This window comes from Mobula birostris, chromosome 13 (genome assembly GCF_030028105.1).
Source record: "Mobula birostris isolate sMobBir1 chromosome 13, sMobBir1.hap1, whole genome shotgun sequence".
NCBI lineage: Eukaryota > Metazoa > Chordata > Chondrichthyes > Myliobatiformes > Myliobatidae > Mobula > Mobula birostris.
This window is the reverse complement of record NC_092382.1, coordinates 47,391,087-47,455,082: the sequence shown is the minus strand read 5'-3', so window position 1 is coordinate 47,455,082 and position 63,996 is coordinate 47,391,087. Positions and strand designations below refer to the sequence as shown.

The following is a 63,996-nucleotide window of genomic DNA, read 5'->3' as shown; positions in this document are numbered from 1 at the left end:
ACACCCAAGGTGCAGGACACAGGAAACTAGGTGAGAGTCAGGAAGGGGAATGAGTTTAAACAGCCATCGCAGAGTACTCTTGTTGCTATCCCGCAAAACATCAGGTGAAACACTTTAGAAACTGTTGGAGGGGATTACTGACAGAGGAAAGTCAAAGGGGTGAAATGGGATTTGTTAGTTAGCGGAACAGAACAAGAGGAGACTAATATCCCAGTGGTAAGGTTTGCTGGCGCTAGTGTGGGGGGAGGGGTGGTGATGTGGTTAAAATAAGTTCTTTGGGGAATGGGAGCCAGAATGACAGAACAGATAATGGACAGGGTGAATTGAATTGACTTTATTACAGACATCCTTCATATACACGAGAAGTAGAAATCTTCACGTTACGACTCCATCTAAATGAGCAATGTGGAACTTACATTAATTTATAATAGATAGTTTGTACAAAGAGCAGTGAATATAACATAGAAATCAATTAAACAGTCTGATGTCCTGGTGGAAGATGATGTCCCGAAGCCTGTTTGTCCTTTTGCTGTGGTACCGTTTCCCGGATGGTAGCAGTAGGAACAGTTTGTGGTTGTGGTGATTCAGGTCTCCAATGATCCCTCCGGCACGTTTTTACATACCTGTCTCTGAAAATGTCCTGAATAGTGGGATGTTCATATCTGCAGATGCGCTGGGCTGTCTGCACCACTCTCTGCAGGTTCCTGTGATTATGGGAAGTACAGTTTCCATACCAGGCAGTAATGCAGTCAGTCAGGATGCTCTCAATTGTGTCCCTGTAGGAAGTTCTTAGGATTTGGGACCCCATACCAAACTTCTTCAACCATCTGAGGTGAAAGAGGTGCTGCTGTGCTCTTTTCACAGCACAGACGGTATGCACAGACCATGTGAGATCCTTGGTGATGTTTATGCTGAGGAACTTAAAGCTGTTTACCCTCTCAACCTCAGATCTCTTGATGCCAATAGGGGTTAGACTGTCTCCATTCCTCCTGTCGTCCACAATCAGCTCCTTTGTTTTTGTGACAATGAGGGAGGGGTTGGTTTCTTGACACCAGTCAGATGTTGTTCAGACCTCAGACAGAGTCAGCAATCGAATGGCTGAGCATGGTGCGATGAATGTGCTGAGCTGAGTATATCACAATGCAAGAAGCATCGTAGGAAAGCCAGATGAGCCCAGAGCAGGGAATTATGATATTGTAGCCATTATTGGGACTTGGTTGCACCCAACAGTCTGAGAGATTTAGAGGAACAAATTTGTAGAGAGATTGCAGACCATGCCAAGAAGCAAAGCCTGATTCAGTAACTGATTTTGACTTTCCATATATTGACTGGGACTCCATACTGTAAAAGGACTAGATGGGGTAGAGTTTGTCAAATGTGCCCTTAAACAGTACGTAGAAGTCCTGACGTAAAAGTGTGCAATAATCTGTTAGGAAATGATCCAGGTCTGGTGACAGAAATTAGTGATCATAATGCCATGAAATTCAAAGTAAATTTGGAAAAAGAGAGGTCTGGACCACGGGTTGAGATTCTAAATTGGAGAAAGGTCAATTTTGATGGTATTAGAAAGGATCTGACAAATGTGGTTTGGGACAGGCTGTTTTCTGGCAAAGGAGTACTTGGTAAGTGGGAGGCCTTCAGAAGTGAAGTTTCGAGGGTGTAGAGTTTGTATGTGCCTGTCAAAATAAAAGTGGAAAGGTAACTGATGCAGGGAACCTTGGTTTTCCAGAAATATTGAGGACCTGGGTACTTTGTTCCTCTAAATACCTCAGAATTTTGAGTGCTACCAAGACTCATTAATGACTACAATATCATAATTCCACCCCCTGAGCTCAACTGACTTTGTTTTAATCGTCTTCTGTTGGTTTCTAACAGCTTCCCAATAGTTTTTGCTCATTATTTTCCCTCTCTTTGGCTTTTATATTGGATTTGGCTTCTCATTTCAGCCACGGTTGTGTCCTCCTGCCTATCCAATGCTTCCACTTCTTTGGGATGTATCGATCACTCAGCTTCTGAATTGCTCCCAGAAACACCAGCCATTGCTGCTCCATTGTCACTCCTACCTTTTCTCTTCCAAACAAGTCTGGCAGGCTTTTCTGTCATAGAAACATGGAGAAGTTCAGTACGGAAACAGGCTATTTGGCCCATCTAGTCAATGCCGAAAAAGCATTTAAGCTGTTTAATGCAACGACCTGCACCGGGACCATTGCCCTCCGTACCCCCACCATCCAGGATCCCATCCAACCTTCTTTTAAATTTTTCAACTGAGCTCACATTCACCACTTGTGCTGGCATTTCATTCCACACTCTCATGACCATTTCAGTAAAGAGCTTTTCCAAATGTTCCCGTTAAATTTTCAACTTCCCCACTTACCCATGAATCGGGTTGTCATCCCACCCAACCGCAGTGGAAAAAGCTGCTTGCATTTACCCTATCTATACCTGCATAATTTTGTATACTTCTAACAAATCCTCAAAGCTATGTATAATTTCCTCATTTATGTTTAGAGCCTTTTTTTGGTGTATAAGATGTTGAGGAGCATTGTTCGTGTGGACAGCCAGAAGTTTTTTTTTTTTTCACAGGGCTGAAATGGCTAACACGAGGGGCATAATTTTTAGTTGCTTGGAAATAGATACTGAGGGGATGTCAGGGGTAACTTTTTTAGACAGAGAGTGGTGGGTGTGTTGAATTCACTGCTGGCTGTTCGTGTGAGAGTGTTTCAGTTACTGTGGGGCCAGGCACCCATGCCGTTCAGTGGGAACAGGGAATAATACCAATGGAGAGAGTCAAACTGAGCCAGGTCACAGATTGGAGATGGCAGAAATGCCCCATTCTCATAGAGACAGGAAGAGCATCAGAGAGTTTGATGGCCATTCCAGAAACCAGCACTGTGCCCAGTTAGAAGATGATATCTCTCTCCAACTTGGGTTAAACTTCACTGTAACAATGTGATGCCAGATCAGATCTTGGCAACTCAAGTGATCGCATCTGAAATATTGTCCTACAACCATTGATGGATTTTGTAAATCTTTTTACAGGTTAAAAATGACAAGGAATTTATCTACGGGAACCTCGAACAAAACACACCAGTTTTGCTGTCTCTGTCCAGATATTTAAGAAGTGGAGCAAGGGATTCACTCGATCATCCTTCCTGCTCAGACTGTGCGGAGGGATTACTCAATTATCTGACCGACTGGCATGCCTGTCATTTGACACAGCGGGGAACTCATTCATCTGTTCAGACATTGGGAATAGATTCAATCAGCAAGTTCACTCTGGGACAAGGCCATTCACCTGTTCTGTGTGTGAGAAGGGATTCAGTCAGTCTTCCCACCTGTGGACGCACCAGTCAGTTCACGGTGGGTAGAGGCTGGTTGTCTGCTGAATTTGTGGTGAAGGATTCACTTGGTCATCTGACCTAATGGCTCACCAGCGAGTTCACACTGGACAGAGGCCATTCACCTGCTCAGACTGTGGGAAGGGATTCACTTCGTCACCTCAGTTACTGAGACACCAGTCAGTTCACACCGGAGAGAGGCTGTTCACCTGCTCAGACTGTGGGAAGGGATTCACTCAGTCATCTCAGTTACTGAGACACCAGTCAGTTCACACCGGAGAGAGGCCATTCACCTGCTCAGACTGTGGGAAGGGATTCACTTGCTCAACCAAACTGAAGTTACATCAGCGAATTCACACTGGAGAGAGGCCATTCTCCTGCTCATTGTGTGGGAAGGGATTCACACAGTTAGCTAGCCTACAAGCACACCAGTCAGTTCACACTGGGGACAGGCCGTTCACCTGCTCAGACTGTGGGAAGGGATTCACTTTGTCATCTCAGTTACTGAGACACCAGTCAGTTCACACTGGGGACAGGCCGTTCACCTGCTCAGACTGTGGGAAGGGATTCACTCGGTCATCTCAACTGAAGGTACATCAGCGAGTTCACACAGGGGAGAGGCCATTCACCTGCTCAGACTGTGGGAAGGGATTTGCTGAATCATCTCAACTGAAGGTACATCAGCGAGTTCACACAGGGGAGAGGCCATTCTCCTGCCCAGACTGTGGGAAGGGATTTGCACAGTTATCTGGCCTACAAGTACACCAGTCAGTTCACACTGGGGAGAGGCCGTTCATCTGCTCAGACTGTGCGAAAGGATTCACTTGGTCATCTCAACTGAAGGTACATCAGCGAGTTCACACTGGAGAAAAGCCTTTCACCTGCTCAGACTGTGGGAAGGGATTCACTTCATCATCTCAACTGAAGGTACATCAGCGAGTTCACACAGGGGAGAGGCCGTTCACCTGCTCAGTCTGTAGGAAGGGATTTATTAGGTCATTTAATCTGAAGCTGCATCAACGAGTTCACACTGGAGAGAGGCCATTCACCTGCTCAGACTGTGGTAAGGGATTCACTCAGTCATCTCAACTGATGGTACATCAGCGAGTTCACACAGGGGAGAGGCCGTTCGCCTGCTCATTCTGTGGGAAGGGATTCATTAGGTCATTTAATCTGAAGCTACATCATCGAGTTCACACTGGTGAAAAGCCTTTCACCTGCTCAGTCTGCGGGAAAGCATTCACTCAGTCATCTCATCTACTGAGACACCAGAGAATTCACACTGGAGAGAGGCCGATCACCTGCTCAGACATTGGGAAGAGATTCTCTCAACCAAATCAACCAAATGTGCATCATTAAGTTCACACTGAGGAGAGGCCGTTCACCTGCTGTGAATGTGGGAAGGGATTCATTCAGTTATCTATCGGTTGGCTAGCAGGTTAATATAGGGGGTAATTGCCCCCCAGCCCAGCCAAACTTAAGAAATCTCGTTTGGGTGTATGCTGCGCGATGTGTCCCCTGTTACAAATCAGTACCCCGAAATAACAAACAGTACACAATATGTGATTAAATGATTGAGCCTTATAATTCTTACTTTGACTATAGGGTTAGTAAAGAAAATAAAACAAAAAAAAAGCAAAAGGGTCCATTCTCTCTGTTCGCATCTTTTTATCTACCCCTGGCAAAAGACCGAACTCCAAAACCCTGTTATCTCTAGTCATAACCTAAGCATTGCTGCTACAGAGAAACCATTATCTCAGCAGTGAAACATTGCTGAGAGGCCGTTACTTTAACAGTGAAACCCTACTACGTGTTACACTTGTGACACACTACCGGGTTCACACCGGGGAGAAAGTTTCAATAAGCTGCATGCTGGATATTTGTCCATCACCGTTGCTGAATGCAATTTCGAGAGTGACTGTTGGAGCTGAGCTCTGCAATTATTGCTGCTGCTCCCCACACCCAGTTCTGCACCCTGGTCACTGGGTATGGGAGGAGTTTCTTCTGCTGCATATTCACCTTTAATGGGACTGGAGTTTAATATTCTGGATCTGAGACAAACAAATCAGTTCTATTTTAAACACTGTCTTTGGTACTAGTGAATTTATAACACACCTAGTGTACAATAGAGAGTCAACTCAGGACGGCTGGACCCTGCCAGTGATTCTGTTCCACAACGGTCCTTTTAAATCCTCCCCTGCTGTTCCCCTCTCACTCTCCCTGTGGTGATGAGTTCCAAACAGTCACCACTCTGTGGGTGAAGAGGTTTCCCTTGAATTTTCTGCAGACTGAAGAAGTCAATCTGACTGCAGTTCTGTCTGAGATGTTCTTCGTCCCTCTAATCTCTCTGCTGAGGAAGAATAACATTGGTAGTTAACCTCCTTAATCATGGCTCATTTCCACATCATGGGTCATTTTCCCTGCTTCTAAAGGGTTGTTAGAAAACACCACTGTCCTCTAAAGTTTGAAAGCAGAATGGGAAACCATTGGTTGGATGTTCAACAAAGCAGGGTCAGAAACCAGAGGCGGGTCTGCACAGGGCAGAGTTTGGGGCTCTAGACGATGGTCGGGGTAAGAACGTATGATGAGGAGGAGGGAATTAGCAGCGGGGCGTGGCAACGTATGTCAGAGGAGCAACATTTGGAAGCTGATTGACAGAGAAAACAATTTGGTTGTCTGACTGATGACACAAGCAATGCCTGTTGTGAGGTGCTCCTTTGTTCGAGGAACATGTGTGTGTTGGGATGGTTATATCTATTGAGGGAGTTGTTCCTGCTTGTTTATCCTGTAATATTATATCCGGGTGGTTATTATGGATTGTCCTATATGTAACAATGTATTTATTATCATAAAATTTGTAAGATTTTGACTCTAAAGCTGAACCAGGCTTGAATTTATGGTGCCTTAATGAAGTTTAGGTGGTCATTCATGAGTTTGTATTTTAAAGCAAGACTTTGGTGAATGATGTTTGCCACTTGATTTTACCTTTGTAAGTAATCAGATTGAGTTAAACTGCTGCAGGATTCTGGAATGTGTCGGATTGTGTCTGGTTTCTCTTGGCATTTTCTGCATTTATTGCCTTGTCTGTTTGTCTTTTATGTAGTTTTGATATATATGTGGTATATGGCATGGTGGTTAAGGCATCGGTCTAGTGATCTGAAGGTGGCTAGTTCGAGCCTCATATGGGCAGCGTGTTGTGTCCTTGAGCAAGGCACTTAACCACACATTGCTCTGCGGCGACACTGGTGCCAAGCTGTATGAGTCCTAGTGCCCTTCCCTTAGACAACATCAGGGGCGTGGAGAGGGGAGACTTGCAGCATGGGCAACTGCCGGTCTTCCATACAACCTTGCCCATGCAGCAGTCATCATCGAAAATTAATGGACAGCCGAAGATTTTTTTTTAATGTTTGAGAATGTTAACCACCTTGACCTGTATTTCCCCAAGGAAACCCTGTTTCTGGGAAGAGGTCTCCAACTCTGAGTCGGGCTCTCTATACTTCCTTGTCACCAGCTAGTCTGCTCAGATCATTGAGATGCCTCCCATGGAGGGTCATACTCATTCCACCGGTTAACGTGCTCTTCCATAGTGATGATTCATTTTTCTGAGTTGGCCTCTCATTTAAGTTTTCTGGTCTGTATTTCTTCTCAGAATTGCATATACCTGCATGGAGTGCTGAATCCTTTTTATTTTGTATGAAAATATATACTTTAGAAATATTATCAGGTAGTTGGTTGATTTTTTTAAATGTCTGTTACAGCTCTTCCTCCTTCTGATCTACTACTGTACAGAGTCTTGTCATCTTCAGAAGTTTTCGGATGACTCTGCCATAGTTGGATGCAACAGCAAGGGAGATGAGGCTGAGTACAGGGCTACGGTAGAAAGATTTGTCACACGGTGTGAGCAGAATTATCTGCAGCTTAATGTGAAAAAGACTAAGGAGCTGGTGGTAGACCTGAGGAGAGCTAAGGCACCGGTGACCCCTGTTTCCATCCAGGGTGTCAGTGTGGACATGGTGGAGGATTACAAATACCTGGGGATATGAATTGACAATAAACTGGACTGGTCAAAGAACACTGAGGCTGTCTACAAGAAGGGTCAGAGCCGCCTCTATTTCCTGAGGAGACTGAGGTCCTTTAACATCTGCCGGACGATGCTGAGGATGTTCTACGAGTCTGTGGTGGCCAGTGCTAACATGTTTGCTGTTGTGTGCTGGGGCAGCAGGCTGAGGGTAGCAGACACCAACAGAATCAACAAACTCATCCGTAAGGCCAGTGATGTTGTGGGGATGGAACTGGACTCTCTCACGGTGGTGTCTGAAAGGAGGATGCGTGCAAGTTGCATTTCATCTTGGTCAATGTCTCCCATCCACTACATAATGGACTGGGTGGGCACAGGAGTGCATTCAGCCAGAGACTCATTCCACCGAGATGCAACACAGAGCTCCATAGGAAGTCATTCCTGCCTGTGGTCATCAAACTTCACAACTCCTCCCTTGGAGGGTCAGACACTCTGAGCCAATAGGCTGGTCCTGGACTTATTTCCTGGCATAATTTAAATATTACTATTTAATTATTTACGGTTTTATATTGCTGTATTTATACTCTATTCTTGGTTGGGGCAACTGTAACGAAAATCAATTTCCCTCAGGATCAATAAAGTATGACTATGACTATGACTATGATCTCAGTGGTATTAATCTAAATGTGTTTGAGTGTGAATAGTCTTTTCTAAATATGTCATTTAAGTTCTTATTTTTATTTGTGAAGTTTCCAGATTGGAATGGGACCAAGATATTTTGCTGAAAGAAAACGCTAATAATGGGTATAACAAAGATGTATATTGCCTTTGTTATATTTGCTATGCCATGGAGATCAGCTTGGGAAATCTTATTAAGCCCTGAAGTTAATTTTGTCTTTTTTTTCGTTTTCACGCTATTTTCTGTTTTCTTTGCCTGTTTATATTACAGATGCCTGGACCAAAACGTTGATTCCCATCGATAGATGCTGCCTGACCTGCTGAGCTCCTCCAGCACATTGTGAGTATGGCTCTAGACTTCCAGCATCTGCAGTATCTCTTGTGTCCCATATTCTTGTATGTTTCCGAAAAAGACATGCAAGTAGGCAGAGAGGGTGCTGTGGCTCTGTTGGTAAAAAAGTTAAATCAAATCATCAGAAAGTTGACATGGTGTTGGAATGTGTTGAGTCAACGTGGATAGAACTAAGGAATAGCAAGAGTGAAAAGATCTTGATTTTTTTGGAGACCCCCAAACAGTAGTAAGTATATTGTCTGCAACTTAGAACGGGAGAAAGAAAGTGCATGCCAAAACAACAATGTTACAAGAGTCATGGGAGATAGTCAGCAGATATATTGGGAAAATCAGGTCGGCGCAGGATCCCAAGAGGGGGTTTCCTAGAATGCCCACAAGATGGCTTTTTAGAGCAACTCCTGGTTGAGCCCAGCTGGGGATCAGCTATTCTCAAATGGGTGTTGTGCAAAGAACAAGAATTAATTAGCACACTTAAGGCGAAGAACCACAGGGACAAGTGATCCTAAAATATGGGAATTCATCCTGAAATATGAGAAGGAGAAGCTAAAGTGAGATGTGTCAGTATAACCGTAGAATAAAGAGAATTACAGAGAGAAGAATTGCCATTTTTTTCAGAAAAGAATACTGGCAGGGATGACAACAGAATGGCTGGAATTTCTGGAAGCAATCTGGAAGGCACAGGATAAACCATATGTACCAAAGAGGAAGAAGTGTGCTAAAGACAAAATGATACAATTGTGGCCAAAGAGAAGGCAAAGCTAACATAAGAGCCAAAAAGAAGGCATATAACAGACCAAGCAATGGTGGGAAGTTAGTTACCGCACCCCATTTCTGTAAATCCCCCGACCTCTACAGCACTCACCATCTCTGCAAAACCCTCCACCATCCACTCGGGTGCATTCAGTCGACAGCTGACCCGAGAAAGACACTGCCCGTGGCGGATGGCAGGGCTTATAAAACACTCTCACGATTTTTGTTTATAAACCTACCTATTTGCACGGATATCTTGACTAAACCTCCTTGCACCTTGACACCTGTAAAAAAGCTATTTATTTTCCTCAGTTCCTTTGTCTTCGCCACATTTGTTGACAGGATGAGGTTTTCCTTTCCAGGTCGTCAGAGATGTCCTCCTTCTTCAAAGAATACATTTTCCCTTCCACCACCATTGATGCCTATCTCACACCCAATTGCTCTATTTCCTGAAAATCCGCCTTCACTCCATATTCCAGTCACCTCCACAATTTTTCTTATCTTCAATCATCAAACACATCTTTTCCTACACCCCGCCACAACTCTCTGCTTTCCTTGTCCATTCGTCTCCCCCCACTAATCTATTTGCTGGAATGTATGCTTGCAAAGCGAGGGAAGTGCTACGCGTTCCTAGTTACCTCTTCCTTCAGCACCATTCAGGATCACCAACAGTCTGTCCAGGTGAGGAACACTTCGCCTGCGGGTCTGCCAGGTTCTTCTACTGTATCCAGCGCTCCCAGTGCGGCCTTCTGTACCTCAGTGGAAAACCTCCTTGTCAAGCACATTCGTTCCGTCCGCAATAAAACGTATTTCCCGGTGGCCAATCCACTCTCCCTTCCCATTCCAACATGCCGGATCATTGTTGGACTGACGCGATGACAGCACTCCCAGGTTGGAGGAGCAGCACCTCATAATACATCTGTGTAGCTTCCAAGCTGACGGCATGAACATCGATATCTTTAACTTCTACCTCCACTTTTACTTCCACCCACACCCCACCCTCTCGGTTCTGTCTCCCCTCTTACCTCCTCTCTTGCCCATTGCCGATCATCTCCCTCTGGTGCCTTCTTTCCATCCTTTTCTCCCATAGTCCGCTCTCGTCTCCTCTCAGATTCCTTATTTTCAGCCCTTTGCGTATTCTGCCTACCACCTCACTCCTTCTCACTTCATCTCCCCGTTTCCCCACCCACTCACCTTCACTCTTATCTGGCTTCACCTATCATCTGCCAGCTTGTTCTCCTTCTCCTCCGCCCAACGTCTTATTCTGCACCCCCCCCCCCCCACCCCTTCCCTTCCATTTCCCAGGAAGAGTCTTCACAAGAAATTTCTGCTATGCTTCTCCCTCCCTCTATAGATGCTACCTGATCTCCTCAGTTCCTCCAACATTTTGTGTATGTTACTCTGCATTTCCAGCATTTGCAGAATCTCATCGGGACAGAGTGGAGAGTGCAGAAACTACATCGGGTCTCACTAATGTGGAGGAGGCCACAGCGGGAGAACAGAAAACAGTAGATGACCCCAATAGGCACGAAGGTGAAGAGTTGCCTCACACGGAAGGACTGTTTGGGACCCTGACTAGTGGTGAGGAGAGCGGTTTGGGGCAGGTGTAGCATTTCAGCCACTTGCAGGGTTGGCTTCCAGCCCCTCCACCCCTTCTTATCGCTGTAAACCTCTCCCTTTTGTGGACAACACTGCCACCCGGTGGTGATTTGCTACAATAACAGGCCCTCGTGATTTCTGGACACCGCTGTCACCAGCTTCTGCTCTGCCATATTAATGGTGAGAGAGAGAAATCTGATATTGCAGCCTGCTGAAATGTCCTTTCTTTTCAAATCTTTTTATTGTTATATTATACAAAAGAAATAACACCAGTACATCGAAGTAACAACACTTACAATGTCTCAAAGAAAAAAGACATTATTTTAAAGATTGAAAACAAAACGTTATAATAAAAAAGCACTACTAAGCAGAAAAAGTGTGGGGGGGGAACCCATTAGGTGTACAACCCGGAGCCATGCGTCATACAAAAAGTTTCTAAAAATAAACATCAAACCGCCAGCAAGAAAGAAAAATATACCAGAAAATTTACAATTTGACCGTGGAGAAAATCTATCAATCAGCTCAAATGATAATAACGAGAAAATGAGCCCCACCTTTTCTCAAAATCAAATAAAGATTCAAAGGTTCGACTTCTAATTTTCTCCAAACTAAGACAGAGCATCACTTGAGAGAACCATTGTGACAAAGTGGGAGCTGATGTATCCTTCCACTTCAACAAAATGGCCCTCCTAGCTATCAATGTAACAAATGCAATAACATGTTGGTCAGGCACAGAGATACCATGACTATTTTGAGGAATTACTCCGAAAAGCACAATTAATTTATTACGTTGTAGATTAATTTTAAGTGCTTTAGAAATTGTTGAAAAAACTGACTTCCAGAACTGTTCTAATATATAACAAGACCAAAGCATATGTGTCAGTGTAACTATCTCAGATTTACATCTGTCACAATAACAATCAAGATTAGAAAATATTTCAGAGAGTCTCTCCTTCGTCAAATGGTAATGATGTACAATATTAAATTGAATCAATGAATGACTTGCACAAATCGAAGAAGAGTTAACCAACTTCAAAATTCGCGTCCAATCGTCCATCATAAAAGTCAAATTGTGTTCTTTTTCCCAATCCTGTTTAATCTTAGATAAAGGACGCTTATCCCATTGTAATAATAAGTCATAAATTATTTCAATAAAACCCTTCGTCGAAGGGTTCATACTCATAATAGTATCTAACAGGTCAGTCTCCAATATATAAGGAAATGTTTATTCAAGATTCGAGGTTGTTTAATGTTATTTCCAGCAAACAAGTGTAAATTAGATCAAAATAATTATTACTCTGGCTCCGGTGCAGCAAAATAAAACACAATAATAAAAATATATATCCACAGCTTATACACTGCATATGGATTGTATGTCCATAAAGTGACACGAGGCACAGGATGCCTGTCCATAAGAGGACTGACAGGAAATGATAAACTCGCGGTTTAGCGGTATGGAAGGGTGTATCAGTGGGTGGAGTTGTTGATCAGCGTTATTGCTTGGGGAAATTAGGTGTTTCAGAGTTGGTAGTCCTGATGTTCATGCTATGTAGTCTCCTCCCTGATGGTCACGGCACAAGCTGTCCATGAGCTGGGAGGGTGGAGGTAGATTGTGGAAATCAGGCTGGTGTTTGTTCTTGAGACGAAATTTGGAGAATACCAATGAAATGGCTTTTTAGGACAGCCTGTGGTTGTGCCACGATGGAAAATGTAATTCTGGTTTGGGTGTTGTGCAATGAAACAAATTTGATTTGGGAGCATAAGGTAAGGGAACACTGAGGAGTCAGTCATCTCAATATGATAGAATTCACCCTGCAGTTTGAGAGGCAAAGCTACAAAAAGATTCATCATGATTAGTGGGGTAAGATGAACTGCAGATTCACGAGAGAGGAGCTCACCAAAGTTGATTGGAAGGAGACACCAACGGTAGAATCCCCTTATCTCAGAACAGATGTGTTGGAATTGAAGGGAGTCCAGAGGACGTTCATGCGAATGATTCCAGGACTGACAGGGTTAAAGCACGAGGAGCATTTGATGTCTCTGGGCCTGTTCCCGCTGGAGTTTAATGAGGTGGGGTGGGGGGGCTGGGGGGTGGTTCTCGAATATTGAAAAGCAGAGACAGAATGGATATGGAGAGGATGTTTCCTATGGTGGGGGAGTCTAGGACCAGAGGACACAGATAGAGTGGATGTGGAGAGGATATTTCCTATGATGGGGGAGTCTAGGACCAGAGGACACAGATAGAGTGGATGTGGAGAGGATGTTTCCTGTAGTGGGGGAGTCTAGGACCAGAGGACACAGATAGAGTGGATGTGGAGAGGATGTTTCCTATGATGGGGGAGTCTAGGACCAGAGGACACAGATAGAGTGGATGTGGAGAGGATGTTTCCTATGATGGGGGAGTCTAGGACCAGAGGACACAGATAGAGTGGATGTGGAGAGGATGTTTCCTATGATGGGGGAGTCTAGGACCAGAGGACACAGATAGAGTGGATGTGGAGAGGGTTTCCTATGATGGGGGAGTCTAGGACCAGAGGACACAAACAGAGTGGATGTGGAGAGGATGTTTCCTGTAGTGGGGGAGTCTAGGACCAGAGGACACAGATAGAGTGGATGTGGAGAGGATGTTTCCTATAGTGGGGGAGTCTAGGACCAGAGGACACAGATAGAGTGGATGTGGAGAGGATGTTTCCTATGGTGGGGGAGTCTCGGACCAGAGGACACAGACAGAGTGGATATGGAGAGGATGTTTCCTATGATGGGGGAGTCTAGGACCAGAGGACACAGACAGAATGGATGTGGAGAGGATGTTTCCTATGATGGGGGAGTCTAGGACCAGAGGACACAGATAGAGTGGATGTGGAGAGGATGTTTCCTGTAGTGGGGGAGTCTAGGACCAGAGGACACAGATAGAGTGGATGTGGAGAGGATGTTTCCTATGATGGGGGAGTCTAGGACCAGAGGACACAGATAGAGTGGATGTGGAGAGGATGTTTCCTATGGTGGGGGAGTCTCGGACCAGAGGACACAGACAGAGTGGATATGGAGAGGATGTTTCCTATGATGGGGGAGTCTAGGACCAGAGGACACAGACAGAATGGATGTGGAGAGGATGTTTCCTATGATGGGGGAGTCTAGGACCAGAGGACACAGATAGAGTGGATGTGGAGAGGATGTTTCCTATGATGGGGGAGTCTAGGACCAGAGGACACAAACAGAGTGGATGTGGAGAGGATGTTTCCTGTAGTGGGGGAGTCTAGGACCAGAGGACACAGATAGAGTGGATGTGGAGAGGATGTTTCCTATAGTGGGGGAGTCTAGGACCAGAGGACACAGATAGAGTGGATGTGGAGAGGATGTTTCCTATAGTGGGGGAGTCTCGGACCAGAGGACACAGACAGAGTGGATATGGAGAGGATGTTTCCTGTAGTGGGGGAGTCTAGGACCAGAGGACACAGATAGAGTGGATGTGGAGAGGATGTTTCCTATGATGGGGGAGTCTAGGACCAGAGGACACAGATAGAGTGGATGTGGAGAGGATGTTTCCTGTAGTGGGGGAGTCTAGGACCAGAGGACACAGATAGAGTGGATGTGGAGAGGATGTTTCCTATGATGGGGGAGTCGAGGACCAGAGGACACAGATAGAGTGGATGTGGAGAGGATGTTTCCTATGATGGGGGAGTCTAGGACCAGAGGACACAGATAGAGTGGATGTGGAGAGGATGTTTCCTATGATGGGGGAGTCTAGGACCAGAGGACACAAACAGAGTGGATGTGGAGAGGATGTTTCCTGTAGTGGGGGAGTCTAGGACCAGAGGACACAGATAGAGTGGATGTGGAGAGGATGTTTCCTATAGTGGGGGAGTCTAGGACCAGAGGACACAGATAGAGTGGATGTGGAGAGGATGTTTCCTATAGTGGGGGAGTCTCGGACCAGAGGACACAGACAGAGTGGATATGGAGAGGATGTTTCCTATGATGGGGGAGTCTAGGACCAGAGGACACAGATAGAGTGGATGTGGAGAGGATGTTTCCTGTAGTGGGGGAGTCTAGGACCATAGGACACAGATAGAGTGGATGTGGAGAGGATGTTTCCTATGATGGGGGAGTCTAGGACCAGAGGACACAGATAGAGTGGATGTGGAGAGGATGTTTCCTGTAGTGGGGGAGTCTAGGACCAGAGGACACAGACAGAGTGGATGTGGAGAGGATGTTTCCTGTAGTGGGGGAGTCTAGGACCAGATGACACAGATAGAGTGGATGTGGAGAGGATATTTCCTATGATGGGCGAGTCTAGGACCAGAGGACACAAACAGAGTGGATGAGGAGAGGATGTTTCCTACAGTGCAGAGTCCAGGATCAGGGGGACCACCTTCAGAATAGAGGGACCTCAATTTAGAACATGAGGAGGAATTCTCCTGCTGAATCTAATGATCGTGGCTGCTCTATTCTCCTGTGCCCATTCCCCCAGCTATCTGAAATGATTACTTATCTCCACCTTAAATATACCCAGCCAAGTGTCCTTCACACCCTGGGGGCAAAAAACCCCAAAGATTGTATACTCAGCTAGATAGATAGATAGACACATCACTGATCCCAAAACAAGTTATATGGAAGATGTAGAATTTCTGAAATTTCCATTCACCTCCAGTTAAAATGAGCGGCCCTTATCGATTCCTGGTGGCTCTCTCACCAAGAGAGATGTCAAACCTCTTTCCCTCATCTATCCTCCCCGTCTCCATCCCTGGTTTCTATCCCAGTTTAACTCCCCCCTTCCTCTCCCTCCACTATTCCTTCCCCCTCTCCTTCGTCACTCTCTTTCTCCCACGCCTCTTTTTCCCCGTCTCTTGCTCCCCGTTCATTTCTCACTCACGTCCACCTCATTTCCCGCTGTTCTCTTCCCTCCCTGTCGTCCCACCTCTCTCCTATCCCTGTTTCTCACCTCCGCCTCTCCACTCCCATCTCTCCTCAGTCTCTGCCGCTGACCTAGTCGCTCTCTCCCCAAGTCTCTCTCTCCCTCCCTAGTCTCCCAATCTTCCTCTACCACCACTCATCCTGTCTTTCTGTGGTTCCGCTATCCTCTCTCTCACTCCTCTCTCCCCCTCCTTAAGGATATATTTTCATCAAGGAAAACGGCAATCAACACTCAGCATGGCCATGTGCTATTCTGTTAAGAAATACACACCACTGAACAGAAATGAAAGATCAGTCCAGAAATATGAAAAAAACCATCACCATTAGGCAGTGATTCGCATTCTGGGCGGTTACGTGTCCCGAGGGGGCTTTAGGGGCAAAAAACAGTGGTCGGGAGGGTTCGAGATTCACTGCAGGAAGAATGTGGATACAATAGAGAGAGTGCAGAGGAGATTTACAAGGTCATTGCCTTGACTGGAGAGCGTGCCGAATGAAAATAGTTTTAGTGTACTTGGCCTTTTCTCCTTGGAGTGACGGAGGATGAGAGGTGACCTGATAGAGGTGTATAAGATGATGAGAGGCATTGATCGTGTGGATAGCCAGAGGCTTTTTCTCAAGGCTGAAATGGCTAACACAAGGGCGCATAGTTTTAAGGTGCTTCGAAATAGATATCGAGGGGTTGTCAGCGGTAAGTTTGTCACGCAGAGAGTGGTGTGTCTGTGTAATGCACTGCCGGCGGTGGTGGTGGAAGCAGATACAATAGGGTCTTTTAAGAGCCTCTTAGATAAGTACATAGAGCTCAGAAAAAGTAGAGCGCTATGAACTAGGGAAATTCCAGGCAAATTCTAGAGTAGGACACATGGGCGCCCCAACATTGTGGGCTGAAGGGATAGAGCTAAGAGCTGGAAAATTAATTGGGAAAACGGTTACAAGGCTGGAGAAGAGATAGTATTATGGGATGGGAAGCCTGGGGAGAAAGAAAGAAAAGTGGGGGAGGGGAGCCTGGAGGGTGGAGAGCAGGTAAGGAGTTATAGTGAGAGGGACAGAGGGAGAAAAAAGGGGAGGGAATAAAAATTAAAATATATATTCTTCCGTTACATTTTTGTCTAATGCGACGCACAAGTGCAAGGTTTACTGTAAGTCCTGAGTTAGTCCTGACGAAGGGTCTCGGCCTGAAACGTCGACTGTACCTCTTCCTAGAGATGCTGCCTGGCCTGCTGCATTCACCAGCAACTTTGATGTGTGTTGCTATTTACCTCAGCAGACTGAACAGTAGCTGTCCATCAAGTAACACCGCCCTTGGTCACCATGGCAACCGACGAGCTGCTCTCTCTCTCTCTCTCTCTCTCTCTCTCTCTCTCTCTCTCTCTCTCTCTCTCTCTGTTTCCATGGCAACCCACAAGCTGACAGCAGTAGTCGGTGTCGTTGTAAAAGTGTAAACAGGAGCTGAAAGGCAGTTCCGCCCCCTCTCTCTCAGCAGAAATCCAAAAGTTAGTCTCAGTTCTCTCTTGTGCCTTAAAGTGACAGTCCACGGCAAAAAGGCACCCTGAGGGTACATAACAGAAAAAACCGCGGCGGAGAGTAGAGGAAGGTTTGAAACAGAAGAAACCTAGTGACAAAGAGGTCTCTGTTTGGACTCTCTCTCGCTCTCTAAGTAGGCCATGAGGATGAGTTTGAGTTCCATTCGAATATGAAGTTGTGACTGTCACGTAGTTAATCCACAAGAGTGGGTTCTCTGGTGAGGGGGAAACCTTTGTGAATACCACTTGTGTGTTACCCTTGTCTGGGTGTGGTAGTTCACTGGAGAAAGACACCCCTGTGGCAAATCACTGTTGGAGTTATTTCATATGTCGTGGAACTGGATAAGTGGCTATCACATTGTGTGTTTGGGGCAACCTTGTGGAATCTACTGGTGTGTCGACCCTTGCCTGGGTGGTGGTTCCCCAGAACAGAGTTCCCTTTGTGATAAGCTACTGTTGGTGATAATCCATACGCGGATTCTGTTTCAGTATCCTGTGGCCACCACTTTGGGATGACCCGTAGCTGAATCCGGGTGTGGTACCACTTTCGTTGAAAGGATATTTGTTGAAGATCACTGACGGTGATACTTCGTGTGTGGAGTGGAACAACTTCGGAGATAAAACCTATTACTATTGTTATCTTGTATTGTTGTCCTGGAATCTGTGGTATATCGACATAATTGCCTTCTCACAACATTCTCACAAACATCTTGCATTAATTAACCTGACATTGAACTGAACTATCTTACATTCCATCATAAGGCTGTACCCAATTACCTCCTAAGCTGGAAGAAGCTTGGCTTTTATATATTCCCACACTTATATATGCATGACTTTGCTAACCTGTTTGATTTATCTGGTTATATATTACTGATATTACTATTTTGCGTAGTTACTAAGCTTGGCTTTTATATATTCCCACACTTATATATGCATGACTTTGCTAACCTGTTTGATTTATCTGGTTATATATTACTGATATTACTATTTTGCGTAGTTACTAATAATAATATATATATATATATATATATATATGTGTGTGTGTGTGTATATATATAAGGCATCCATTAGTCTTGCAAGACCATGGATCTGCGCCTGGAAAGTCTTCACTCTCCAGGGCGCAGGCCTGGGCAAGGTTGTATGAAAGACTGACAGTTGCCAATGCTGCAAGTCTCCCCTTTTCACAACACCGATGTTGTCCAAGGGAAGGGCATTAGCACCCATACAGCTTGGCACCAGTGTCGTCACAGAGCTCTATGTGATTAAGTGCCTTGCTCAATGACACAACATGCTGCCTCGGCTGGGGCTCGAACTCGTGACCTTCAGGTCGCTAGTCCAATGCCTTAACCACTTGGCCACGTGCCCACACTAATAGAAGTAGCATTAGTTAAAAGCAATACCAGACTCCAGGTGTTTTTGCATTGCTGCTGGTTCTTTAACCCGTTACGGGGACATAACAGAATTCGGAGACTAAAGATAAATTAAGTCAAAGGCAGGATAGCTCCTTACAGGGAAATCTTGCTTGACAAATCTGTTAGAGTTCTTCGAGGAAGTCATAAGCAGGATGGACAAAGAGAGGCAGTGGATATCATTCACTTGGATTTTCAGAAGGCATCTGATAAGGTGTCACACATGAGACTGCTTAACAGGATAATAATCAGAAGAAATACTGGCATGGATAGAGGAATGGCTGACAGCCAAGAGTGGGAATAAAAGGAGCCTTTTCTAGTTGGCTAGCAGTGACTAGTGGTCTTCAGGGGTCAGTATTCAGTCCGCTACTTTTCACATTGTTTGTCAGTAATTCGGATAATGGAATTGATGGCTTTGTGGCAAGGTTTGCAGATGATACAGAGATAGGTGGAGGCGTCGGTAGTGCTGAGGAAGTTTGTGATTGCAGCAGGGCACAGACAAATTTGAAGAATGGGCAAAAAGGTGGCAGATGAAATACAATATTGGATAATGCATTTTGGCAAAGGGAACAATAGTGAACTATTATCTGATTGGGGAGAAGGTTCAAACAACAGAAGTACAGAAGGAAATATGAGTCCTCGGGCAAGACTCCCAGAAGGTTAATTTACAGGTGGAGTCTGTGGTAAAGAAGGCAAATGCAATGCTGGCATTTATTGAAAGTGAAGTAGAAAATATAAGCAAGGAGATAATGCTGGTACTTTACCAGACACTACTTAGGCTGCACTTAGAATATCTGGGACCCATATCTCGGAAAAGGTGTGTTGTCGTTGGAGAGAGTCCAGAGGATGTTCAAGAAGATGATTCTGGGGATGAAGGGGTTAAGATATGAGAAGCATTTGCCAGCCTTGGGCCTGTACTCCTGCACTGACACGTTTAATAAATGCGGGTGGGGCATGTTAAATCTCACTGAAACCCACCGAATGTGGGAAGGTCTGGATAGGGTGGATGAGGAGAGGACTTTTCGTATGGTGGGTGTAGCCATAACAGAGGGCACAGCCTCAAAACTGAGGAGCCACCTTTTAGAGTAGTTAAGGAGGATTTTATTTAGTCAGTGAGCAGTGAATCTGTGGAATTCTCTGACACAGCTGGCAGTGGGGGCCAAGTCTGTGGGTACATTTAAAGCAGAAGCTGTTAGTTTGCTGATCAGTCACGGCATTACACGATATGCCGAGGAGGCAGGTGCATGGGGTTGAGTGAGAACCGGGATCAGCCGTGATAGAACGGCAGAGCAGACTCGGTGGGGCTGAATGGCCTAATTCTGCTCCTACATCTTATGGACTTATTCTGCTAGTGTCTTACAGAATGAAGATTGACACAAAATACTTACTACATTCAGCCGCTATTACTTTGCTCTATTACTGACTCGCCAGCATCACCTTCCAGCAGCACAATATCAACTCTTGCCTCTCTTTCACTCTTTATATATCTGAACAACTTTTGATACTTGATTATTATTGGCTCACTTACCTTAATTTTGCATCTTGTCTCTCCTGTGTGTTTTTTTTTTTAGTTGTCTCCTGTTGGTTATGTAAAAGCTTCCCAATCCTCTAACTTCCCACTATATTCTTGCTATATTATATGACCCCACTTTTGCTTTTACCAAAAACAGGAGAAAATCTGTAGATGCTGGAAATCCAAGCAACACATACACAAAATACTGGAGAAACCTAGGAGGCCATTAATAATATTTCAGGATAAACAGACAGGAACAACTCCCTCAATAGATAAAACCATTCCCAACACACACATGTCCCTCGACCAGTGGAGCACCTCACCACAGGTATTATTTGTGTCATCAGTCAGACAAACAAAAGATTTTCTCTGTCAATCAGCTTCCAAATGTTGCTACTCTGTCATTCGTTACCACGCCCTGTTGCTGATTCCCTTCTCCTCATCATACGTTCTTACCCCGACCATCGTCCAGAGCCCCCAGACTCTGCCCTGTGCAGACCCGCCTCTGCTTTCTGACCCTGCTCCACTGAACATCCAACTAATGGTTTCCCATTCTGCTTTCGGTCTTTAGAGGACAGTGGTGTTTTCTAACAACCCTTTAGAAGCAGGGAAAATGACCCACAATGTAGAAATTAGTCGTGATTAAGGAAGTTAACTACCAATGTCATTCTTCCTCAGTCCAGAGATTAGAGGGGTGAAGAACATCTCAGACAGAACTGCAGTCAGCAAGACTTCTTCAGTCTGCAAAAAATTCAAGGGAAACCTCTTCACTCACAGGGTGGTGACCGTTTGGAACCCATCACCACAGGGAGAGCGAGAGGGGAACAACAGGGGAGGATTTAAAAGGACTGTTGTGGAACAGAATCACTGGCAGGGTCCAGCCAGCCTGAGTTGACTCTCTACTGTACACTAGGTGTGTTATAAATTCACTAAGTACTGGAGACAGAGTTTAAAATAGAACTGATTTATTTGTCTCAGATCCAAAATGTTAAACTCCAGTCCCACTAAAGGTGAATATGCAGCAGAAGAAACTCCTCCCATGCCCAGTGACCAGGGTGCAGAACTGGGTGTGGTGAGCAGCAGCAATAATTGCAGAGTTCAGCACTGACAGTCACTCTCAAAATAGCATCAGCAATGGTGATGGACAAATATTCAGCATGCAGCTTATTGAAACTTTCTCCCCAGTGTGAACCCAGTAGTGTGTCACAAAGTTAGATGACTGAGTGAATCCCTTCCCACATTCACAACAGGTGAATGTCCTCTCCCCAGTGTGAACTCAATGATGCACATTTGGTGGAGATGGCTGAGAGAATCTCTTCCCAATGTCTGAGCAGGTGATCGGCCTCTCCCCAGTGTGAACTCGCTGGTGCCTCTGTAGGGTGGAAGAGTGAGGGAATCTCATCCCACAATCTGAGCAGGTGAAATCCCTCTCTGCAGTGTGAACTGACTGACGTCTCAGCAGGTGAGATGCCTGAGTGAATCCCTTCCCACAGTCCGAGCAGGTGAATGGCCTCTCCCCTGTGTAAAATGACGGGCGTGCCAGTCAGTCAGATGACCGAGTGAATCGCTCCCCACTGTCTGAGCAGGAAGGATGATCAAGTGAATCCTTTGCTCCACTTCTTAAATATCTGGACAGAGACAGCAAACCAGGTGTGTTGTGTTGGGGATTCCCGGTGACAAATTCCTTGTCATTTTTAACCTGTAAAAAGATTTACAAAATCCATCAATGGGTGAAGGACAACATTTCAGTTGAGATCACTTTAGAAACATAGAAGCATAGAAAATAGGTGCAGAAGTAGGCCGTTCGGCCCTTCGAGCCTGCACTGCCATTCAGTATGATCATGGCTGATCATCCAACTCAGAACCCTGCACCAGCCTTCCCTCCATACCCCCTGATCCCTCTAGTTGCCAAGTTGGAGAGATAAATTATCTTTTAAATGGGCACAGTGCTGGTATCTGGAATGACCATCAAATTCTCTGATGCTCTTCCTGTCTCTATGAGAATGGGGCATTTCTGCCATCTCCAGTCTGTGACCTGGCTCAGTTTAACTCTCTCCATTGGTATTATTCCCTGTTCCCACTGAGCTGCATGGGTGCCTGGCCCCACAGTAACTGAAACACTCTCACGCAAATAGCCTTTGTTGACGTGCAGCTGGGATTTTCTTTTATGTACTATTAATTTAAAGTGCCACAGTTTTAACGCCATGTAAATATTCCCCTACTCAGATGTATGGTTGGTCTGCACAGCTGTTAAAAGGAATTAGAGTGAATATTAGTATTATTTCAGTTTCCTGTCATAGTCATAGAAAAGTACAACACAGAAGCAGGCTCTTTGGCCCATCTAGTTGGTGCCAAGCTATTTAAACTTTCTACTCCCATACCCCTACCATCCAGGTACCGATACGAACCTGTTAAATGTTGAAATCGAGCTTGCATTAACCACTTACGCTGGCTGCTCATTCCACACCCAGGTGATCATCTGTGTGAAGAAGCTTCCCATCATGTTCTCCTATCATCTCACCGTTCACCCTTAACCCACAGACTCTGGTTGTAGTCCCACCCCATCTCAGTGGCAAAAGCCAGCTTGCATTTACCCTATCTATGCCCCTCATAATTGTTGTATACCTCCATCAAATCTCTCCTTAATCTTCTACATTCCAAGGAATAAAGTCCAGACCTGCTCAATCTTTCCTTATAACCCAAGTCCTCCAGACCTGGCAACATCCTTGTGAATTTTCTCTGAACTCTTTCAACCTCTTTCACATCTTTCCTGTAGGTTGGTGACCAAAACTGCACACAACACTCCAAATTAGGCCTCACCAATGCCTTGTACTATGTCAACATAACATCCATCTCCTGTACTCAGTACTTTGGTTTATGAAAGCCAATGTGCCAAAATATTTCTTTCTGTCCCTATCTAACTGTGACACCACTTTCAGTGAACTATAGACCTGTATTCCCAGATCCCTTTCTTCTACAGCTCTCCTCAGTGCCCGACCAGTCACTGTGTAAGACCCGGGTCCTACCAAAGAGCAACACCTCGCATTTGTCTCCATTAAGTTCCATTTTCCATTTCTGAAACCATTTCTCCAGCTGGTCCAGATCGCACTGCAAGCCATGATAGTCTTCCTCGCTGTCCACTACACCCCCAATCCTGGTGTCTAACCATGTTAACATCCAGATGACAAAGAACAACAGATCCAGCACTGATCCCTGCGGCACACCACGACTCACAGGCAACCATCTGCTACCACACACTGGCTTCTCCCAAAGACAGTGTCTCATCCAATTTACTATCTCATCCTGAATGCTGAGTGACTGAACCTTCTTGACCAACCTCCCATATGAGACTTTGTCAAGTGCTTTGCCACAGTACATGTAGACAACATCCACTGCATTGTCTTCATCCACTTTCCAGATAACTTCCTCAAGAAACTGTTTAAGGTTGCTTAGACATGACCGACCATGCACAAAGCCATGCTGTCTATCCTTAATCAATCCACATCTATCCAAATACTTATATATCCGGTTCGCGCACATACGTTCCAATAACTTTCCCTCTACTGATGTATTACTCCCTAGTTTATTTTTAGAGCCTTTCTTGAACAGCGGAATAACATTGGCTAGCCTCCAATCCTCCAGCACCTCACCTGTCACTAAGGATGATTTAAATATCTGTTCTTGGGCCCCGACAATTTCTAAACTTGTCTTCCGCAGGGTCCTAGGGAACATCTTGTCAGGACCTGGGGATTTATCCATGGTAATGTTTCTTACAACAGCAAACACCACCACCTCTGTAATCTGTACAGGGTCCATGAAGTTGATGTTGCTTTGCCTCACTTCTATAGACTCTGTGTCCATCTCCTGTGTAAATACGGATGCAAAACAAATATTTAAAATCTCCCCCATCTATTTTGTCTCCTTGTATGGATTATCATTCTAATCTTCCAAGTAACAATTTTGCTCCCTGTAATCTTTTTGCTCTTAACATATCTGCAGAATCCCTGAGGATTCTCCTTCACCTTGTCTGCTGGGACAACCTCATGCGTTCTTGTATTTCTTTCATAAATGTTCACTTGAATTTCCTGCACTTCATAACTACCCCATTTTTCCCTATCTGCCTGTACCTGCTATGCACCTCCTTGTTTGTGAAAAGGGTTGTAAATTTAGTCAGCTCCATCTTGGGTACCAGCCTACAAAGTAGCCTGGACATCTTCAAGGAGTGTTGTCTCAGAAAGGCAGCGTCGATTATTAAGGACCTCCAGCACCCAGGGCTGTTACCATCAGGTAGGAGATACAGGAGCCTGAAGGCTCACACTCAGCGATTCAGGAACAGCTTCTTCCCCTCTGCCATCCGACTTCAAAATGGTCATTGAACCCGTGAACACTATTTCACTTTTTAAATATAAATTATTTTTGTTTTTGCACATTTTTAATCTATTCAATATATGTATACTGTATAAAGTATACTAAGGTTTACTTATTTTTTATTATTATTATTTTTCTATATTATGTATCGGATTGAACTGCTGCTGCTAAGTTAACAAATTTCACGCTACATGCCGGTGATAATAGACTTGATTCTGACTCTGATTGTTTTTTGTTCTGGGAGAGGAAAGCCAAAGGGTGATATAGAGGATTCGTTAGTTTGGGGATCAAAACAAGATTGTGTCTAATATCCCAGGGGTAAGGCTTCCTAGTGCTGCACGGTGGGGGTGGGTGAGTGGTAAACTAAAGTTGCAGGGGGAATGGGAGCCTGACTAACAGAACAGGGAGTGGAGAGGCTGTGGAAACAGACAGGTGGATGTGTTCAGGGCATGGATCAACACCTGGAAATTATCACACTAGGATCTGGCAACTGTGGACTGGGACAGGCTGCTTTATGGCAAAGGTGTGCTTGGTAAGCAGGAGACCATCAAAGTGAAATTTTGAAAGTACAAAGTGTGTATGTGCTTGTCAGAATAAAAGGTTTAATCATTTTATTCCAAGAACAGAGTGATGTTATGTACCCCTAGGGTTCATATTTTCTGTGGACTGTCACTTTAAAACGTCAACAGAATGACACTGACTTTTGGACACTGTTTGGGCTGATTTAGAGAGAGAGAGAGAGAGAGAGAGAGACTGAGCAGCTTGTGAGTTGCCATGGTGACAGAGGGTGGAGTTATTTGATGGACAATCGATGTTATGGTTTCTCTGCAGCTTGTTTTGAATATACAAGGACACTCAGACACACACAGTTAGAGTCAAGATGGATTTGGTCAATGGAAGACACCAGTGAGTCAGTTGCTGGTTTAAACTTTCAGTAGCCCAAAAGGGCTGAGTTGAGATCAATGCTCAGTATTGATAAATGACTCTCACAAGTTTTCTGCAACTAGAACAAGTTTGGAGGAAGAGAAGAGAGGGGAGATAGGTTTGAAACAGAAGAAACCTAGTGACAAAGAGATCACTGTTTGGACTCTCTCCCTAAGTAGCCCATGAGGGTGAGTTTGAGTTCCATGTGAATGCAAAAGTGTGATTGTCACGTAGTTAGTCCACAGGAGTGGGTTCTCTGGTGAGGGAAGTACCTTTGTGAATACCACGTGTGTGTTACCCTTGTTTGGGTGTGGTAGTTCACTGAAGAAAGACACGCCTGTGGCAAATCACTGTTGGAGTTATTTCGTATGTCTTGGAAATGGATAAGTGGCTATCACGTCGTGTGTTTTTAGATTATGAAGACACGTAGTCCTCTTTTATTGTCATTTAGTAATGCATGCATTAAGAAATGATACATTATTTCCTCCGGTGTGATATCACAAAACTCAGGACAAACCAAAACTGAAAAAACTGACAAAACCACATAATTATAACATATAGTTACCAAAGTGCAACAATACCATAACTTGATGAAGAAGTCCATGAGCACAGTAAAAGTTCAAATTTTCTCAAATGTCCCACATCTCACGCAGACGGCAGAGGGAAGAAAAACTCTCCCTGCCATACCCGACCACATTCCGACTCTGAGTCATCTGAAAACTTCAAGCCTCCTATCAGCTCTCCGACACCGAGTACTGAGTGCCATCTCTGTCCGAGCGATTCGACCTCTTTCTCGGTCACCAAAAGCAGGCAAGGCTGAGGATTTTGAGGCCTACCCCCCAAAAGATTCCCGACCACACAGTAACGACAGCAGCGGACGGGCGTTTCAGAAATTTCTCCAGATGTTCCTCTGTGCTTTCACCTCTGTCTCCATCAAATCAGAAATTGTTTGGGGTTACCTTGTGGAATCTACCGGTGTGTTGACCCTTGCCTGGGTGGTGGTTCCCTTGAAGAGTGTCCCCTTTGTGATAAGCTACTGTTGGTGATAAACCATATGTGGATTCTGTTGGAGTACCCTGTGGCCACCACTTTGAGATGTTCCATAGCTGAATTTGGGTGTGGTACCACTTGTGTTGAAAGGATATTCGTTGAAGATCACTGTCAGTGATATTTCTTGTGTGGAGTGGAACAACTTCGGAGGTGAAACCTACTACTATTGTTATTTTGTATTGCTGTCATGGAATCTGTGGAATATCGATGTAATTGCCTTCTCAACATTCACCTTTGGATTGCCAGCATCTCGCATTAATTAACCTGTGCATCTGAACTGAACTTTTTTTTTAACCTACCATTGTAAGACTGTATCACGTCTCACCTAAGCTTGAAGAAGCTTGTTTTTTTTTATATTTCCACACTTATATATGCATAATATTTGCATATATAATTTATCTGGTTTCATGTTACTTTATTACATAGTTACTAATAAAATAGCATTTTGTTAACAGCAAAACCAGACTCCAGGTGTGTCCCATTTCTGCTGGTTCTTTAACCAGTTACGGGGTACGTAACAATAGAAACTAGCAGACCTTGGTTTTCAAGAGATATTGTTGAACCAGCAGAAATGGAAAACAGCTGGAGTCTGGTATTGCTGTTAACTAATCCTATTTTTTATTAGTAACTACGCAAAACAGTAATATATAACCAGATAAATCAAACAGGTTAGCAGAACTTATGCATATACAGGTGTGTAAATATAGCTCACAAACTATTGAGCTCGGGGGAAGCAAGGCTTAGAGACTTGAGATGCTAAAGTATGAAAGTTCAGTTCATCCATGGAATAGGTGATGAGAGAGATATTTGTAATCCAGGCTAAATGTCGAGAGAAGGCAATTACGTCGATATTCCACAGATTCCACGACAGCAATACAAAATAACAATTGTAGTAGGTTTTACCTCCAAAGTTGTTCCACTCCACACATGAAATATCACCAACAGTGATCTTCAATGAAAACACAAGGAATTCTGCAGATGCTGGAAATTCAAGCAACACACATCAAAGTTGCTGGTGAACGCAGCAGGCCAGGCAGCATCTCTAGGAAGAGGTACAGTTGACATTTTGGGCCGTTACATGGTCGTCACAACATTGTGGGCCAAAGGGTCTGTAATGTGCTGTAGATTTCTATGATTCTCTGAAATTCAAGGGAAATCTCCTATCCCACGGAGTGGTGACTAGTTGCAACCTGTCATCACAGGGAGAGTGAGAGGGGAACGGCAGGGATAGATTTTGATATACTGATATGGAACAGAAACATGGGCAGGGACCAGATGGGCCGAGTGGCCTCTCTAGTGTACATTGTGAGTGTGGTAGAGACAGGAAGTACCTGAGACACAGGATTTGATACAGAACTGATTGATCTTTCACAGATCCACAATATTAAACACCAGTCTAGTTTAAGGCTAACATCAGCAGAACAGACCCCTCCAATGCTCAGTGACCAGGGTTCAGTCCTGGGTGTGATGAGCAGCTGCAAGAACTGCAGAATCTGACAGTAACAGTCTCTCATGAACCTGCAGGTGCCTTCTGTCACCATGTTGGTTAAACATTTAACACAGAGCATTCATATGAGAATTTAGCCTTTTCTATTTTTCTGAGCTTCTCATAAATGTGTACAGTTTAGTTAAGCTTTGCTCCAGAATTTCCACACAATTAAAAGAGTTTATTACATTTTATTTATTTTTAGTTTTGGACCACTGAAGTAATTTAACTATTTAATATATATTATTATAATTCATAGTTGTTAAAATCTATTGTTATGAATTAGGTTCTACTGCTGCCGCAGAGACAACGAATGTCATGACATATGCTGGTGCTATTAAACCTGATTCTGATATTGATATGGGAGACCCACCACCGGTCACCTGATCCTAGTTACCACAGATTGTAATGCGAGATTGAAGCCTTTTTGATTTATCTGCATTCCTCAGAAATGACAACAGTTCAGTTAAGTTTCCTTCTGAGGTCGCACAGCAGAATCTCAGTCTGTCCAATATTTCCACACCATTAAAATGGGGAATTTGTTTATCTTTATCACGTACCGAGCTACAGTGAAAATCTTGCCTGACGTATCATCCACACAGATCAATACATTACAAAAGTACATTGAGCTGATATACGACAAAACAATAACTGTAACAAAGCATTATGGCTGCAGAGAAAGTGCAGTGCAGATAGACATATGGTGCAGGGTCACATCCAGTTACATTGTGAAGTTGAGTCCATCTCATCGTACTGGAGACCACTCATTTGGCTTATAACCGCAGACAGGAAGCCGTCCTTAAGCCTGGTGGTACGCACTTTAAGGCTTTTGTATCTCTTCCCCAATGGGGGACCGGTTTGCAGCAAGAATGTCCAGGTTGTGAGGATCTTTGAGTACATGGTCTGCTTTTCCGAGGCAGGGGAAGTGTAGGAAGAGTCCATGGAGGGGAGGCTTGTTTCTCTGATGGTCTCTGCTCTCCAAAGTTCTCTGCAGTTCCTTGCAGTCATGGGCAGAGCAGTAGCCATACGAAGGCGTGAAGTATCGACAAGAAGCTCAGAGACCTCGGCCTTCACCCTGCCTTGTGTAGCTGGATCCTGGACTTCCTGTCAGATCGCCGGCAGGTGGTAAGAGTGGGCTCCCTCACCTCTGTCTCTCTGACCCTCAGCACTCATACCCCACAGGGTTGTCTCCTTGGCCCCCTCCCTTACTCTCTGTACACCCATGACTTGTGTCGCCACCCACAGCTCCAATCTGCTAATTACATTTGCTGAAGACACTACATTGATTGGCCTAATCTGAAATAATAACTTTCAATCGATGAAATGCCTCCAAACAAGGCTCGGTCCAAACAAACTCTTCACCCTTCTTCAGGAGATTAGTCAGAGGAAGAGTGATATCAGCATTCTTCCAAAACTTACAATAATATCCAACCATTTCCGGAAACCTTCTAAGAGGCTTCTTACCAGTTGGAATAGGAACTTCAGAAATTGCCTGAACAGGAGCTAACTTGCCTTGACCTACTACATAGCCAAGATAGGTCACAGTGGCATGGTCAAATTCACTCTTAGCTAAAGTTAACTGTAAGGTTGGCCTGGGAAAGCCTGTCAAACAGCTCTTCTACTGCAGAGATATGCTCTTCCCAAATGTCACTCCCTGTGACTAAGTCACCAATATAGGCAACTGTGTGTTCTAACCCTCGAATTACAGAATCAATCATTCTCTGGAATGTTCCTGGAGCATTTTTCATTCCAAACAGCAGAACATTGTATTCATACTACCCAGTAGGTGTCAGAAATGCAGAAATTCCTCTACCTCTGTCCGTCAATGGAACACACCAATATCCTTTCAACAGATCAATCTTTGTAAGAAATTTACCTTTTCCAAACTTATCGATGCAATCATCCACCCTAGAGAAAGAATAGGCAACTATTTATGTTACTGCATTTACCTTCCTATAATCAGTGGAAAGTCTAACACTACCATCAGGTTTGGGCACAATAACACAGGGTGAGCTCCAATCTGATTTTGAAGGCCTAATAACAGCCCAATTTCTTGCTCAGCCAATTTACGCTTTTCTACATTCATGCGATATGACTGCTGTTTAATCGGTTTGGCTTGACCAATATCTACGTCATGTACTGTGACTGTGGTTTGCTTGGGAACGTCGGGAAATAAATCTTTAAACTTCAGAATTAATTCCTCAGCTGTTGTTGTTGCTTTGGCTGCAGATGAGCCAACTTGTTATCAATGTTTTCTAGAACAACCAAGTTCATCAGCCTATCTGGGACCATGTTTGGCTTGTGAAAAGTCTCAGGCTACATCGACACTAGACCGGATAATTTTGAAAATGCCAGTTTGGTGTAAAAACGATAGGCGTCCACACTAGGTCATTTTCAAAATACCTCCGTCCTCATTAGAATGGATACTTGGGTGAATCTCCTCCTACTGGGCATGCGCAAGACACACGGAAAACAAGCGGAGAGGAAACGGTGTACTTGGTGTGCGTTTGTCCAGTTAGACTAGAGAAACTTAAAAGAAAATTGTCAAACGAAAGACTTGGTGCGCGTTTGTCCAGAAACGTTTTCTACAGCCATAGTCTCTTCACCGATGAAAGGGATGACAGCTACAACTAAATGCAATAAAGCTTGTTACTGGGCAAAAGTGAAATTTGCTGTTACCTCATTTGTTTACCTTTACTTTTGCCATGTCTTTGTGTATTATTTTGCTGTATTTAACATGTGCAATAGAATGAGTTACTGGGCAAAGGTGACAATTGCATCTATTGAATGTTTGCACAAGCAATACATTAATACATTACTTGCACAAGCATGGCAGTGGACCAACGCAAATGCAGAACACGGGCGCGGGGAGAGAATCGGGAGGCGTTATCACCGTAGCAAGCATGGAATCGGTTTCCAGAAGAGTATATACCTGAAGTCTTGGGTTTGGAGAGAATCCAGGAGCGATGCTAGACTTGGAACTAATGTCCCTAAGAACCATGAAACAAGGTTACTCACACCGGAGTTGATCAACGAACTGACAGCTCCTTGTTGTGATCACAGGGTCTTTATCCTGCATTTTCTGATGGAAAGCAGGTGTGTGTAGTTGGTGGAACCTGGGAATGATTAGAAATTAAACGAGGGGATTGAAGCCCAATTGCTGAGGTAAATAGTAAGGTGGGGGATTGCCAGAAGGGTCCGTGACAAATAAAGTGCCTTGTTAAATGTATAAAACATGTCTGCATCAGTGTTATCTTGTATCTCCATACGACGTTACATTAGGCTGTTACACATCTATTGTCAAAGAAGTACTTGCTGTTCATACAAGCAAGGACAGAAGACAGGGCAAAGTAAGTATACTTATTTAGTCAGAAAGCTATGGGTCAAAGTATTAGGTAAGTACATTTCTAACTCTTCTGGCTTCAGTATTGTTTCTGTCTGTTCTGAAATTGTTAGCTTGTGTGGGGGGGTTGCGTTCAAGAAAACAATGAAATGCCATGCTTCCGCCATCTGTTCCGGCACGTCATGACAGCGTTTTTAAAAATATCCATTTACCCCGTCCACACTGCTCTGCACAATTGGCGTTTTCAAATTTACACACTCTGGAGGATGTTGAAGAAAATCTCTGTTTTTGGGGGAGGAAAACACCATTTCAGTGTGGACAGAAGGACAAAATGAAGAGCAAAAGCTTTGGTTACGGATTTATCCGGTCTAGTGTGGACGTAGCCTTAGATGAGTCAATTGTTTCATTCTCAGGGTTGCCAGATTCATATATTTTGACAACAACACTCACAGATGCTGCCTGCTTGTCAAAATAAGGCTTTATCATATTTATGTGTACCACCTGTGTTAGCTTATGTCGGTCGGGTGTTTTAGTAACATAATTCACATCATTACTTTGAGAGACTATTTCATACGGTCCATTGAATTTCCCCTGAAGTGGATTCGTCAACATTGGAAATAGCAGAAGCACCTTATCCCCCACCTGGTATTTTCTGTCGCAAGTCCACTCATCAAACCAACACTTCATTTTGTTTTGAGAAATCATTAAGTTTTGTCTTGCTAGACTACAAGCTTGGTGTAGTTTATTTTTGAACTTCAAAACAGTCTAACAGGTTAACATGTACATCCCCATCAAACCACTGTTTCTTTAACGCCAAAGTTCCTCTCACTCTATGACCAAATACAAGTACAAAAGGACTAAAGCCCAGTAATTCCTGTACCGACTCTCTTACTGCGAACAAAAGCAAATGTTTCCTTCATCCCAGTCTTTTCCATTTTCAACACGGTATGTCTTAATCATTGTTTAGAGGGTAGAATGAAATCTTTCTAAAGCCCCTTGTGATTCCGGATGGTACTCAGACGAAGTAATTTGTTTAGCTCCCAGTTCATAAACCACCTGCTGGAACAATCCAGATGTAAAATTACTTCTTTGATCAGACTGGATTTCTTTAGGTAAACCAAATAAGGTAAAAAACTTGGTAAGAGCCTTCGCCACAGTTTTAGCTTTAATATTTCTGAGAGGTATTGCCTCTGGGAATCCAGATGCAGTACCAATAATAGTGAGCAAATACTGATGGCCAGATTCAGTCTTTGGCAATGGGCCAACACAATCCACTATAAATTTAGAAACGGGTTTACCGAATACAGGTATAGGCCGGAGTGGGGCCACTGGGGTGACCTGATTAGGTTTACCGACAAATTGATAAGTGTTACAGGTTCTGCAAAAGGTCACAACCTCTTTCCTCAAATTAGGCCAGTAAAATTGTTTCATAATCCTGTTTACAGTTTTATTCACTCTGAAATGGCCACCTCAGGGCATACTGTGGGCCAAAGCTAAAATTTTAGTCCTATAAACTTTAGGGACTACAACTTGGTGAACAATTGCCCATTCCTCACTCACAGGTATAGCAGGTGGCCTCCACTTCCTCATTAACACTCCATCCTTGAGATAATACCCTACTGGCACTTTCTTAATCTCATTATCTGAGAGAGCTGTTTCTTTTAAAGCTTCAATCTCAGGGTCTCGGTTCTGTTCTGCTATAAACTCCTTCCTAGACAGGGATAAATCTATTCCATCAGACTTACTACCTGAATCTTGTTGAAACAATGAAGGCAGAAAAGTCCCTGACAAGTTATCATAACCTGAATCCCGATTTTGGCTGTCATGGGTATCAGAATCATGCTGCCCAGAACCGTCTGCATTGGCAGACTTTTTAGCCATACTTCGAGTTACTGCAGAGGAAGGATAAATGTTAAAGTCCATCTGTGGGTCGTCAGTGGTTGGCTTAGTTGTCAACTGCACTGCAGGAACAACTTTACCATCTGCCCGGTCATTCCCTAACAGCAAAGTAACAACTTCCACCTGTAAACCGGAGCATAATCCAATCTTATCAGGTCCCGAAACCAACCCTGACTGTAAAGTTACCCTGTGCAATGGCACAGAAACCATGCCACCCCCAATGCCTTTAATAAGATTTATCTCACTGATGTTAGTCTCATCACCAAACTTTAGAACGCTGTCTAATATAAGTGACTGAGAAGCCCCAGTATCTCGAAGAATTTTTACTGGTACCAGGGCTGACCCTTCCTTCACTAATACAAACCCATCTGACATAAAACGATCGAATCCCTCTCAACTCGGTCAGACCTCTCAGTCCTTAACTGAGCCTCAACAGAATGTTCAGAACCCTGTGGGTTTATAGGTGCTTCAACATACTGATTCACAGGCATTTGGGACTGCCTCCTTTTCCTTTCTCTTCTTCAGGACGGAACAATTAGCCATCATATGACCAGCTTTCTTACAATAGTAACAAGTAAGACCAGAATATTTCTCCTTCAACTGCTGCCCTTCATCCTTACTCTTGTTACTAGTCCCAGCTTTAATTTCTGGTTTACATTGGTTATCCCTGCTACTCTTCTGGAAACTCTTATTCAGCGTAAACTTAACCTTATGAGTTAAAACAAACTCATCTGCTAATCTAGCAGACACCTGCAAAGTGGCAGCATCCTTTTCATCTAAATACATCTTTATATCACCAGGGATACACCTTTTGAATTCTTCCATTAAAACCAACTCCTTCAAGCTGTTAAAATCATCATTTACATTTTTATATGTGTACCAGCGGTCAAAACACACAAATTTCTCATAAGCAAATTCCATATAACAGATTTCCTCAAATTTCTAAACTTTTGCTTCTGGGACCAACCTGTAAGCTTTGAGCACAGCCTGTTTCACTATGTCCAAAACAGCTGCTTCATCAACTGTCAAAGTAGAATAGTCTTGCTGAGCCTTCCCCTTAATTACACTTTGTAAGAGGATAGGCCAACCCTCTTTTGGCCACTTTAAACTCTGAGCAAACTTCTCAAAATGCTGAAAGTATTTATCAACATCCGCCTCATCAAATGGAGGTACCAATTTAACTTCCCGACTGGCCTCAAACTTATCACCAGAGTCTAATGCCAGACACCTTTGCTGCAATCTCTCCATCTTTTCCAGCTCAAACAGCCCGTCTTTGTGCTTCCTCCCTCTGTTTTTCTGCCTCTTCTCTGTTTTTCTGCTTCTCTATGCCCTCCTCATTGTCAATTTCACCTTAGCAAATTTTAACCTTTTAGCAATACTCAACAACCCAATCCTTCTGGCATCCTCTCATGCCTCAGAGACTGGCGCTTCCAGAAATCTATCAACATCCATTGCTGCTGATTTTCCACACACAAATAAATCAAAAGGGATTTCCCCAATGAAATCGATAATCAATCAATAAATACGCCCCCAAATTTGTTCATATCCCGAACGCAGGCCCCAATTTTGTTATGAACCGTAACGCTTTAGAAATGAACCAGCAGCAATAGACTACACCTGGAGTCTGGTTTTGATGTTAAAACCACTGTCATTACGAGTATCTACTTATAATATAGTAACTTAAGCAAGATAAACAAAAGTGAACAGTATTATGTGTATATATGTGTTTAAATACAACTCCAAAAATATTGAGCTCTGGGGAAACAAGGCTTAGAGTCTTGAGATGAAGTATGAAAGTTCAGTTCATCTATGGAATAGGTGATGAGAGAGAGATATTTGTAATCCAGGGTAAATGTCAAGAGAAGGCAATTATGTCGAATTCCACAGGTCCCATGTTGGTAAAACAAGAGAATAGTCACTGTAGATTTTATTCGTCGTCGTTCCAAATCCACATACGAATTATCACCGAAAGTGACTTTTCACAAGGGGTATCATCTTCAAGTGAATTACCACACCGCACCCAGGCACATAAGACATAAGTGGTCTTCACAGGATACCCCAAATCCAATCCACTCCAATGGATCAAATGAGGTGACAACCACACATGCAATGTACGCTGTTTCGATAATTAACCCACCCTTCTGGGCAAAGTATAGTTCTAAACAGTGACCCTTGCCACTAGTTCCCTGGTTTTGATCCTTCCATTTTTCTTCCTCTGACTCTTAGTGTTTGTGCCCTTGGTTAAAACTGAACAAGCTGTGAGCGATATAAACAAGCTGCAAATCAGACTGATTAGCCTTCTTAATCTCTCTCTCTCTCTCTCTCTTAAAATGACAGTTCACAGTAAATGAAACTAAGGGATTCATAACAACGGCCACTCCCCACTGTGAACTGACTGGTGTGCCCGTAGTTGAGATGACTGAGTGAATCCTTTCCCACATTCTTAGCAGGTGAACGGCTTCTCCCCAGTGTGAACTCGCTGATGTCTCTGTAGGTAGGATGACCGAGTGTATCCCTTCCCACAAACTGAGCAGGTGAACGGCTTCCCCTGTGTGTGAACTGACTGGTGTGCCAGTCGGTGGGATGACTGAGTAAATCCTTTCCCACATTCTGAGCAGGTGAACGGCTTCTCCCCAGTGTGAACTCGCTGGTGACTCCGTAGGGTGGATGAATCAGTGAATTTCTTCCCACATTCTGAGCAGGTGAACGGCTTCTCCCCAGTGTGAACTCGCTGGTGACTCCGTAGGCTGGATGAATGAGTGAATCTCTTCCCACAGACTGAGCAGGTGAACGGCTTCTCCTCAGTGTGAACTCGCTGATGATTCTGTAGGTGGGATGACAGAGTGAATTTATTCCCACAAACTGAGCAGGTGAACGGCTTCTCCCCAGTGTGAACTGACTGATGTACCAGTAGGTGGGATGACTGAGTGAATCCCTTCCCACATTCTAAGCAGGTGAACGGCTTCTCCCCAGTGTGAACTCGCTGATGATTCTGTAGGGTGGATGAATGAGTGAATCTCTTCCCACAGTCTGAGCAGGTGAACGGCCTCTCCCCAGTGTGAACTCGCTGATGTACCTTAAGTTGAGATGAATGAGTGAATCTCTTCCCACAGTCTGAGCAGGTGAACGGCCTCTCCCCAGTGTGAACTCGCTGATGTACCTTAAGTTGAGATGACTGAGTGAATCTCTTCCCACAGTCTGAGCAGGTGAATGGCCTCTCTCCAGTGTGAACTCGCTGATGTATCTTCAGTTCAGATGAGCGAGTGAATCCCTTCCCACAGTCTGAGCAGGTGAATGGCCACTCCCCAGTGTGAACTGACTTGTGTACCAGTAGGGCGGATGACCGAGTGAATCCCCTCCCGCAGTCTGAGCAGGTGAACGGCCTCTCTCCAGTGTGAACTCGCTGATGTAATTTCAGTCTAGATGAGTGAGTGAATCCTTTCCCACAGTCCGAGCAGGTGAATGGTCGCTCCCTGGTGTGAACTCGCTGGTGAGCCATTAGGTCAGATGACTGAGTGAATTCTTCCCCACAAATTCAGCAGATGACCAGCCACTGCCCAGTGTGAACTGATTGGTGTGTCCACAGGCGAGAAGACCGACTGAATCCGTTCTCACACACAGAAGAGGTGAATGGCCTTGTCCCAGTGTGAACTTGCTGATGTACCTTCAGTTGAAATGACCGACTGAATCCATTCCCACTGTCTGAGCAGATGAACGGGTTCCCCCCCGTGTAAAATGACGGGCATGTCAGTCGGTCAGATGATCGAGTGAATCCCTCCCCACATCTGAGCAGGAAGGATGATCAAGTGAATCCCTTGCTCCACTTCTTAAATATCTGGACAGAGACAGAAAAACTGATGTGTTGTGTTCGAGATTCCCATAGACAAATTCCTTGTCATTCTTAACCTGTGAAAAGATTTACAAAATTCATCAATGGGTGAAGAACAACATTTCAGATGAGATCACTTGAGTTGTCAAGGTGTGATCTGGCATCACACTGTTACAGTGAAGTTCAACTCAAATTGGAGAGAGAAATCATCTTCTAACTGGGCACAGTGCTGGTATCTGGAATGACCATCAAACTTTCTGATGCTCTTTCTGTCTCAATAAGAATGGGCCATTTCTGTCATCTCCAATCTGTGACCTGGCTCAGTTTGACTCTCTCCATTGGTATTATTCCCTGTTCCCACTGAGCTGCATGGGTTCCTGGCCCCACAGTAACTGAAACATTCTCACGCAAATAGCCGGCAGTGCATCCCACGCACCCACCACTCTCTGTGTAAAAAAACTTACCCCTGACATCCACTCGGTATCTGTTTCCATCAGCTTACAACTATGCCCCCTCGTGTTAGCCATCTCAGCCCTGGGAAAAAACCTCTGACTAGCCACACGATCAATGCCCCTCATCATCTTATACACCTGAAAAAGGCTCTAAATATAAACAAGGAAATTATACATTGCTTTGAGGATTTGTTAGAAGTATACAAAATTATGAGAATATAGATAAGGTAAATGCAAGCAGGCTTTTTCCACTGAGGTTGGGTGGGATGCCAACCAGAAGTCATGGGTAAATGGGAAAGGTGAAAATTTAATGGGAACATGTGGAAAAGCTCTTTATTGAAATGGTTGTGAGAGTGTGGAATGAGATGCCAGCACAAGTGGTCAATATGAGCTCAGTTTCACCATTTCGAAGAAGTTTGATAGGTACCTGGATGGTAGGGGTATGGAGGGCGATGGTCCTGGTGGATTAGACAGCTTAAATGTTTTTTCAGCATTGACTAGATGGGCCAAATGGCCTGTTTCCATACTGAAATTCTCCATGTTTCTATGACAGAGAAGCTGGCCAAACTTGTTTGGAAGGGAAAAGGTAGGAGTGACAATGGAGCAGCAATGGCTGGAGTTTCTGGGAGCAATTCAGGAGCTGAGTGATTGATACATCCCAAAGAAGCAGAAGCATTGGAAAGGTAGGAGGACACAACCGTGGCTGAAATGAGAAGCCAAAGCCAACATAAAAGCCAAAGAGAGGGCAAACAAAAGAGCAAATACTATTTGGAAGCTTTTAGAAAAAAAACAGAAGACAACTAAAATAAAAGTCAGATGAGCTCAGGGCATTGATTTATGATATTGCAGTCATTAATGAGTCTTGGTAGCTCCCAACAGTCTGAGGCATTTAGAGGAACAAAATATCCGGGGCCTCAATATCTCTTGAAAATCAAGGTTCCCTGCACCAGTTACCTTTCAACTTTTATTTTGGCAGGCACATACAAATTAGACACCCTCAAAATTTCACTTCTGAAGGCCTCCCACATACCAAGTACTCCTTTGCCAAAAAACAGCCTGTCCCAAACCACACTTGTCAGATCCTTTGATACCATCAAAATTGACCTTTCTCCAATTTAGAATCTCAACCCATGGTCCAGACCTATCTGTTTCCATATTTGCTTTGAATTTCATGGCATTATGATCACTGATTTCTGCCACCAGCTCTGGATCATTTCCTAACAGCTTATCACACACTTCTATGTTGGGTATTCTACGTACTGATTAAGGGCACATTTGACAAACTCAAACCCATCTAGTCCTTTTACAGTATGGGAGTCCCAGTCAAAATATAGAAAGTTAAAATCAGTTACTGAATCAACCTTTGTTTCTTGGCATGGTCTGCGATCTCTCTACAAATTTGTTCCTCTCAATCCCTCAGACTGTTGGGTGCAACCAAATCCCAATAATGGCGACAATATCATAGTTCCCTGTCCTGAGCTCATCTGGCTTTCCTACGATGCTTCTTGCATTGTGATATCCTCAGCTCAGCACATTCATCACACCATGCTCAACCATTTCATCACTCGCTCTATCTGAGGTCTGAACAACATCTGACAGATGTCAAGAAAACAACCTCTCCCTGATTGTCACAAAAACAAAGGAGGTGATTGTGGACGACAGGAGGAATGGAGACAGGCTAACCCCTATTGACATCAATGGATCTGGGGTTGAGAGGGTGAACAACTTTAAGTTCCTCGGCATAAACATCACCGAGGATCTCACATGGTTGTGTTTTGATAAGAGCACAGCAGCACCTCCTTCACATCAGATGGTTGAAGAAGTCTGGGATGGGGCCCCAAATCCTAAGAACCTTCCAAAGGGATACAGCTGAGAGTATCCTGTCTGGCTGCATCACTGCCTGGTATGGGAACTGTACTTCCCTAAATCGTAGGACCCTGCAGAGAGTGGTGCAGATAGCCCAGCGAATCTGTAGGTGTGAACTTTCCACTATTCAGGACATTTACAGAGACAGGTGTGTAAAAAGGATATTGGGGACCCAATTCACCACCACTACAACCTGTTCCTGCTGCTACCATCCAGGAAACGGTACCCCAGCAAAAGGACCAACAGGCTCTGGGACATCATCTTCTACCAGGCCATCAGTCTGATTAATTCATGCTGATACAATTGATTTCTATGTCTTATGTACAAACTATTTATTATAAATGACTCTAAGTTACACATTACACATTTAGACGGAGACGTAAAGATATCTACTCCTCATGTATATGAAGGATGTATGTAATAAAGTCAATTGAATTCACCCTCTCCACTATCTGTTCTGTCATTCTGGCTCCCATTCCCCCCTACAACTATTTTAACCACATCACCCCCTCCCCCACACTAGCACTAGCAAGCCTTACCACTAGGATATTAGTTCCCTCTCATTCTATTCCCCTAAGTAATGAATCCCCTGTCATCCCTTTGAATTTTTTCTGCTAGGTAATCTCCCCAACAGCTTCAAAAGTGGTCCACCTGTTGTTGTGTGGGATAGCAACAAGAGTACTCTGCGATGGCTATTTAACCTCATTCCCCTTCCTGACTCTCACCCAGTTTCCCATGTCCTGCACCTTGGGTGCAACTCACCTCTCCTCATGTCATATCTATCACTCCCTCCATCTCCTGGATGACCTGGAATTCATTCATTTCAAGTTCCAGCTCCTTAAAGTGCAGGGTTACAAGCTGCAGCTGGATGCACATCTTGTAGCTGAGGGCATCAGGGACACTGGAGATCTCCCCACCTTCCCACCAATGTCCCCTCTAATTTGTAATGACCAGCGTATACATAAATCTTGTACCGTGCATGTTTTTACCCAGTGACAACATGTGCACAGTGAATTTTATATAGAGAGAGGTATTCATTTTAACAGCTAGCAAATCACTGTCGATAGGAACTTTGATCTCTGTGTTCGATCAAGTTCACCTGCACTCTCACACAAACTATGTAGCAGGCCTGTAACGGGTAATGAAGTATTTTCTCACCAGAGCTTTTGCACATTGTCCATCTGTGGTTTGCTTGCTAAATTACACTTTAAAAAGTCAGATGTCCAAATATCATTCCACTTCGTCCCACTTGCGAATTCTCCAACAACTTTTGTATCACCACAATACACACAGGTAACACCAGTTTCTGTATTGGACATAAATATTTTCCCTGAATCCTCCCGAGGAATTGAGGATATATTAAAAAATCATTTCGAACCTATGCAACCTCTGGCTAAAAGAATAATTGGGACTGAACAGGAATGTTGAACTGAATTAAACTCTGTCATCAGCAGTTAGCTGAGACAGGCTCATTATCAGTTCTCTGCGGCTTGCAGAGAGACAGACTGAGAGCTGATAACATTGTACATTGTACCTTCGTTAGTTGATAACATTATACATTGTACCGTCGTTTGAGTAAAGAGAGGAGGACTCACTGATAAGGACAGGAATGAACATCTGTCTGTAATTAAGTCAGGACCTTGCAAAGGGAACAATGGATAAGGACTGGATGGTACATCCTTCTGTAACTAAATCCTTATGAACTCTCTTATCTAATTAATTAAGTTTTACACCAACAGACATGATGGCTGTACCAGTTCAAATAACATCTACCAACAGTAAGGTATGCGGCTTACTATGTATAAATATACGGCTGTAACCTGACTAACTCATTCCACTTGTCAGTTGGTGGCAGTGCTTACGTGCCTTCCCTTTGACAACTGGGTCTCAAACTCCTGCAGCAGAATACGCAATAAACTGTGGTGATGATAAGAAGCTGGTCTCTCAAGTTTTATTCAGATTTAACTTCAACATTCGGCGTCACAAACAGGATCCCAATATTGGAAGTGCCAAGCAGACTGTGGTGGGATATTACCTCACGAGAAAAAGCAGTAAATTTGATATGGAAAAAGAACTGTGGAAAGAAGTGGAAGTTGTTGAAAAGGGAATGGAAGGAAAAGGCAGATGTAAAGAGGAACAGTATATTATTAGCAAGTTGGAGGAATAATGCATGTGACAAAGGGACAGAGGTATGTACTGCAAAAGGAATGCCAAAGGTTGGGAGACGCTAAAACCGGAGTGTGAATGGTGGATGGGCGCTGAAAACGAGAGCAGGAAAAACAACGTGAGCAAACCAAGGCTGGCTTACATAGGAGGGAAGGGCAGGAACGTCTGTCTAAAGTTCTAACTGATAGGGAAACAAGGGATCCCGAACACGTCTGGCATACCGACCCGTGCACCCAGTGCTCCCGAACCCCAATCCTCACAGTACTCAGATACGGTGGCGGCTCAGGTAAAACAGCGGCATCAGGGGAGGGGAGGTCCCTATACCCTGAGATCCAGAAAGGGAATACCGAGGATTATACTGAGACAGGGAGGGAAGAATCCAATAAAACCCCAGAGTTAATGGCTCCACAAAGACAATTGCCAACCCGAGTGATGCCCAGTCCACGAGCAGGAGGAGGGACAGCCCTCAGTGATTCCTGTGTATGCACCCTGGAAGCCTTAAGAAATGATAATGATCATGAATCAGGCCTCACATAGAAAAGAAAGACCAGCACAGTTTGCTCAGTATGTCCGCAGTACTCTACAAATGCTTAAAGTGACCCCGCAAGATTTATTCGGTCTCTGCTGCATGATTCTCTCAGCTGATGAGGGGCGGAAATAGAAGGCAGAATTGAGATACCAAACCTATCAGGAGTTACAGGCGGGAAACCATAATGAGAATGAACAGACAGACCAGATAATTCAAGCATTGGAAAGGGCTCTCCACCAACCTGTAGATATCACAAAGGTACTTTAATAAAAACCTAAACCTGGGGAATCGGGACCAGACTATTGGGAGCAATTTGTGGCCTGCTACAGCACTTTCGCAGGAGACCAAGCCTTTAATGATGGAAACATAATTGTACACACCTGGGAAAGGAGGGAATGGTTGGCAACCTGAAACCCGCACACACATCAGACAGCTTTTCGCCAAAAAAAATCTCTCACCTCAGTTTTAAAGGGAAACATCTTTATTCTGAGACTGTGCTGTCAGATTAATATCTAATGGAAACATCCTCTCCATGTCCACTGTATCCAGGCTTTTCAGCATTCGGTAGGTTTACTTAACCGTACATCTCCCCAGCACCCCCACCGTCCCTCTGAACTCCATTGAGCACAGGCCCAGAACCATCAAATGCTCCTCATACTGTGACGGGGGTCCTGAATTACCGCTATGAACTGTGCTTTTGAAAAGAGAGATAGAGGGGTATTCAACACCAGACACCTTGTTAAAAGAGAGAGAAAGAAGGAGAGAGAGACGAAGACTGCTTTGAGATGATGTTATGGTTTTTCAGCAGTATGTTTACACTTTTGCAGGGACACTCTCAGCTTCTGTATTCTTACAGAGAGAAGGGAGGAGCTACTTGATAGGCAGTTGGTATTCAGTGCGGTGAGATAAATAGAAGGTCAGATGATAGACCTACAGACACAATGGTTTTGGACACTGAATGAGCTTTGTTGTGCCCATAGAAAAGGTGGGTTTTGGAGAATCGATCAGTGGCTCTTGCAGTGTGAAAAGGGTGTGACCGGTGGGGAGCTATTTGTGTGTCCAACCCTCGCGTGGGTTGATAATTCCACCACAGAAGAACGGCCCCCTTTGTTGTGGTCACAGTCAGTGACTTCAAAAGGATTTCAGAGGACAACAGGAAGATCGACAGCATCAGCTCACCTGAAGACTCAAATCTCTCCCTCTCTCTCTCTCCATCACTACTCAACTCAATACCACAAACTGAACTGAACTTTACTCATCATCGTAAGACTATCTATTTACCCCTAGACTTGAAGAAGCCTGGTTTTTATATATTCCTATATATACATATTCATTGCTAACCTGTTTGACATATCTGCATTTATATTACTGTATTGCATAGTTACTAATAAATAATATTAGTTAATAACAATACTGGACTTCAAAGTGTTTTCCATTCTGCTGGTTCTTTAGCCTGTCACGGGGTATGTGACAATACATAAAGCCGATCATTCCTGAGATTATTCCTGTAAACCTTGTCAGCAACAAATGTACAGAACACATTTCCAGGAATAACAAACATATTAGTACCAGGGAAAAGTTGTGCTTTCTTTCATGTTCTACTATCACAGAATGAGCCAATTGCATTCCCAGGTTAAAACAGGTTCATTTCAGGAAATATAAACCAGACCAGGGTGAGTGACATTAAAAGAAACTGGAATTACCAGAAACACTCAGCAGGTAAGGAACAGCTGTGGGGAGAGGAACAAACTTAACGATTCAGGTTAATAACGTTTTATCAGAATGGCCTCACACATTTTCAGTTTTTAGTGCCGATCTCCTGCATCTTGGGTTTATGTTTTATTTCCACTGCCTGATAGACAGGTGACAGTGAGGGGGAATTTCCAAACACAGTTTGAACACTGGTCTATTTTATTTCTACTGATGCAAACACAGAGCAGCCACTACCTGTGAGGATGGAATGGGAACGCATCCTCTCCTCAGATTACAAGCAACACACATAAAAGTTGCTGGTGAACGCAGCAGGCCAGGCAGCATCTCTAGGAAGAGGTACAGTCGACGTTTCGGGCCGAGACCCTTGTCCTAACTGTACCTCTTTCTAGAGATGCTGCCTGACCTGCTGTGTTCACCAGCAACTTTTATGTGTGTTGCTTGAAATTCCAGCATCTGCAGATTTCCTCGAGTCTCTCCTCAGATCAGCAGTCATTGTTTCCAAAGGAACCCCAGAAACAAAGATCTGATCCCAGAACTCAGCGCCTCATAAACCCGGGCAGCTCGACCCCGGGTCCATTTTACCTGGATCAAAAACTGTGATACACCAGGACCCAGCCTCACAGAGTCAACAGCTGAATCTGCCACTCACACACCACCCCCACGGCTGGCACACCACGTGATCCTACGTCACAAAGCGGAGGGCGGGGCAGATCTGCGGTAAACAGCCTCACGTGACCGGCTGACGGGTCTCCCATTTCAATTCTGTGGAAACAGACAGCCTGGGCTCCTGGTTTGGATCGTTCAATGCAGATTCAGTGAAGTCTACACATTTCTGACGAGCCCAGATAACTGGGTACTGAATGAGTAACTGGCCCTCAGTTCGGGGATCACGGCCCACATCAGATCTCCCCGCTCGGGATCGGTCTCAATACTCACCGATGGGAAAGTGAAAACTTCGGCCCGCAAACAGCGATCCCGACCTTTCCCGATCCCGCTGCCGCAGATGAATCGGCTTCAGCACTGAGCCGAAAGGAAAACACCACCCATCTGGATGCAGTGAGCATGCGCGGCGTCAGTGTTACATCATCCAGAGGGCGGGGCCTCGGAAACATACGCGCAGATGCTGCCCATCCGCGGTCAAATGGTACGGGGCAAATGGGATCACGTGATCGGTGGGGTTTCCCACCACAGGCAGAGACTCCAGTTGCCCGCCACTCTGCCTTTGGAAGAGGGTTGTACTTTGGTATTAGATACACGGAATACCAGTTGCTATAGAGTATGTTGTTTATGGGAGCCGCTTTCTGTGTTAAAATAGCTGCTGAGTTTTCTATACGCACAAAAAAAAACTGAGGTGTGGACATGGAAGCGGTGCTTGCGGAAACTTTTAATGGTGCCCTGGTTACCCATAAAGCCGGGAGTTGGAAATTTAGCCGTCGCTGAAGCACCGATCAAATTCGCAGCCGTCAGGATTGCGCATTTTCCCGAATATCACTCATGCGCGCAATACACAAAGGCCTCGGGAGGATCGGCAAGAGGTAAGAGAGAATCTCCGGGCGGGATTTTAATACCGACTTCGGGACAATTGTTGTGAGATGCGGATACCGTGACCCGCAATCCCGGGACAGTCCTGCTCTCGTCCCTCTCTCTCAGCCCCACGATCTGCACACGGGCCCCGGGGAGCTTCCGGCTGATGAGGGAATGGGAACCGCTGGATCTCTCAGACAGAGCTGAGCTCCAGCTATCTAAATGCAAGGATTGGGAACTCGGGGAAAGGGAACATAATCTTTTACATCACCAGGTGAGAAAATCACCTTTGTTCTACTTCCAATCACAAACCAGAGAAAATCTGCAGATGCTGGAAATGCAAGCAACGCACACAAATTGTTGGAGGAATTCAGCATTAGTACTCTTTTCCATAGATGCTGCCTGCCCTGCTGAGTTCCTCCAGCATTTTGTGTGTTTTGCTTGTTCTACCTCCTCTTGTTCTGGACTTTTCCACCCGTGAGAACATGTTTTGACCCACTCTGTCTGGGTACATAATGATATCAAACACCTTTGCACTGGGCAACAAGTAGCTTTCACATCACAAATGTGCCAGACTCCAATGGGACAGACTACTGCCCTTCCTTTCATATTCATTGGCATTGCCATCAATGAGTTTACCACTGTCAGTCACCTGGGGGAGGGTTCAGGGGAAATATTTATGTACAAAACAGAAACTGGTGTTACCTGTGTGTATTGTGGTGACGCAAAAGTTGCTGGAGAATTTGCAAGTGGGAAGAAGTGGAGCGATATTTGAAAAAATGACTTTTCATAGCATCAGTTAGCAAGCAAGTCACGTATGGACGGTGTTCAAATGCTCTGTCGAGAAAATCCTTCATTATCCACTACAGGCCTGCTACATAGGTTGTGTGAGAGTGCAGATGAAGTCAATCAAACCCAGAGCAGATAAAAATTATTATTGACAGTGATATTGGAGTTGGAGCTGGGAATGAATGAATTCTGGATTAATCTGGAGTCGGAGGGGTGATTGATATGACATTGAACAGAGGTGAGTTACACCCAAGGTGTAGGACACATGAAACTGGGTGAGAGTCAGGAAGGGGAATGAGGTTAAATAGCCATCGCAGAGTACAGTACTCTTGTGGCCATCCCCCACAACAACAGGTAGACCATAGAAAGGGTGCAGAGGAAATTTACAAGGACTTTGTGTCAATTAGGGAGCATGGTTTATGAGTATAAGTTGAGTGATCTCAGCCTTTTATCCTTGGAGCGATGGAGGATGAGAGGTGACCTGATGGAGGTGTACGAGATAATGAGAGGCATTGATCATGTGGATAGTCAGATGCTTTTTCCCAGTGCTGAAATGGCAAGCACGAGAGGGCATAGTTCTAAGGTGCTTGGAAGTGGGTACAGAGGAGACGTCAGGGGTAAGTTTTTTTTTTAAAGCAGAGAGTGGTGAGTGCATGGGATGGGCTGCTGGCGGTGGTGGTGGAGGCAGAAACAATAGGGTCTTTTAAGAGACTCCTGGATGGCTACATGGAGCTTAGAAAAATAGAGGGCTATGGGTAAGCCCAGGTAGTCCTAAGCCAGGGTCATGTTCGGCACAGCTTTGTGGGCAGAGGGGCCTGTATTGTGCTGTAGGTTTTCTGTGGTCTATATATTCTACCACTTTAGAAACTGTTGGAGCTGGTGGGGGGGGGGTTACCTGGCAGAGGAAAGTCAAAGGGGTGATGTGGGTTCAGTAGTTAGGGTACCAGAACTAGAAGGGGACTAATGTCGTAGTGGTAAGGCTTGCTGGTGCTAGTGTGGTGGAGACAGGCTGGGTTAAACTGAAGTTGTAGTGGGAATGGGAGCCAGAATGACAGAACAGATAGTGGAGAGGGTGAATTGAATTGAATTGACTTTATTACTTACATCCTTCACATACATGAGGAGTAAAAATCTTTATGTCACATCTCCGTCTGAATGTGCAACGTGCAATTTTTAGTAAGTTATAATAGAACACGACAGTCACTATAACTTAGAAATGCAATTGTATCAGCATGAATTAAGCAGTCTGATGGCCTGGTGGAAGAAGCTGTCCCGGATCCTGTTGGTTCTGGCTTTAATGCTGCGGTACTGTTTCCCAAATGGTAGCAGCTGGAACAGTTTGTGGTTGGGGTGACTCGGGTCCCCAATGATCCTTCGGGCCCTTTTTACACTCCTGTCTTTGTAAATGTCCTGAATCATGGGAAGTTCACAACTGCAGATGTGCTGGGCTGTACACACCACTCTACAAAGTCTGTGATTGAGGGAAGTACAGTTCCCATGCCAGGCAGTGATGCAGCCAGTCAGGATGCTCTCAGTTGTGTCCCTGCAGAAAGTTCTTCAGATTGTGGGCTGCATTTCAAACTTCTTACAACCGTCTGAGGTGAAAGAGGCACTGTTGTACAGACCACATGAGATCCTCTGTGATGTGTCTGACGAGGAACTTAAAGCTGTTCACCCTCTCAACCCCAGATCCATTGGTGCAAATATGGGTTAGCCTGTCTCCATTCTTCCTGTAGTCCACAATCAGCTCCTTTGTTTTTGTGACAATGAGAGAGAGGTTGTTTTCTTGACACCAGACACCTCAGGGCATGGAATGTGATATTGTAGCCATTACTGGGATTTGTTTGCACCCAACAATCTGAGGAATTCAGAGAAATAAATTTGTGGAGAGATCACAGACTATGCCAAGAAAGAATGCTTCATATAGTGAACGATTTTAAATTCCCAAAGATTACTGGGGCTCCCATATATAAAAGGACTGGATGGGTAGAGTTTGTCAAATGTGGCCGAAGTCAGCATGTGGAACTCCCGACATAGAAGTGTGCAATAAGCTATTAGAAAATAATCCAGGGCTAGTAACAGAAATTAGTGTATCGGAACACTTTGTATGTAGTGATCATAATGTCAGGAGATTCCAAGTTAATATAGAAAAAGTGAGGACTGAACCATGGGTTCAATTCTCAATTGCAGAAAGGTCAATTTTGATGGTATCAGAAAGGATCTGACAAGTGTGGTTTGGCACAGGCTGTTTTCTGGCAAAGGAGCACTTGGTAAGTGGGAGGCCTTCAGAAGTGAAGTTTTGAGGGTTAGGGTTTGTATGTGCCTGTCAAAGTAAAAGTTGAAAGGTAGCTGGTGCCGGGAACCTTGGTTTTCAAGAGATATCGAGGCCCCAGATATTTTGTTCCTCTAAATGCCTCAGACTGTTGGGTGCTACAAAAACTCATTAATGACTACAATAATCATAATTCCACGCCCTGAGATCATCTGACATTTTTTTTTTAGTCATCTTCTGTTGCTTTCTAAAAGCTTCCTAGCAGTTTTTGCTCTTTTGTTTGGCCTCTCTTTGGTTCTTATGTTGACTTAGGCTTCTCATTTTAGCCTCGGTTGTGTCCTCCTGCCTCTACAATGCTTCCACTTCTTTGGGATGTATCGATCACTCAGCTCCTGAATTGCTACCAGAAACTCCAGCCATTGCTGCTCCATTGTCACTCCTACCGTATCCCTTCCAAACAAGTTTGGCCAGTTTCTCTGCCACAGAAACATGGAGAATGTCAATACAGAACCATGCCCACTCTGGACGATCAGAACGGTAATCTATATGAGGAGACAAAATAGATGGGAGAGATTTAATTTTTTTTTTTTTTGCATCTCTATTTTTCAGGAGTTGGACACAGAGTCTATAGAAGTGAGGCAAAGCAGCATCAACTTCATGGACCCTGTACAGATTACACAGGTGGAGGTGTTTCCTGTCTTAAGGCAAATTACCGTGGATAAATCCCCAGGGCCTGACAAGTTGTTCCCTAGGACCCTGCGGAAGACAAGTGCAGAAATCGTCAGGGCCCAAGCACAGTGTGATGTCAGATCACATCTTGGTGACTAAAGTGATCTCATCTGAAATGTTGCCTTCACCCACTGATGTATTTTGTAAATCTTTTCACAGGTTAAGAACGGCAAGGAATTTGTCTCCCAGAATCTCAGAGACAACACACCAGTGTTGCCCTTCTTGTCCATTAAGAAGTGGATCGAGGGATTCACTCAATCATCCTTCCTGCTCACACTGTTGGAATGGATTCACTCGGTCATCTGAACTGAAAGTCCATCAGCAATTCCACACTGGGACACGGCCACTCACTGTTCTGTATGTGGGAAGGGAATTAGTCAGTCATCCCACCTGCGGACACATCAGTCAGTTCACACTGGGCAGAGGCTGGCCACCTGCTGAATTTGTGGGGAAGGATTCACTCGATCATCTGACCTAATGGCTCATCAGCAAATTCACACCGGGGAACGGCTATTCACCTGCTCGGACTGTGGGAAGGGATTCACTCGCTCATCAAACCTACTAGCTCACCAAACAGTTCACACTGGAGAGAGGCCGTTCACCTGCTCAGAATGTGGGAAGGGATTCGCTCGCTCATCCAACCTGCAGGCACACCAGGCAGGTCACACAAGGGAGAGGCCGTTTACCTGCTCAGACTGTGGGAAAGGATTTATTCTGTCATCTCAACTGAAGGTACATCAGCGAGTTCACACTGGGGAGAGGCCATTCACCTGCTCAGACTGTGGGAAGGGATTCATTCTGTCATCTCAACTGAAGGTGCATCGGCAAATTCACACTGCGGACAGACTGTTCACCTGCTCAGACTGTGGGAAGGGATTCACTCGGTCATGTCAACTGAAGGTACATCAGCGCATTCACACTGGGGAGAAGCCTTTCACCTGCTCAGAGTGTGGGAAAGGATTCACTCAGTCACCCCACCTACAGGCACACCAGTCAGTTCACACTGGGAAATGGCCGTACACCTGCTCAGACTGTGGGAAAGGATTCACTAGGTCATCTGGCCTAAAGACACACCAATCAGTTCACACTGGAGTGTGGCCATTCACCTGCTCAGAATGTGGGAAGGGATTCTCTCAATCATCCAACCTTCTGGCTCACCAGTCAGTTCACACCAGGGAGAGGCCGTTTACCTGCTCAGACTGTGGGATGGGATTCACTTCATCATCTAACCTACTGAGACACCAGTCAGTTCACACTGGAGAGAGGCCGTTCACCTGCTCGGATTGTGGGAAGACATTCACTCAGTTATCCAGCCTACAGACACACCAGACAGCCCACACTGGAAAGAAGCCATTCACCTGCTCAGACTGTGGAAGAGGATTCACTCACTCATCCACCCTACGGAGACACCAGTCAGTTCACACAGGGGAGTGGCCATTCACCTGCTCAGACTGTGGGAAGGGATTCATTGGGAGATTTCAACTGAAGGTTCATCGAAGAGTTCACACTGGGGAGAGGCCATTCACCTGCTCAGACTGTGGGAAGGGATTCACACAGTTAGCTAGCCTACAAGCACATCAGTCAGTTCACTCTGGGGAGAAGCCATTTACCTGCTCGGATTGTGGGAAGAGATTCACTCAGTCATCTCAACTGAAGGCACATCAGCAAGTTCACACTGGGGAGAGGCTGTTCACCTGCTCAGACTGTGGGAAGGGATTCACTTTGTCATCTCACCTGCTGACACATCAGTCAGTTCACACTGGGGAGAGGCTGTTCACCTGCTCAGATTGTGGGAAGAGATTCACTCAGTTATCCAGCCTGCAGACACACCTGGCATCCCACACAGGGAAATGGCTGTTCAACTGCCCAGACTGCGGGAAAGGATTCAATCACTCATCCACCCTCCAGAGACACCAGTCAGTCCACACTGGAGTATGGCCGTTCACATGCTCAGACTGTGGGAAGGGATTCACCCGGTCATTTCAACTGAAGGTACATCAGAGAGTTCACACTGGGGAGAGGCCATTCACCTGTTCGTTGTGTGGGAAGGGATTCACACAGTTAGCTAGCCTACAAGCACACCAGTCAGTTCACACTGGGGAGAAGCCATTTACCTGCTTAGACTGTGGGAAAGGATTCACTCAATCATGCCACCTGAAGCTGCATCAGCGAGTTCACACTGGGGAGAGGCCATTCATCTGCTCAGTGTGTGGGAAGGGATTCACTCGGTCATCCGACCTATTGGCACACCAGGCAGTACACATTGGAAAGAGGCCATTCACCTGCTCAGACTGAAGGAAGGGTTTCACCCATCTATTTGGTCTAAGGGACACCAGTAAGTTCACACAGCGGAGATGCTGTTCACCTGCTGTGACTGTGGAAGGTGTTCAGTCATGTATGTAACTTTATGACACACTACTGTAGTCAGAAAAGTTTTAAGTTTATGAATTCTGCAATTATTGCTGCTGCTCACCACACCCAGTTCTGCACCCTGGTCACTGGGCATGGGAGAAGTTTCTTCTACTGCATATTCACCTTTAATGGGACTGGAGTTTAATATTCTGGATCTGTGACAAATAAATCAGTTCTGTTTTAAACTCTGTCTCCGGTACTTAGTGAAACAACACCATAAGATACCACGTAACGTGTGTTCTACTGCTGCTGATACTTTTACTGGGTTGTGTGTACGTGACACTGGGAAGAGTTCTCCAACTCTCAGTCAGGTGCTCCACGCTTCTTTGTCACTATCTTGTCTGCTCAGATCGTTGGGATGTCTCCCATGGAGGGTCATACTCATTCAACTGGTTAACGTTTTCTTCCATTGTGATGATTCCTTTTTCTGAGTTGGCCTCTCATTTAAGTTTTCTGGTCTGTATTTCTTATCACGATGGCATACACACACCTGGAGTGCTGAATTCTGTTCATTTTTGATGAAAGTAGATACTTAGAAGTTTTATCTGACTGTTGTGTGATTTTTTTTTTTTCGTGTGTGTTACTTCTCTTCCTCCTGTCCAAGGTAATGTTAATCTAAGTGGGTTTGAGTGTAAATAGTCTATTCTAAACTTTTCTAAAGTTCTTATTTATCTTTGTAAATTTGACTGATTGAAATGGGACCAAGATATTTTTTTTATTTCAAAAAAAAGTCAATTGATGAAGATGTTTATTGCCTTTGTTGAATTTGTTAACTATTGAGCTCTGTTTGGCAGTTTTTAAAAAAATTTTGAACTAAATTTTGTTAAAGGTTTTCCCTATTTTGCACTACTTTCTATTTTCTTTGCTTGTTGATATTCCAGATATGTGGGTGTCAAGAGTCCCAATGAAGGGTCTTGGCCCGAAATGTTGATTCCCATCCATAGATGCTGCCTGACATGCTGAGCTCCTCCAGCACTTTGTGTGTAGTTCACTGGATTTCTAGCATCTGCAGGTCCTCTTGTTTCCCAGATACTTACATGTTTCTTAAAAGAACAAGCTGGTAGTGGGGTTGTGTGGATCTGTTGGTAAAATATTAAACAAAATCATTAGAAAGAAGTGGCATAAGGTCGGAAGGTGTAGAATCTGTGGGTAGATTTAAGGAGTAGCAAATGTAAAAAAAAAAAAAAAATCCCTGATGGGAATTGTATAGAGACCTACAAACAGCAGTGAGTATGTGGTCCGCAAAATAAAATGGGAGATAGAAAATGCGTGCCAAAAGGGCAATGTTACAATAGTCATGGCGGATTGTCATGCAGGTGATTAGGAAAATTAGGATGGTGTTGGTCTCAAGAGGAGAAATTCGTAGAGATCCTACAAGATGCTTTTTTAGAGCAGTTCATGGTTGAGACCACTTGGGGATCAGCTATTCTGGATTGGGTGTTGTAATGAAGCGGAATTAATTAGGTCACTTAAGTTCAAAGAACCGTTAGGGGCAAGTGATATTAATATGATCAAATTCACCCTGACATTAGAGAAGGAAGAAGCTAAAGTCTGATGTGGAATAAAGAGAATTACAGAGGCATGAGAGCAGAATTGGTCAAACTGGTTTGAAAAGAACATGGGCAGGGATGAAAACAGAGCAGAGATAGCTGCAATTTCTGGAAGCAATTTGAAAGGCACAGGATACACAAATCACAAAGAGGAAGCAGTATTCTGAAGGTGAGGTGACAAAACCATGGCTGATAAGAGAAATCAAAGACAACATAAAAACCAAAGAGAGAGCATGGAGCAAAAATTTCTAGGAAGTTAGAGGATTGGGAAGCTTTTAAAAACCAACAGAATGCAACTGAAGTAATTAAGTAGGAAAAGATGGAATACATAGGTGAGCTAGCCAGTAATATTAAAGAGGATACCAAATTTTTCTTCAGGTACATATAGTGTAAAAGAGAGGTGGAAACCACTGGGAAATGATGCTGGAGAGGTAGTAATGGGGTGGGGGTGCAAGGTGAACTGATGAACTGAATAAGTATTGTACATCACTCTTATCTGTCGGAGACACTGGCAGGAATATGAAAGTCCCAGATGTCAGTGGTCAGAATGTGTAAAGTTACGTTACTCGGGAGAAGTTTCTTGGGAAACAGAGATGGTCTGAAGGTAAATAAATCACCTGGACCAGATGGTGAACACCCCAGAGATCTGAAAGAGGTGGCTGAAGGGATGTGGAGGCATTAGCAATCATCTTTCGAGATCTTACCCCCACTACCCGAAATCTCCTCTCCTCACCCACCCTCCCAACTCCAGTCCTGTCCCCGCTTGCAGGGCAACAGTCTGCCGGTGTTTGCCCCCCAATGTGGTGAATCGCCACCACCGTGGGCTCAGACATTTCCACAGATGAGCCCCTCCTGTCCCCACCGGGACAAACATCCTGTCCGCCCCCTCTCTCACCGTCTTCATCCTCTCCCTCCCCGGGGAACCGGCATCAAACCGACGGGCCGAGCGGTCTCCTCCTACCTCTCAGCGATACATCAGACTCCGGCCGCAGGAGACGCTTCACAAACGCCCCAACTTCCCTCGGAGGGAAATGGAAATAAATCAGAAAGCGGACATTTACTTTGGGATTTGTTCCTCTTGAGATGTCAGCGGGGTAACGCCCTCTCGGCTGGTCCGCCTCCGCTATTGGGCGGAAACAATGATTGACATCGCCTCGGGCCAATGACTACAGCGCAGCGGAGGTTGTGGGTGGAGGGGTCTCGTGGTCGGTAGCTCAGCTGTTAAACTGTTTCAGCGCGAGCAGAGCAGCGCGTGTGTGACGTCAGGTACGCGCGATGGGAAACCATGTGTGACGTCAGGCGCGTGAGCGTGGACGTATTTAAAAGCACCTGAATGGACGTTTCTTATGATTTCAGTGGGAAACAACATTAATCACGGGTTTCATCACTGAATCCAGTGTTGTGAGATGTAAAGTCCCTGTTATGAGTCCGGCTGTGCCGTGTTGTTGGTGGAGTGGGCAGCGTGGTGTTTGTCTCGATTCGGGTCACAACACCAGAATTGCCAGCGGGGTCCACACACAGTGTATTAGTGACCAGAAAACCTCCCGTCCCTGCAGTCTTTGTCTCCTGGTAAACTCAACACCCTGACAATGTGGACCATAGACACCCCTTCCTCTCAGAGTCAGGGGATCATTCAGACAGCTGATCAAAGAGAGGAATTATATTTATTGGTCATTAAAGTTCGCCCAGATTCGATGTTATTGTTCCCGTTTGTGGGAGGGGTGGGTTTTGGGGGGTTGATGATCGGGATGCCGTTCCTTTTTATACGGGGGTGGGATGGGAGTCCGATTTTTTTCGCTCTGAAAGCCTTTTTCTTTCTTTCTTTCGTGACTCTCTGGAGGAGAAAAAAAAACTCAGAGTTGTTTATGGATACCTGCTTTGATAATAAATTAACCTTTGAACTATCCGTCCCGAGCGGGACTTCCCGTGTCCAAACATTTTCATTCCCATTTCCATTCCGACGTGTCAACCCATCGTCTCCTCTTGTGCCAAGATGAGGCCACCCTCAGGGTCCAGGATCAGCACCTTATATTCTGTCTGGGTTCGTTTTCTCTTTCTTCTCTCTCTCTCTCTCTCTCTCTCTCTCTCTTCCCCCCCCCCCGACTTTTCAGCTCAGTGCTTCAACTAATAAAGACAACCACGCCATTTGCCTTCTTAACCACCCGATCAATCTGTGCAGTCTCTTTCAGAGAGCATTGAACTTGGAGTCTAAGATCCCTCTGATCATCAACACTGTTCAGGGTTTTGCATTTAACAGTGTACTGTCTCATACATTCGACCTACCGAGCTGCCAAGATGATCATCACTAATCAAAACTCACCGAGATTTCTCAGGTCCTGTTGAATTTATTGCCAAGTGCACAAGTACGGGAAGGTGCAGGTACAGAGAAACACTGACTTGTGGCAGCATCACAGGCAAATACATTCAGATAACACACGGAGCACAAATTATACGATTCTCTGTCAGTAACAATCTATAAATACGTTTTATGTCATTAACAATATATAAAATACATTGTGTTGTGATCAATATTAAAATGTGCATTTTGTGTCAATAACAGACTTGGAAATGTTGAAATTGGTCCCTGTCTCCTTTCCTCCTGTAGTCCACAACCAGCTCCTTTGTTTTTGTCACCATGAGGGAGAGGTTGTTTTCTTGACACCACTGTGTCGGGGTGATGACTTCTTCTCTGTAGGCTGCCTCGTTATTATTTGAGATTAGGCCAAACAATGTCGTGTCGTAAGCAAATTTAATTAGCAGATTGGGTCTGTGGGTGGCGACACAAATCATGGGAATACAGAGAGTAATGGAGGGGACCAAGGAGACAACCCTGCGTGTATGAGTGCTGAGGGTCAGAGAGACAGAGGTGAGGGAGTCCACTCTTACCACCTGCCGGCGATCTGACAGGAAGTCCAGGATCCAGCTACACAAGGCAGGGTGAAGGCCGAGGTCTCTGAGCTTCTTGTCGATACTTCACGCCTTCGTATGGTTACTGCTCTGCCCATGACTGTAAGGAACTGCAGAGAACTTTGGAGAGCAGAGAACATCAGAGAAACAAGCCTCCCCTCCATGGACTCTTCCTACACTTCCCCTGTCTCGGAAAAGCAGGCCATGTAGTCAAAGATCCTCACAACCCGGACATTCTTGCTGCAAACCCGCTCCCCCATCGGGGTAGAGATACAAAAGCCTTAAAGCCCGTACCACCAGGCTCAAGGACGGCTTCCTGTCTGCGGTTATAAGCCGAATGAATGGTCTCTAGTTCGATAAAATGGACTCGACCTCACAATGTAACTCGACGTGACCCTACACCATATGTCTCTCTGCACTGCACTTTCTCTGCAGCCATAATGCTTTGTTACAGTTATTGTTTTGTCGTATATCAGCTCAATGTACTGTAGTAATGTATTGATCTGTGTGGATGGTACGTCAGGCAAGATTTTCACTGTAGCTCAGTACGTGATAAAAATAAACAAATTCCCCATTTTAATTTTGTGGAAATATTAGACAGACTGAGCTTCTGCTTTGGAACCTCAGAAGGAAACTTAACTGAACTGTTGTCATTTCTGAGGAATGCAGATAAATAGAAAAGGCTTCAATCTCGCATTACCATCTGCGGTAACTGGGATCAGGTGACCGTTGTGGGTCTCCAATACCAATTTTCAGAATCAGGTTTAATAGCACCGGCATATCTCATGAAATCTGTTGTCTCTGCGGCAGCAGTAGAACCTAATTCTTAACAATAGATTTTAACAACTATGAATTACAATAATATACATATTAAATAGTTAAATTACATAAGTGGTGCAAAAATAAAAATAAAAAAAATGTAATAAGCTCTTTTAATTGTGTGGAAATTCTGGAGCAAGGCTTAACAAAACTGTACACATTTGTGAGAAGCTCAGAAACATAGAAAAGGCTGAATTCTCAAATGAATGGCTCTGTGTTAAATATTCAACCATCACACTGATTGAAGGCAGCTGCAGATTCATGAGGGACTGTTACTGTCAGATTCCGCAGTTCTTGCGGCTGCTCATCGCACCCAGGACTGGACCCTGGTCATTGAGCATTGGAGGAGTCTGTTCTGCTGACTTTAGCCTTAAAGTAGTCTGGTGTTTAATATTGCGGATCTGTGAAAGATAAATCAGTTCTATATCAAATCCCGTGTCTCAGGTACTTACTGTCTCTACCACACTCACAATGTACACTAGAGAGGCCACTCGGCCCATCTGGTCCCTGCCCATGTTTCTGTTCCATATCAGTATATCAAAATCTATCCCTGCCGTTCCCCTCTCACTCTCCTTGTGATAACAGGTTGTAGCTAGTCACCACTCCTTGAGATAGGAGAGTTCCCTTCAATTTCATAGAATCATAGAAATCTTCAGCTCATTACAGACCCTTTGGCCCACAATGTTGTGTCGACCATGTAACTTACTCTAGAAACTGTCTAGAATTACCCTACTGCATAACCCTCTATTTTCCTAATCTCCATGTACCTCTAAGAGTCTCTTAAAAGACCCGATTGTATCCACCTCTACCACCGTTGCTGGCAGTGCATTCCACACACACACACACACACCACACTTTGTTTATAAAACTTAGCTCTTCCACCTTCTCTGCACCTACTTCTAGGCAGCTTAAACCTATGCCCCCTCGTGTTAGCCGTTTCAGCCTTGGAAAAAAAGCCTCTGGCTATCCACACGACCAATGCCTCTCATCATCCTATACACCTGCATGAATTTCCTGCATGAATTTCCTGCATGCTTCTCTCCAGGCTGAATAACACGATGAGCTCACTGTGGTTTTGACGTTCTTCAGGGCTCTGGACTAAGGTGGTTAAGCTCCTTCTTCCCTGCTCTTTTCAAAGTTTTCTGTCATTTTCACTCATTTCAAAGGTCTGTGCCTCAGACAGCTGGGTTGTTGCAATGCGCCTCTAAAGTCTGACAGCAGACTAGCGAGTGAATCTTCGATGGAGCAGAGGCAGAAACCAAAGAGTTACCACCCTGAATCAGGGCTTTGGGGCGCCAGAAAGGAAATGGGGCCTAGGATTTACAAGGAGGAGGAGGGAGAGGAATCAGACCACCAGAATGTGGCCACAAATGAAAGATCAGAAACATTTTGAAATTGTTCGATTGAAAAAAAAGGTGGTTAACCTGTGCAAAATACCGTAGGAAATCAACAGATCGGGCCGCAAATGTGGAGAGGAATAAATAGACAACGTTTAGGCCGAGCCCCTTCAATATGCCTAGACTGTGTACTCCTCTGCTTAGTTGCTGCCTGAACTGCACAGTTCCTCCAGCATTTTATGTGCATGTGTCTACAGTTCCAGCAGCAGCAGAATCTCTTGTGTTTCATATGTGCATTTGTAAGAAGATTCTACTTCGGCATTAAACACGCGGAAAGTTTGCTGATATTAAGTGCATTGTTTATGAAAGCTGCTTTCTCCATTAAAAGAGCTGCTGAATTCCGCCCCCCCCGAAAAAAAAACTGAGATATGAACATGGAACCGGTGTTTGCAGAAATGTTTAATGGCATCGTGATTACCTAGAAAGCTCTGCGTAGGAATGGTCGCTGTCGCTGAAGCGCCGATCGAATGCGCATGCGTCAGGGTTGCGGATGGTCCCGAATATCGCTCATGCGCGCAGTACATAAACGCCTCGGAAAATCAGCGCCAGGTAAGAGATATTCCCCGGTTGCCGGATTCGCAACAATTGCTGTGAGCTCCGAATACCGTAGCCCGCAATCCCGGGACAGTCGTGCTCTCTTCCCTCTCTCTCAGCCCCACAATCCGTACATGGGCCCGGGGAGCTTCCGGCTGATGAGGGAATGGGAACCGATGGATCTCTCAGACAGAGCTGAGCTCCAGCTGTCTAAATGCAAGGATTGGGAACTCGGAGAAAGGGAACAAAATCTTTTACAACAGCTGTTAAGAAAATCATCTTTGTTCTACCCCTAAGCACAAATAAGATAAAATCTGCAGATATTGAAAATCCAAGCAACACACACAAAATGCTGGAGGAATTCAGCATTAGTACTGTTTTCCATAATGCTGTCTGGCCTGCTGAGTTCCTCCAGCATTTTGTGTGTGTTGGTTGTTCTACCTCCTCTTGTTCTGGACCTTTCTACCCGTGGGGACATGTTTTGACCCATTCTCTCTGAGGACATAATGATATCAAGCACCTTTGTCCTTGGCAACAAGTGCCAGACTCCAATGAGACAGACTACTGCCCTTCCCTTCATATTCATTGGCCGCCAGTCACCTGGGGGAGGGTTCAGGGGAAATATTTATGTACAATACAGAAACTGGTGTTACCTGTGTATTGTGACGATGCAAAAATTGCTGGGGAATTTGCAAATGGGAGGAAGTGGAGTGATATTTGGAAATCTGCCTTTTTAAAGTGTCATTTAGCAAGCAAATCAGATATGGATGGTGTGCAAAAGCTGGAGTGAGAAAATCCTTCATAACCCTCTACAGGCCTGCTACATAGATTGTGTGAGAGTGCAGATGAACTTGATCAAACCTGGAGGATAACAGTGTTCTGCTAGCTGTTAAAATAAATACCTCTCTATTTAAAATTCAGTGTGCACATGTTGTTGTTACTGGGTAAAAATTGCACAGCGCAAGATTTTTCGGCACACTGGTCATTACAAATTAGAGAGGATATTGGTGGGAAGGTGGGGAGACCTCCAGTGGCCCTGATGCCCTCACCTACAAGATGTGCATCCAGCTGCAGCTTGTAATCCTGCACTTTAAGGAGCTGGATCTGGAAATGGATGAATTCCATATCATCCAGGAGTTGGAGAGGGTGATAGATATGGCATGAAGAGAGGTGATTTAAACCGAAATGTAGGACATAAGAAACTGAGTGAGAGTCAGGAAGGGGAATGAGGTTAAATAGCCATTGCAGAGTACTCCTGTGGCCATCCCACACAACAGCAGGTGGACCACTTTAGACACTGTTAGGGAGGATTACCTAGCAGAGGAATTTCAAAGGGTTGATAGGGGATTTGTTAGTTAGGGAGTTAAAACTATCAGAGATCCAATATCCTAGTGGTAAGGCTTGCTAGTGCTAGTGTGTGGTGTGGGAGGGTGGAAGTTAAACTCAAGTTGCAGGAGGGATTGGAGTCAGAATGCCAGAACAGATAGGAAGGAGGTCCCAGTGCAGGAAGTTGCATTAGACAGCCTGAATATTTTTTCACCATTGACTAGGTGGGCCCCTGTTTCTGTACTGAACTTCTCTAAGTTTGGATACTGTTGATGGGGACAACCTACCAGAGACAAGTTGTAGTGGTCGTGTCTCTGGCACTGAGACTGGACTCTTACCTCAGAAAGGAAGGAGTGAAAAGTGGAGAGCAGTAGTGATAAGGGATTAGATAGTTAGGGGGACAAGTAAGAGACTCTGTGGGAGAGATGGAGAATCCCGGATGGTCTGTTGCCTCCCTGGTGCCAGGGTCCACGATATCTCAGATCGAGTTCTCGGTATTTTCAGGAGAGAGGGTGAGCAGCCAGATGTCATGGTCCACGTGGGGACCAGTGACATAGACAGCAGTAGGTATGAGGTTTTAAAGAAGGAATATAGGGAGTTAGGAAAAAAGTTAAAGAGCAGGACCTCAAGGGTGGTAATCTCAGGATTGCTGCCTCTGCCACGAGACAGAGAGAGTAGGAACAGGAAGTCATGGCAGTTGAATGCGTGGCTGAAGAGTTGGTGCAGCGGGCAGGGGTTCAGATTTCTGGGACATTGGGATCACTTCTGGGGATGGTCTGACCTGTACAAAAAGGACGGGCTGCACCTGAACTGGAAAGGGACCAATATCCAGGCATGGCAGGTTTGCTAGAGCTGTTGGGGAGGGTTTAAACTAGTTTGGCAGGGGGGTGGGAATCAGAATGTGAGTGCAGAGATTAGGGTAGAAGGACAAGAGCATGATGCTATGTGTTCTGAGTTGCTGAGGAAGGACAGGCAGGGGACAAAACACAAATGTAGCCAGTTAAAGTGGTTGATGTGTGTCTATTTCAATGCTAGGAGTGTTAAAGCATGAAGGGGATGAACTTGGAACATGGATCAGTACATGGAATGATGACATTGTGGCCATTACTGAAACCTGGCTGGAGGAAGGGCAGCATTGGCTGATGCAGGTACCGGGGTTCAGGTGTTTTATAAGGAATAGGATGGGAGGTAGAAAAGGCGGGGGAGTAGCATTACTGGTCAGGGATAGTATCACATCTATAGAAAGGGAGGACACTGCAGAGGGAGTGTCCACTGAGTCGGTATGGGTGGAAGTCAGAACTAGGAAGGGATCAATCACTGTGCTGGGAGTAGTCTATAGGCCCCCAAATAACCCTCGGGACACCGAGGAGCAGATAAGCAGACAGAGTTTAGAATGGTGCAGATTTGTAGTTTTGGGTGAATTCAACTTCCCTCGTATTGACTGGCACCTCCTGACTGCAAGGGGGAGAGGTGGGACTGAATTTGTCAGGTGCATTCAAGAAGGATTCCTGACACAGTATGTGGACCGGCCGATGAGAGGAGAGGCCATACTAGATCTAGTTCTGGGTAATGAACCTGGTCAGGTGGCAGACCTCTTGGTGGGGGAGCATTTTAGTGAGAGTGACCACAACTCCCTTAGCTTCAGCATAGCTATGGAAAAGGATAAAAACAGACAAAATGGGAAAGTGCTTAACTGGGGAAGGGCTAACTTTGAAGGGATGAGGCAGGAACTAGCGAGAGTAAATTGGAAACAGATGTTCAAGGGTGAAAGCACAGAAGTAATGTGGAGGAAGTTTAGGGACCACTTGTGCTGGGTTCAGGATAGGTTTGGTCCCTCTGAGACAAGGAAAAAATGGTAGGAAAAGGGAATCGTGGCTGATGAAACACGTGAGGCAACTCGTCAAGAGGAAGAAGGAAGCATATGTTCGATGTAAGAAGCAGGAAGCAGGAGGGGCTTATGAGAAATATAGGGTAGCCAGGAAGGAGCTTAAGAAAGGACTTAGGAGAGCTCGAATGGGGCATGAGAAGGCCTTGGCATGTAGGATTAAGGAGAACCCCAAGGCGTTCTATGCGAATGTGAAGAACAGAAGGATGGCAAGAATGAAGGTGGGGCTGCTCAAGGATGAAGAAGACAACATGTGCCTGGAGGTGGGGGAAGTTGGGGAGGTCCTAAATGAATACTTTGCTTCAGTATTTACAATTGAAAAGGATCTTGATCAGGGTGAGGTCAAGATAGAACAGGCCTGGGTGCTGGACAAGGTGGAGATTAAGGAAGAAGAAGTGTTGGATCTTCTTAAAAACATCAGTAAAGAGCTTTACCAAATGTTCCCTTTAAATTTTCACTTCCCCACTTACCCATGACCTCTGGTTGTCTGTAACCCCACCCAACCTCAGTGGAAAAAGCTGCTTGCATTTACCCTATCTATACCCTCATAAATTTGTATACTTCTAACAAATCCTCAAAGCAATGTATAATTTCCTTGTTTATGTTTAGAATCTTTTTTAGATGTATAAGATGATGAGGGGCATTGATAGTGTAGATAGCCAGAGGTCTTTTTTTTCCCCCAGGGCTGAAGTGGCTAAGACGAGGGGGCAGAGTTTTAAGGTGCTTTGAAATACTTTATACTTTTTTATACTCTATTGTTGCCAAAAAATTGGTACTAGAGCGTACAATCATCACAGCGATATTTGATTCTGCGCTTCACTCTCCCTGGATTACAAATATTAAATATTAAATATAATTAAAATTAGTAAATATTAAAAATTTAAATTATAAATCATAAATAGAAAATAGAAAAATGGAAAGTAACGTAGTGCAAAAAAACCGAGGGGCGGGTCCAGATATCTGGAGGGTACGGCCCAGATCCGGGTCAGGATCTGTTCGGCAGTCTTATCATAATTGGAAAGAAGCGGCTCCCAAACCTGGCCATACAAGTCTTCAAACTCCTGAATCTTCTCCTGGAGGGAAGAGAGACAAGAAATCTACCGAGGGAATGTCAGGGGTAAGTTTTTTACATAGAGAGTGGTGGGTGCGTGGAATGCACTGCCGGCTATTTGCGTGAGAGTGTTTCAGTTACTGTGGGGCCAGGAACCCATGCAGCTCAGTGGGAACAGGGAATAATACCAATGGAGCGAGTCAAACTGAGCCAGGTCACAGATTGGAGATGGCAGAAATGTCCCATTCTTATAGAGACAGGAAGAGCATCAGAGAATTTGATGGTCATTCCAGATACCAGCACTGTGCCCAGTTAGAAGATGATTTCTCTCTCCAACTTGGGTTGAAGTTCACTGTAACAGTGTGTTGTCAGATCACACCTTGACAACTCAAGTGATCTCATCTGAAATGTTGTCCTACACCCATTGATGGATTTTGTAACTCTTTTTACAGGTTAAAAATGACAAGGAATTTATCTACAGAAATCTAGAATACAACACACCAGTTTTGCTGTCTCTGTCCAGATATTTAAGAAGTGGAGCAAGGGATTCACTCGATCATCCTTCCTGCTCAGACAGTGGGAATGGATTCAGTCTGTTCTGTGTGTGAGAAGGGATTCAGTCAGTCTTCCCACCTGTGGACACACTAGTCAGTTCTCACTGGGCGGAGGCTGGTCAACTGCTGAATTTGTGGGGTAGGATTCACTCGGTCATCTGACCTAATGGCTCACCAGCGAGTTCACACCAGGGAGCAGCCGTTCACCTGCTCAGACTGTGGGAAGGGATTCACTTGGTCATCTCAACTGAAGGTACATCATCGACTTCACACTGGTGAGAGGCCATTCACCTGCTCAGACTGTGGGAAGGGATTCACTTCGTCATCTCAACTGAAGGTTCATCAGCGAGTTCACACTGGAGAGAGTCCATTCACCTGCTCAGCCTGTGGGAAGGGATTCACTCAGTCATCTGAACTAATGGCTCACCAGCGAGTTCACACTGGGGAGCGGCCATTCACCTGCTTGGACTGTGGGAAGGGATTCACTTGCTCATCTCACCTGAAGGTCGGGGTAAGAACGTATGATGAAGA

General features: G+C 44.8%; 2 protein-coding genes across 2 annotated transcripts; one reads left to right on the top strand and one right to left on the bottom strand.

Annotated features, from left to right (window-relative positions):
• Positions 1-3,422: 3,422 nt before the first annotated feature.
• LOC140206779 (uncharacterized) lies at positions 3,423-51,814 on the top strand. The gene is made up of 3 exons (XM_072274992.1): positions 3,423-4,649; positions 49,559-49,846; positions 49,931-51,814. Exons 1-3 carry the CDS (start codon positions 3,423-3,425, stop codon positions 51,323-51,325), a joined length of 2,910 nt encoding a protein of 969 aa, XP_072131093.1. The 3' UTR covers positions 51,326-51,814.
• On the bottom strand, positions 27,760-44,775 carry LOC140206789 (uncharacterized). The gene is made up of 2 exons (XM_072275007.1): positions 44,653-44,775; positions 27,760-37,067 (listed from the first exon to the last, which is right to left on the bottom strand). The coding sequence occupies exon 2, from the start codon at positions 36,658-36,660 to the stop codon at positions 35,605-35,607; it is 1,056 nt and encodes a 351-aa protein (XP_072131108.1). The 5' UTR covers positions 36,661-37,067; positions 44,653-44,775; the 3' UTR covers positions 27,760-35,604.
• Positions 51,815-63,996: the final 12,182 nt, after the last annotated feature.

Coding starts and splice junctions, on each gene's coding strand:
- LOC140206779 (XM_072274992.1), top strand. CDS start 3,423: ATGGCTCACCAGCGAGTTCACACTGGACAGAGGCCATTCACCTGCTCA. Junction 4,650..49,558: donor GGCCGATCACCTGCTCAGAC/ATTGGGAAGAGA, acceptor ACCTGCTCGGAC/TGTGGGAAGGGATTCACTCG. Junction 49,847..49,930: donor TTCTGTCATCTCAACTGAAG/GTGCATCGGCAA, acceptor TGTCAACTGAAG/GTACATCAGCGCATTCACAC.
- LOC140206789 (XM_072275007.1), bottom strand. CDS start 36,660: ATGGCTCACCAGCGAGTTCACACCAGGGAGCGACCATTCACCTGCTCG.